Here is a 69,080-nt window from a genome sequence, read left to right on the forward strand (position 1 = left end):
AAAAACCCCCCCCCCCCCCTTTTTTTCCCCCCTTTTTTTCCCCCCCAAGGGGGGGGAAATGGGGGGTTTCCAAAAAAAAGGGGAAAAAAATTTTTTTAAATTTTTAAATTTCCCCCGGCCCCCGGGGAAAAAAATTTTTTTAAAAACCCCCCGGCCCCCTTTTTTCCAAAAAAATTTTTTTGGGGGCCCCCGGTTTTGGGCCCCTTTTTCCAAAAAAAAGGGGGGGGGTTTTTGGGGTTTTTTTTTTTTAAATTTTTAAAACCCCCCCAAAAAGGGTTTTGGTTTTTTTTTTTTTAAAAAACCCCCGGGGTTTTTTTTTCCCCAAAACCCATTCCCTGGGGAAATTTTTGGGGAAAAAAAGGGGGGGGGTTTTTTTCTTTTTTTAAAAACCCCCCCCCCCTTTTTTTTGGGGGGGGGGCCCCCCCGGGGGGGGGCCCCCCCCAAAAACCCCCCGGGGGGGGCCTTTTCCCTTTGGGGGACCCCGGGGGGTTTTCCCTTTCCCCCGGGGCCCGGGTTTCCCCTTTTCCCCCCCCCCCCCAAAAAAAAAGGAATCCCCTTTTTAAAAGGGGGGAGGGGGGGGGAAAAAATTCCCCCGGGTTTTTTAAAAAACCCCCCAAAAATTTTTCCTTTTTTTTAAAAAACCCCGCATGGATCCTAAACCCCCCCCGGACGACGTCAAAAAACCTACCCCCAACCCCCCGGGGGAAAAAAAAAAAACCCCGGGGGAAAAAAGGCCCCTTTTTTGGGAAAAAATTTTTTTTTCCCCCCTTTTTTTTGGAAATTTTGGGGGGCCCAAAAAAACCCCCCTCCCCCCCAAACCCCTTTTTTTAAATTTTTTAAAAATTTTTTTCCCCCTTGGGGCCCCGGGTTTTTCCCTTTTTGGCCCCCCCCCCCCCCAAAAACCCCCCGGGGTTTTTGGGGGTTTTCCCCCCCCCCCCCCCCCAAAAAAGGGGTTTTTTTTAAACCCCCCCCTTTTTTTTTTTTGGGGGGAAAAAACCCCCCCTTTTTAAAAAAATTTTTTTTTCCCTTTAAAAAAATTTTTTTCCCCCCCTTTTTTTTTTTAAAAAAAATTTTTTTTTTTTTTGGGGGTTTTTGGGGGGGGGGGGGGTTTTAAAAACCCGGGCCCCCCTTCCCCTTCCAAAAATTTTTTTAAGGCCCCGTTTGGGGGGGGGGGCCCTTTGGGAAAAAAACGGTCCCCGGGAAAAAAAAATTTGAAAAAAAAAAAATTTTAAAAATTTTTTAAATATTTTTTTTTTTTTTTTTTTTATTTTAAAACCCCCCCCGGGGAAAAAAAAAACCAAAAAAAAAAGGAAAATTTAAAAAAAAAAAATTTTTAATTTTTTTAAAATTAATGTAGTTGTGGACTTTTTTCTGAAGTTTGAACGCTCGCCACAACACACAGGTTTGAACGAAATGGTGCACAAGCTGACAAACGAACTCATATTATAGTTAAAATATTTATAAGAGCAAATTTTGTACCAGAGTTTTGAAATTGTCTTAGGAACCCTAATTGTACATTTATGGGATTTGCATGTAAATCAATACCTCGAAAACCGTTTTCAAGTAACCAAAAAGTTGTTAAAGGTACCTTCAAACTGTTTTTTAACATTCTAGAATACTTATGTGTTTTTCCCTCTGGGTTGATAAATGACGTAGTTATGAATTATAACATTCGAACGGCCGTCATAAAAGGAAATGAAGCACCAAGCTGGCTAACGAACGAACTAAGGTTTTAAAAAAATAAATTATTGTACTAAGTTTCAATTTCTTTTGGGTTTTCCCTCATTTATTAATTAACATTTCCACTAGCCGCTTTATTTAGAATGCATGCCTAAATGAAGCGGCTTTAGGACCACACACAATTTCAATAAAGATTGACACAAGAGGTTACCTACTTCGACGAGATTCGAACACGGATCTTTCACTTGACGAGAGATCATGCTACAACTATACCACATACCTATTACTTTTTAGGATTTAGTTATTTTGGTTTGGACGTTTTCACATATATGTTTAAATAACCAAACTAACATATGATCGGAAAAAAACCCAAGTACCTGTCAAACGACTACTTACATGAATATTAAAAGTTCTATGGACGGCAGTCGCCTAATTTAATTTTAATAACCATGAAATCACAAAAAGTACCTGCTCTACGTAGATTCGAACCCGGATCTCTCACTTTCCGGACAAGCATGCTACCTTATACCACAGAATTCTTACTTTTTACGAGTCAATTATTTTCTGTCACATATAGGTTTAAATGACCCATATTATAACATTTTGAACGGGGGATGGATTTTGGGCTTTGGCAGTCGAGTTTCGGTGAAGTTGTGTACAAAATTTTTGTAGAGAAAGTGTACAGTGAGAAACAATAAATTATGATAGACTGATTATTATTACACAATCTACCTAAATCTGCGTTTACTATATAGCTATATCTCGCACCCATTGATAGTGTCTTGTGATAATAATTTATACTATCTCTTTTACTGTACTTGAATGGTTATCCCAGTGCATAGTCAAATCACTTAACTCAATCACTATAATCTATAATATCAATAACACACAAGGGGTTCACATGTTTTTTTAAAATGCGGTGTGGTTTTCAATTTTGTCGTTTGTCCAGTGAATGGACTTTGTTAACACTATTTTGTTAATATAGTAATATATGTGATATTATGTAAATATTCTAGTAACAAAACATTCACAATATTAAAATTTCCTATTTTTTTGGAAAAGTAAACAAAACTATAGTTATACGTCTCCGAAAGGTTTTCGACATTACTATGAAATATATATCATCATTAAAGGTGGTGATATGTTTCAGGTCAACAAAATATACTTTCTCTATCCCGTTTCCTATCCTATCTCTCTGTTACTACTGCGTTTCCGTCAGTTGACAATCAGCTGGCTTTCCTCAAATGAAAATAGAAATTATGAAATAAATAAACATGGCGTCACCCAAGGCCTAAGTCACCTCGCCCTCCTGTGTTCTGCTGGCAAAAATGATAAAGAAGAAACATTTTGGGTTAAAATAGGGAACTATTGGACGTAAAAAGAAGATAAAGGAAGGTTAGTGCTATATATATTTTGAACTTAATATGCTAAATAGTTTCACAAAATGTGTCATACTTTTTTATACTTCCGATCAATATAACCTTATATGGTCATAAGTCAAAACTGTTGTGGGCGAGTAGAAAATCATTTGCACAAAAATATAAAATATGCCATAATATAATATTGTATAGACTGGATGTTAAATTTCAAGAGAGGATATACAAGCCTTACTGTGATGAAACATTTTTTTCTTAATTTATTTGATTACGAAAAAACACTAGGCTATAACTATTTTGTTTCAATTCGCAGCTGAGTCTCATTAATTTACATCCAGTCTAGATAGACACTCTTATCAGTATAATTAACAACTTACTTCATCCTAATAACCATATAAAGATATCAACATTCTTACCATACAAAATTTGTGAAAGTTTATACCAGTATGGTTGTCATTTCAGAAAAAACACCTTTATAACCCTCGCATAATTAATTTCTTAAGCTTAAATTCAGTAAATATAGCCTAGTGATCAAATAATTTCTGTCCTCAAGATAGCTAGTCATTTCCAGATGATCTTTATTTCAGGTGATTTATCACTATGTTTTGTGCATTTGGCAACATTAAGTTACTACAGTTTCTAACTCAAATGGGAACTGCATGTTTTTTTATTGATCATAGTGAGTGGCATCAATAGGTTGCTTGTTAATCCTAGATCCAGTGTCATAGCTAATTCTGTTTTTCATCACTTTGTAAACAAAAATCATTCGAAAACTTAAACCTATACCTTGCCCAAATTATGGTATGGGAAAGTGGTACTTTGTGGAAAAATCATCACTTTTGCCAATATTCATAAAAAAAATACTTGTTAAACACAATTATTGTTTTTATTTACAGAAAAGCACTGAAATATAGAAAAAAAGGGGTAAATCTTAAGATCAGCGACTACCGCTCCAATCGCCTTAATTTTTTGCATACTAACACAGGTTAACGTAATTTCACCGAAAAAATAGTCCCGATTATCGCTAACATATAAAAACCAGTTTTTTTTTCGGCAGTAAAATTTGTTGGCAATACAAAACACATAAATAACAAGATTTTCGACTATCAAGCTAAAAACAATGGCCGACCATAGTCCGTTTTGATGAGTTGACAGTAGTCACGTGACAAACAGGAAAGTTTCCGATTGGGCCGGGCGGGTCACGTGACCTATAGGACGGTTCGATTGACCGCTAGACGTAAACAAACAAACCCCACATGGACAAGGAATAATTAGTGAAGTTATTGACATGGCGTGCGATGGTTCTTGTCACACGCTAAAAAGACCCTAGCTTGCCTATTCAAAATTCACATCACGTGATGCTTGCCCGTTGCGCAGCACTTCGCGCTGTGCTTGCTCTTTTAGAAAAAAAAATTAACTCGAGCTTTGCAAAGTCCAAGCCCAGATCACGCCATGACTGCTTACACACACAAAAACTCAGACAGAACTAACGCAGGTTTTCATTACAGGCAAAAGGTAAGCAGCGCGCGTTTATCACTGATAAGATAAGACGGAGTTTAATACTAGAACTATTACCTGGACTACTGCCCTACGAACTAATAAGACCAAAAAAACGAATAAATGCAATGTCAGTCAGGTTTTTTTTTTAATTTAATTTTTTCCAAAATTGTTTTTTTGGGCGGCTACGGCGATAATCGGGATTATTTTTTTCGGTGAAATTACGTTAACCTGTGTTAGTATGCAAAAAATTACGGCGATCGGAGTGGTAGTCGCTGATCTTAAGATTTACCAAAAAGGGATAGACTTCAATAAGCGGCCAACACTCGTTATTCGGTTGTTTTTTATCGAATGGTTTCGTTGTTTTTATCCGAAGGAATAATTCAATATTAAAATTGATTTAACTTATATTTTGAGACTTTGGAAATGGCGCCAAATAGGAGGAAAATATGTGAGATATTTCTCACAAGTGCTGAAATTTGTTTAAGTGGCTTTAATATGTGGGTTTGATTCCTGGTAACCCATGGGGAAAATTCTTTCCTTCATTTAATAAAAGCCATTACATAATGATATCAAGCTGGGCAAGTTATAATTATTGTGATGTTTCTTTAATACTAATTCTATTATCTTTAGTACAGTATATTATTTAGTTTTTATTTACAATTTAATTATTTTTATGTTGATTGAGTAAAAAATATCAAATGTAATGTTCACATTACATAGTAGGTTATGAGTGTTTCCTGTATAGACACATAATTATAAATAATCTGTCTCATGTTTAGTTGTATTGAGCTATTTATAAGTAAAGATTGATACCGTAAGCAGGCTTCACTTAGTTAATGTAGGTAATCTTTATTTAGATTAGTTGCTCTAATTTAACTTAAATGATGTACCATTAGAAACAAACAAATAATTAGGCCTTCTCTATCTTGTAAAGCAAATCCTGTGCAAGTACAGTTTGAATCTCAATAGATACTGTCATCTCCTGTAGATGGCACTGATACACAAATTTAAAGGTTCTTAAAACCCTGACATCAACACTGATGGCCGGAAGCATTCCTAATCAGACTCTCTTGAAGTTTTGTGTTCTCCTATACATACTATCTGGATATATGTTTATCAATGATTATAGGCTAAAACACACCTTGTCGTACAATCCTGTAAGAAAAACCCGCTAATGTATTTCAGTATAAAAGTACCATCATTGGTATAAAAAACGATCAGCATAACATTCGTAAACAAATATTGCTCAGTTACATAACACAAACAAACAAAAACCAGTAGCTAACCCGGTACGAACATTTCAGGTGCTCTTATAAGACTGCAGGATCAAGTTATGTTGCTGCTGTCGCTACTGGTAACTTTGTTATCAGCTGGATGTGGTCTGTTTGTGTAATTTCATTCCCTTTAAGGATATGGCGTTAAAGATATAGTGTGACGAACTATGGTTTTTCATTGGTTTGTTCTTTGATGTAAATTTTGTACTCTCCCCAACATGCTCGATTTTCATGCTTTGTAGCATTAAATAGATTTCCAAGGTCATTCTCAATTGTATTCACTGAACGATAGTTTTATAAACACCCTATAAAAGCCTAGACTGTAAAATTTTTTAGTTTTAGTTACAAAACTTACAGGATAAAATTTGTTAATTTGTATAACAATTGTAATGAAACGATGGAAGACTGAAATATACCTTAGACGATAAATTAGGCTGTCATTATTTCAAATGAAACATAGAAGGATTGTGTGCGGGTGAACAAAACTTTACAGCTAATTTATATTTACTGTATCAATAATTTATCTTTCTTTCAGTCCAAGAGGTTCAAGAAGAAGGGAAAATATGCCATTGACTCTCCAGGGAGCCCAACGGCTACAGACATTCCTCCTGAGGAGTATGACTTGGGTGAGCTTTGTAGCCTATGAAGATGATTTTTAAGATATGCCACCATTTTCCAATATGGAAATTAAAAAAATTAATTTATTATTATTAATTATTTTTAAATGCTCAGAATTTTGTAATAATTCCAATAAGTAATATAATTTTAAGATGTTTGTAATATTTTCATTTTCCCTTAGACGTTAGAAATGTTTAATGTACAATGGTGACCACCATATTTTTCATCGATCATTCCAGCTAACAAAACAAATATTGGGAGTTCTTTTCACCCTTTACCCCAGCACATAATCCTGATTAATCTACGTTTTGAACTTTTTCATTTGCTAATAAACCAAAAACAGCTAATTCAGGGGGGAAAATGTAAAATATAAAAATGTGTTTACAGCAAAATTTCTGTTTGAAATTAAAAAATGCATAGTGTTTAATGGGAAAAAGTAAAGTTGATCACAATATTGGATCAATTTTAAAAAAATACAGATTTTTAAAAAGTAGGCCCTTAAAGTGAAGTTTAATGAAGTTCATTGGATCGAATTTAAAAAAGTTTTAATTCAATTAGTAATATTGTTTGATTTCATAATGTCTTGCACAAAATATAAAATTTGCATTGGAAAACTGTGTCATTATTACTTGTTTGAAAGAAAAATAGAGTTTTGGACATTTTCCATTACTATATGTTACAAAATCTATATAAGTTTGCTATACATTTTGTCACTTTTAATGATGGCAAGTGTCCAAAATCCTATTATCCTTTCAAATCTTCTATTATCATTAAACTTTATTACTAGCTAGACAATAGACAATAGACAATATTCTTTATTAACAACATCATCAAGACATGTTACAGAGTCAAACAGTTTTTAAAAATGAATTTTATTATTAAACGAGAGGTCTTTTTAAAATTCATCATTCCATGAGAAGAACTCAATCGAGGGTGTAGTATGCGTGGTCTTGCAGCCAACACCGTAAGGTTCTCTTTATAGCTCTTGGGTTGTCTTTCAGATGATCTGGTAGCTTGTTTGAACAGTTTTCATTTCCAGCATATGATGGTTTTTCTTCGTATAATGCTGTTCTATGGACTGGTAGAGTGTAATCCCCTGCTTGTCTAGTGTAGTGGCCGTGGAGATCTCTTTGTTTTGGAGGATTCTTAGTTATGCAGTAAAGTATGGTTTCTATGATGTAAATGGATGTTACTGTCAATATTTTCCAGTTTTTGAAGATGTTTCTGCAGCTCTCTCTAGGTCCTATTCCAGCCATTAACCTTATTGCTTTTTTCTGCATCACCAGAACTCTGTGGAGATTGCCAGCTGAAGAAGCACCCCAGACTGCTATTCCATAACGCAGGTGGCTTTCGAATAACGCATGATATGCTGTTCTCGTGGCTTCATGAGTACTAGTTGTCTTGGTTCTCTTTAATGCAAACAATGCTGAGTTAAGCTTTAGGCAGAGGCTGTCTATATGGTTTTTCCAGCGCATGTTCTCATCAAGTATTATGCCAAGATGTTTAACTTCATCAGCTGCTTGGATATTTGGTAGTTCAGTTACAAGGGCCTTTTTACTGCCTAGAGTCATTTGTTTTGTTTTTTCTCATTGAGAACGAGGTCGTTTCTCATTGTATATTCTTGAGCCATGTTGAAAGCTATGTATGTGTTAATTTCCAGTTGTTCAGTATTTCTATTTGCTGCAAGTAGAACTGTGTCGTCTGCGTACATGATCATTTGACAATATTCTCTCAAGTGTTCTGGAAAGTCCATTTATAAATAAAATAAACAAAACTGGTCCAAGGACCGAGCCTTGTGGAACTCCTCTTCTCACTGGTAGGGGGTCCAGTGTTAAAATAGATACTGGAATACAGTTTTAATAACTTTGTCTGACTATGACTAATTTTGGCAGTCTAAAAGTGGTCATGCTGTAGTGTGTTATGAGAAATAATCCTTAAGTTGTAAAAGAGGCTACTTCTGTTGTCAATGATATTGTATAGTCAGCTGTGTGTACAGTATGTACGACAAGGTCAGGGCTGTTGTGTCAGCAGGTGTCAGGTCACTCACGCTCAGCAGTGACACACTTTGTCCAGCAGTCTGTCGGTATCCACACTTGTTGTTTGTGTTGGAGGAAGTGATGAGTTGGAGTTGATGAGTATGTTGCTGGCACTACGTCACTGCCAATGTGTCATATTTTTTATATCTAAGTAATTATTTGCATTGAAAAATTTGTCTTAATTAATTCTGCTTAAAACAGCTTTGTCTGAAGTTTATAATAGTTTGAATAGTACTTTTTCTTGAGTGTAGTTGCTTTTTATTAGAATTATGCTTAAATCTGTTGGAAAGAAACTTCCCTGGCTTGTATTGGAAATTGTGTTTTTTCTGGTGAGTAAAATGTTGTTTTTCTTAATGGAACAAACTTACAGTTGTTAGTTGTAGTGTTGTGAGCACTGTATTTTTTGTTGGATTAATCACTACTAATACTGCACTTAAATAAGAGGTCACTTTCACTAAATGTTACTTGTCGGCCATCTTGGATAGGTTTTTTTCATAGCTGTATTGAACTAGGTGAAGTTCTTCATTTAAAGTTGTTCTATCTCCACAAGAGTAAGAGATCCCACAGGTATTACTCTTTAAAAATCACTCTGTATAATCTACTATTTGATTGTATACTTTAAATTAAGAGGATGGATTTGTTTAACACTCTTACTGTCGACAATGTCATTTGACGTAGCACATGGGATCCTTTAGACTGCCGACAACGTCGTTTGACGGTGCCGTCTTTTACAGTTATAAAAATGCCTTTAAACTTATTTTGACTTTGGCATATTATAAAAATTTCCTCATGGAGTCGGCTTTAGTCAAATGACCTTAAATTTTATTCCATTTAAAAAAGTATTTAAACAATGGAGTACAACAAAATTAGAGGTTAACCAATACAAATATTGAGTAGTTTCTGGCTTAATCTGAAGAAGTAGGTAGATTTTGTGGTAACTGAAAATATTGTTAATTTATTCTCATGAAATCCATGTGTACTCAATATCTTGAAAACGGTTTTATATTAAAAAAATTGTGTAATAAAAAAAATGTAGGAAATCTTATGTCTCAGAGAATACTTCTTGCTTTTTCTCTAATCTATAAATAGTGGAGTTGTGAATTTAAAAAAAGTTTGACCGGCCGCCATATTGAAACAAAATGGTTCCAAGCTGACCAACAAACTTAGTCAAGAATTTATAAGATAAACTATTGTAACAAGTTTGAAATTGTTTTAGGATTTCTATTCCCAGTTCTTGGTAATAGAAAAAATTGCATGAGATTTACATGTAATATAGATATCTCTAAAACTTTTGGAATTAAAAATGCTTATTATATAATGTTTTGAAAATGTTATGAGCATCCCTTTTTGCTTTTACAACTAGGTTCATAAGTTCAATTTTTTTGCCAAGTTTTAAATTGATTTGGCAATTTTGGAACAGTTGTAGTTTCCACAAGCCACGGTATGTAGCAAAGATACATATATACAATATTGTAAATTGAGGTTGGTTTCGGGCTCTGGGGGTCATGTTCAGTCATATTATGCAGAAGTCTTTCTTAAGTGCTACCATGAGGACAATTACAATAAGCTGTGTTGTATGTAATATATACCTAAAAAATAAAAGATTTTAGATGCATATTAATATATCTATAAAAACAGATATCTCCTATAATTCCACTACTAAATATAAGGTGATAAAAGCGTTTAAAGTTTATTTTTGTTCTTATGGGGTTACGCTCAAAATAATTGACAGCACAATCGGGCTTCTAAATAAAGAAATTAGGTCAATTTTGTATCCAGACTCAAATAATAAGAGATAAAGATAAAAATGAGAATATTTCAAAATTTGTATTAATGCATGAGTTATAGCTTCAGAGGGTGACATTGTTTTCATAATAATTTATGACATAGAGCAATGCAATTTTGTTTAATACAAAAATTAAAGTAACTGATACATAATTTTAAATAAAGTTTTAGACATGAAAATAAAATTTGTTGTTTTTGTTCTTCTTTCTATTTATTTTATGTTTTGTTATTATTATAGTCTACAAGCTTGCTAATTCAAAAACATAACATTTGTTTTTAAATTATACATTGGTGTTTCTGTTAAAAGGAATAAGTAAATGAATAGTTGAGCTCTATTGTTGTAATAACCTGAGACTATAATAGCTAATGGCTGTTCTGGTAGATTGGGAGTAGTTTTAGAATGAAGTATGTAATTTTATTATTTGTTTACCTAGAGGAGAATGAAGAAAGGGCGATGATTGAGCCTCGCTCTTATGACAACCCGAAACTGCAAGAGCTAATGGCTGTCCTGGTAGATTGGATCAATGATGTTTTGGCAGATCATCGAATCATCGTCAAGAACCTTGAGGAAGATCTATATGACGGTCAAGTTCTTCAGAAACTTTTGGGTAAGTTCACATACAAGCTTCTAAAATTGTCTATTGTGTTTGCCAAGGTGGGAATGTAAATATTACCTAATACTCATAAGATAAATGATTGTAGTCTTATATTCTTATTAAAAACAGCATCATGGATTTTTGATAGTGATATAGGCCTACATAAAATGTTTTATGAGCACAAATAACAAGTCCCTGGATTGTGCAATGGTAAACCTGACCTGTTTTAATCATATTATAATGAATAAAATAAAAAGAGCCAACTGAAGTTAATCACAGCAGAGTGGAGAAATTAAAAATCAAGATACTTTGATCTTACAAAACATATTAGCTCAAATCTTTTAAAAATATCTAAAAAAAATGTTTTACAACTTTTAATTAACATTTAAGGTAGTTATTTTAATTTTGTTTTTGATTATGGTTAATTTGTATATGAATAGAATGGTCTTTGTGAGTATTTCTCAGTATTTTAAAGATAAAACACTAAATCATGTTAGTATCACTTGTAGAAATACAAACAAAAATGAAATAAAATATTTCTTTGCTTGAGGCGAATAAAGCCTTAACAAATGATACAAAGACACACCAACATTAACACTTAACATCATTTTGTGGTACATGTGCCTGTCGTTAACACAGGCATGGCAGTCATGGGGTTAAAGGATCTAGAGACTGTAAATAGATAGTTTTCTTTTGGTCCAAAGAAGAAATCTACTGATTTTAGGATAAAAAAGTGAAAGGAGAATCTGTTTGTTTGTGCGCTACCTCCTTCATTATGTTCTCTAGGTGGGTAGACAAAATAATGAAACATTGCCATTTTATAAATAATATTTGACTTGAAGTTCATATTTTTTAAGTCCATATTCATGTATTGGCACAAGTTTGATTCGTCTATGTGTGAACGAAAGCTATTTTGGCAGTTAACAAACAAACGATTAATAAATATCAAAGTTTTTTTATTGTATTGTTAATGCTTTATATTCACTCTCCTATTAGTTTCACCCGTGGACTGTGGTGTTACAGAGAAGCTCTCTGGAGAGAAACTGGATGTTCCTGAGGTTACTCAGTCAGAGGAGGGCCAGAAACAAAAACTGGGAATTGTGCTTGCAGCTGTCAACAGAGTAAGTGATGTATTGTATTCTGAAGCTATTTTATACCTCTCATTAAAGCAACATACATTTGTCCGTACATCAACCCATTATTTATAACTGTGGTGGCAGTGAATAGGACAGAATGAAAAGCAAGAGGGTTTATAAAAGGTGTATTTATGAAAATGTTTGGAATTTGGGTAATTCAAATTTATGAACATATATCTAGATATAATAAATAGATAAGGTGTTTCATAGAGAAAAACATACAGTCAATTAACTAATGATATTTGGAAGAAATGATCTAAAGTCTAGCTAAATATCTAAGTTCATATTCATAAGTTTTAAGAAATGCAGTTGTAACAACTGTCAATAATTAAGTTAGCTAAAGATTTGAAATTAGCATTGAACCTCAGTGCAGTCTGTTACCCGACATTTGGTGTGAGAAGCAGATGGCTGTTTTCCATGTATTTTGCTTTGATAGTGTTGCAGGTACTTGCGTATTCTGCCTTAACGTTTTTCTCAATAATGTTCACAATAGTAGTAATTAAAATTGTCTGTCCTTGTTTGAAGTTTGTTATTGACTATAGATAATTTGATAGGATAGTAGAATTTTGGACATTTGCCATCGTTTTATGTAAAAAAAATGTAACACTACTTTAGAGGAATGAAATTTACTCTCTTCTTAAGGTGTCAAAAAACCTAATACACCACAAATTTTTAAAGTCAATAAGTGCGCCAATTGACTGTCACTCTAAATTTCATGTGCTACCTGACTGGTACGCCAACAGCATAAAATCCAGACTAGATAGAATGAACTGAAGCCATGTCACTGATAGAATGTACAGATGCCGTGAACAGATAAAATTCTCCGGATACAGAAAAAATCTCTGATAATTAATTATGTTAGGACTAAAAATAAATGATTCTGTGAAAGAATATTTTAAGGAATTGAAAATTTTAAACTGTCTACGGTCAATATATAATGGATACAATTATGTGTTCTAAAATTAAAAACTTAAATACTGGTATGACCAACGTAATTCATTTGTATAATACATGTAATAAAAATGATATTTTAATACCTCACTATAGGCTAAATTTTTTACACAAAAATCCAACATTGGATCCAAATTTCTTAAATCCATTCCACTTCCTATCAAACAAGAAACAGAACATAAAATATTTAAAAGAAAGCTTAAAGCATACTTGATAGAGAAGGTTTTATATTCATTAGATGAATATTTTGATTTGCAAATCAGGTAGTTTTATTATAGGCTTATTTTATATTAGTTTTTAGCTAGTTTTAAAAACTGACACTATTGTTACATCATTGTAACTAAAACGAATAAAGATATTTTTACTTTGATTCTAATTGTTTTTTCAGAATATCAAAATTAAAGTCATATTCTTTTTTTCTCTTGAAGGTGTTTCTCTTTCATCACATTCAAGTCCTAAACAAAGTTCTTTCTCAGGGGCTTAAACAATATTATTTTATTACATTTTTTATTACTTCGTTCCATATGACATTTTTTGTTTTTCTTTGATTATTTAAGAATGTAAAGGCTGGATGAGTGCAAATAAATCTGAATTATCACATTAAGTAGGTCATAGGAATCATTGGTATTTTGTACAATGAATAGCTATTCCCAGTTCCATTGATTTAGGAGAAATTTGAGATTAGTATTTAAGTTATGGTTACTGAAAAATAGCTATTTATTTTTATATTATGCTGTTTAGTGAGGTTAACAGTGACTGATGTGCTGTATGGTCAGATAATCTGGGCAGAATTACTTGTACTTCCATACATCCTTTTTTTAAATTTTAGTAGATCTCTGAGATGTGGGAGTAATTCTGATTGTTATAACTTGTTTGGAGATTGATTAGTTGTTTCATTTTCATCACACTTATTATGAAAATTGATGTATCTCATAATGAGCAACTTTTTTCCAGTTTCCAAAGTTTTGTGCAACATTTCTGTAAGTACATTTATGACATCTTTGATATTTGAGTCTAGTGAGCTGTAGACCCCTAGCACCAGAAAGATTTCTTCCACTCCTTAGTTCATAAAGTGTTATTTCACATGTTAGTTCAGATATCTTATTGCTGGTACTAATGAGCTTGACTTGGTATGTTAGTTGCTCTTTTACATTAGCAACTACTTTGCCTTTTAAGTGATTTTTTCCTGCACAAATCTCCCACAAGTAAGTAGTTCATCAGTTTAGTAAAGTTGTAGGTTTGATTCTGTTGTCCTGTGTTCTGTTAAAAGTATAAAGGCTGGTTTATTTTCAGATGGAAAATGAGTTATTTGTTCAATTTTGCTTAAGAGGGTGTCAATATTTTGGTGTGTTTATTTTTGTAAGCTTCTTGGTATTAGTTTTGGGATCTGGGTTGAATTGAGGTATATTTTTTATTTTGTAGATATTTCCTATGATATCTTTTCCAGTGACTTAGGTATAAAAAAGTTCTATTCCCTATTTTCCTGCTAATTGTATCTTCCAGTGACTTAGGCATAAACAGTTCTATTCCCTATTTTCCTTCTATTTGTATCTTTCAGTGTCTGAGGGGTTATAAAAGGTTTTTGGTCTGTATTTGACTGATACCCACTATCTATTCAGGTTTAAGATTTTTAGTCTGAAAACAAAGTGATTACTATCATTTAACATTTTAACATAGTAAAAAAAAAGTAATGAGATTACTTTATTTGATTTATTAGTAAGACTTTTATTGTTGTGTCAGGTCCATCAATCCTCCTTTGTATAGATTTATTTGTATGGAGTTTGATGATGCTATGTTTCTCTTTGGAATTTGGTTGCTTGTTAGCATAGCCTATAACTCAGCTTAATATCTCAAGAATGAGTTCAACTAGAAAATTTAAATTTTGTATGTTTTTGCTTAGCTGTTACTGGATTCTACAACTACAACTGCAAAAAGCCAATTACAATCTCGGTCTTAGTACAAGTATCTCCCCTTCCTATGATTTCATTACATCATTATTGATGCTCATCACAAGCAAATAGCATTCATAACATAAACATCCATATCATCTCTATTCAAGTGTTTTAATAAAGAGAGTTATCCTGTAGACCATCTGACTTTCCCTCTTCCCTCCTAAATAAACTAGTACTATCAACATACGTAGTTTTCTACAGTATTCTTTTTTGAGAAATTGCAACGAATAAACCTATCCTAAAAAAATTGTATTCCATAAAAGGATTTAAATAACTTATATTTTTAATTAATGTAAATTGTTAGAGTGCATTTATAACTGAAGTGAGCAGTAGTGATACACTTACAGTTGAAATGTGAATGGGAGAAACTTACTAACAAATGCCTACCAAGTCATTGTTTTCCTGTACAACTGGACATAATTTCCTTAGAAGGAAGTTTTACTGCAGTCTTATATGTTCGGACACAATCTGCTTATCAGTTATACCAAGATAACTAGGATATTTGGTACACATGTGTAGGAAATCGGGATGGTAAATAGATTAGGTTGAAACTTTCTGGTAGTTTCGTGCAATTAATTCATTGTTACAACTGTTCTTAATATCTATGTAGTAGCAGCCAAAAATAAATAATTACAACATTTGATTTATATTGTGGTGTTTGCAGGTGCTGGGACATCCAAGATGGTCACAGCAGAAGTGGAGTGTAGAAAGTGTCCATTCCAAGAACATCATCTCAATCCTCCATCTATTGGTAGCCTTGGCCAGACACTACCGAGCTCCGGTCAGGCTGCCAGAGAATGTGGCTGTGGGAGTGGTCGTTTGTCCAGGTAATTTTTGGTGTGGCCCTTCGTCATTTCATAAACAAACGTGGATACAAAAATTATGCTAGAGTGGGAAATTGGGAAGTAAGTTATTATTGTGAGTGAATTATTGAACAGTATAGGGAAATTCTGTTGAGTTATCCCCATTAATTTGTACTTGTTACACTTGTGAAATTTAGTACTATCGAACTCATGATACTCTTATGGAAAACAGCTGTCACAGTCAAGGTGACATGTACTTAATTAACATTAGTCCAACATGTGATTTTATACTGCCAACCTACCCAAAGCCAATGTCCAATCTGTTTTTTTTAAGTGATGGTCAAAATTACCTTCTTAGTTTTTTGTTATTTCTCCTCATGTCATCAAAACATTGTCTTTTCATGGTAATCCTCATTCGTGTAATAGACAAATAAAAATTTGAGTTTAGGGCAAGAAATTCATATCCGTATCCAATGATAAAGCCCATTTGCTTAAAAAAAAAAACAATCAGTTTTAATTAAAATTTGATTTCAATAATAGTTTTTTTGGGGGAGCCGACATTGAGTTTCCTATTGGCTTACTTTTTTATTTAGTTTATATATTTTCATAGTCGCAGCTCTCAGGTCATTTTATGCTGTATAATTTTTGCAAAATCTTGATTTAAAAAGCTGAATTATTTAACCCTTTCAGTGCCAACGTCCGACTACACGGACGTACATAAAATGTGCAAGAAGAGCCAGCGTCCGACTACACGGACGTGTTTTTAAAATATTCGTAAAAAATACAAAAAAATATCTAAACAATCTAAATGTTGTTATAATTGTATTTATAAAGATATAAACTAATAGAAAACATTCAGTTGAATGTATTTCCATTACATTAGTGTTATAAATAAAACAAAATCAAGTGGCTGTGAACGTTGTTTAGGCTTACTAACCAACTACGCAGTTTCGCCGATTGCGCAGTTTCGCCGATTGCGCCGAGCTAACTTGTTGTTGTTTCGTTTATTGTTGTACAATTTTTACAAAATGAAGCGTATTGCATCACCTCTTAGTGAAAACACTGTACGGAGAGTGTTAGAAGACGATAGTAATGTTTGTTTGTGAGTGATAGTGAAACGGAGAGTGTTTAGCAAGATGGGTACTTTGGGATTATACCGACCACACCCAAACATGAATCGTTATTTGACATTTTGCTTCTACTGATTACTAGATTAGCTTAGAACAACATTTCGTCAATATAAAACAGGAATTGTCTTATCGCAAACCCCTCCCCATCCTCAGACAGGGTCAAAGTCGAGCGGTCCTAGTAGATAACGTGCCGTAATCGGGATTCTCGAGAAAGATAAGCGACCTGCCGTAATCGGGGATTCTCGAGAAAGATAAGATAACAGCGACAATAATACCGATCACAATACCTGGAATTGTTTGTTGATAAATGGAATGTTAGTTCTGTTACTTAATTACATCGTTTTATAAGTTCATTGAAAAACGTTTAAGCGTTGGGGGCATATAACGGAATCTGACCCCATTAACAATTGATAATCGTTTTAAGTTTGTAATTTTGTAATTAAAGAGTTGTTTTTTTCGTTCTATAATGTTTATTTCTTAAAATTTTTATTTTTGTGTTCTTCATACTGGTGTGGACGGTATAATCCCAAAGTACCGCTAGATGTGCGAAAAATCCAAATACGCGTTATTTTTTAAAAACAATGAAAAAACCTTTATTTTTGAAGATAGATGTAAAACTTTTTTGTGTATGTGTTCAAAAGTATGTGGAGGTTCAAATACATACTCAATTTAGTGAACAAGGATTTTTTTACTGGCCTTATATTTACACCAAACTAAAAAATTCATCATAAAATTTTATGTAAGTAAAAGTTTTTCTGGTTTTATATTTTTAATGCACGTTGTAGTAAATTTATTTTCCAGTATTAATTTAAAGCACATTGTTTAGAGCAAAACAAAACAAAAAGTAACAATTTTCATAAATAAATAACAAAACTGTGACAGTTTTTTGCAAACTGCTGAAAAATTGGCAATTATAGCCTGGCTCTTCTTCCACGCGCACTAGGGAGAATGTCTGGCACTGAAAGGGTTAAAAAGTATTTTGTTTCGACATCTAATAACTTAGTCACATACACAGTACTTTAAAATAGGGACTAAATAAGCACTAATATAAGGTGTACAGGGTGTTTTAAAAAGAATGTACGTATTACGAATTATTGTTTTACTAAAACTATTGATTGCTGCGCCTCGGCTTGACTATTGAAGAAACGAATATATTAGTGTAGTTTGTATTAAAAGCCGCTAGATGTCAGTTGTCTTCTGATTTTTGGTAACCGTCAGATGGTATTGACAATTTTTAGATACGGGATGTGTATGTAAAGGATAGAATTCTGCCCGCCCTCATGTTCTGGAAGAAAATATTCTCGAATTCCAAACTACTTTATAACACAGTCCTTCAAAATCAGCTAGTCGTGCCAGTTGGGAGTTACAATTACCTGCAACAACAATTTGATGACTTTTGAGTTATGAAGCCCTACAATTACAGCTGTTAAAAGCTCTGCACCCTGATGACAAACACAAACATGTGGCATTTGGAACAACATTCTTGATGACAATGATAACACTTTCGCACAATGCATCATGTTCAATGATAAAGCAACGTCTATGTTAGTAGGTCATGTAAACAAAAACTATTTTCGAATTTGGGGCTTACAGAGCCTACATGCAGCCATTGAACATTGTCGAGATTCACCTAAAGTCAATGTGTTTTGTGCAATATCCCGATAATCTGTTTACGGCCTATTCTTCTTTGACGGAAACACAGTTAACGGTCAGCAGTATCTCGGTATGTTACGAAACTGGTTGTTTCCAAGGCTTCACTAAGACAACTTCATTTTTCAAAAAGACTGCTGGGTACCCCCTCACTGGAGTCGCCAAGTGCATAATATCTGAATGAAACTTTACTGAACCGTTGGTTTTGGTCGTCAAGGTGTAGGTGATTTAGCATGTCTCACCTGGGCTCCATAGTCAGAGGATTTGGCACCCTATGACTTCTTCTTGTGGGGTTTTGTTAAAGACAGCGTTTATGTACCATCACTTCCACAGAACCCACAAAAGTTGAACAACTGAATCTATATTGCCGTAACATCAGTGACGAAGGACATGCTTGCCCGAATATGGAAGGAATTTGAGTATCAATGAGATATTGTTTGTGTCATTGATGGGGAATATATTGAACATCTGGAATCTGAACTTGAGAGGTTCATAAATATGTGTGTAAAGTTTCATATTCATATGTGTAAAGTTTAATAAATATATGCATTTGAAATTCTTTTTGAAACACCCTGTAGAAGTTGTATAGTGTAATTGTATTATGAAATTCTTATAGCTATATTTTCTTATAATAAGATTGTGACCATGCCAAACTCTATAAAAACACACGTCTACCATAGCATGGTGAAAGGATAACATGATATCTGACATCTATTGTAATCTTTATATATATATATATATATATATATTTCTTGTGTTCATGTGTATGTGGCTGAACTCCTCCTAAACGACTGGACCGATTTTGATGAAATTTTGTGTGTGTTTTCAATGGAATTCGAGAATGGTTTAGATTCACAATTTGGTCCACTCAAGGTGTACAGCAGCCTTGAAAATCGGGAAGAGCGGGAATTATGCTTGAATTTTACCTGCCTTGAATAGGGCAGGAATTAATGCTTGTATTTTGTAGAAAATCGGGAGTTTTGATTTTTTCAGACAACATATTTTTATAAATATCTTGAGCTAAAACAGTTTACTCCATTTGACCCTTTGTTTCGTTTTTTTTGCGATTCACAAACAATAGACACAGATGTGGACGTGACTCAGTGACGAGAGAAAGTTGATGTCGTCATAGGCTATAGGGGAGGGTTGTTTGTCATGGGCTGTAGGGCTGTAGGATTGAAATTATTGCGTTCGGAACGGTTGGAATGTTTAAATCGTTCGAACTCGAGGTTCGTTATATCGAGTTGAATTGCCATAGTCTACTGCTGCCGTTACTAATGCACGGCACCCACTGCACTTCGGCCTTTTTGTAAAGGCGAAATACACGCAATCAAATGGACACCCGCCAACTGTGGCCGGCCCGGCCTTTTTGTGAAGTCGACATACACGCAATCAAATGGATGCCCACTGCGGCCGGCCCGGCACAGCCCACCCTGGCCTTTTTGTGAAGTTGAAATACACGCAATCAAATCGATACCCACCAACTGCGACCTGCCCAGCCCAGCCCGGACCGGTCTTTTATACTCTGTCAAAATGCACACGATCAAATGGACACGCGACACTGCGAGCGGCCCGGGAAGACTCGGCCCACACGGCACCCGAAGAGCCGACCGAGGCCGGATAGGCCGGGCCGGTTGCAGTGGGCGTTGCTAGGCCAGAGTGAGCCCGACCCGGCCTTTTTGTGAAGTCGAAATACACGCAATCAAATGGACACCCCCAACTGTGATCGGCCCGATCCAGCCCAGCCCGGTTATTGTATTGAAGATATTGAAGCAACAGTTCGATTATGTTCACATCAGTGTGAAATTGACAGAATACAAAGGAAATTTGGAAGTAACTCCCTCTCGTTGCAGCCGCCAAAAATGGTGCGAGTTTAGTATGTTTGACGAGAGATGGTAGTTATATATGCTTGATGTTAAAGTAATTTTGAGAGTGGCTAAATAACGTACGCGACTATATATTGTATTTTTAATATTCGCCTCTTGAAGAGGTTGCCCAATTCTTTGAAACATAGTGATGAATATTAAATGTTTCAATTTAAACTAATTGTTTACATTAACATGCCCATAGAAAAACGTGATCATGTGATCAATTATGGTGTACAATTGGATGCCTATAAGATTTATTTGAGATATATAATTAATACAACACTTTATGAGTAATGTTTATTTACCCTTGCTATGCTATTAATGGTTGTTATCATTTAACTTATTGTCAATAGCCTTTTTATTTGTTTAAATTAACTTGTGCAATGAGTAAAGGTGCAATACATCGTTAGTAATTCAAATGTTAGAGTTTTATGACTTTCACACATGTTTTCTAAAGAGAGTAAAACTTTTTCTGTGACAAATTTATTTTTTAATACAAAATAAATTGTAAAAAGGGTTCAACATTTTGAATAGCCCATGTTTTCGACTTTTTGAGTTTAATCCTTTTTTACAAAATGAATATTACAAAATTTTTATTTCTTTTAACAGTTATTTTGTTTTTTATGAAACTTAATTCACCTAAAACTAAGTTAACCCTCAACTGGTTTAGAATAGTATTGGGTTTGATGTTGAAAGTGTAAGTAAAACTTCTTTAACTTGAAAGTAAAACTGTTTCTTTACTATCCTGTGTTTTTGAGGGTTTTTTTTCAGACTTAAAATAAAAAATTTAAATCATTTACCTATTTGGATATTAAAATGTAACAAACAATATAAATATTAAATTAGGCTTTTGGTACTTTATCATAATTTCTTATAGGCCTACAACATTTTTTTACTATTTTTGTTATAGTAACATTACACTGAAATTCATTTAAATGCCACGTTAAGCATAGTACTGTTTAAATAATTAAATTAACATATTTAATAGGTACTATTAACAGTTCAAAGTTTTTTAACACAAGGAAGTTCAATTATAAGTTGTAGGTTATGAAAAAAAACCTCATTTACTGTAGATTTTTCAACAACGAATTATAAAATGTTGTTAATAATATATAAGGACATTAATAATTTAAATATAGAGCCTACTATCTTTTAGCATCGTATGTATTCTTTTAAGCAGTTATTTTAACCCTTCGTACGCTGAAAACAAGTTGTATAAAATTGCTCTAATGCTCAAATAAAAAAAAATAATAATTTTTAATTTTTTCAGTTATATTTTTTTTAGTTTTATTGGTTTTGCAACTGATGAAAACACATGATGGTTTTTGTATTGCTTTTATTTTATTTTCATATGAGTACATATACATGTAAATATACAAGGCAATATAAAGTCCAATAAACTTTTCTGAAAGTAGCAAAAGTTAGCACAACAGAAATTTATATTATTTATACAAAATTAGTAGATAATGAAGAGAACAAATCCATGACAAATATGGAATATATAAAGAACACAAAATGGTACAAAAATAAAAAAAAGGCACACTAATATTGGACTTATGTGTAGTAAATCTCAAAACATTCATCTGGGTGGAGGGCAGGCTTGGAGTCACATGTTTTACATAGATATATAGTCTCTTTCCTCAAACCCCTCTTCAAACAAACCACACATCTGGCTGATCCCTTTTCCCTTTTCTTGATGAAATGCATTTTTCCATTCAGTCTCTGTTCAGGAGGTCCTTGAGAAGGTCGTCCACGTCTCCTTGGGGTTGGCTGAGCTCTCATCTTGTCTGCCACTAGTGCTCTCATTAAACTCTTTCTAAAACCTAAGTGGCTTAGAGGTTTTCTCTGGCTGTCTTTTTGCACTTGTTTGTACAACAAATACGAGTCAATAATGCAAACCTCTAGAAGCCAGAAAAACATTTTTCTGTACCACTTCTTGGTACGTCGCATGAATTCATAGGAGGATATAAAATGATCACTCCGATCCACAGCCCCCATATGTTTTGTATAATCAATAACAACATTGGGCTTAGTAACTAGTGGTTTGTTGGGCCATCTGCTTGCTACATCAGTAACATCTGATTTGCTGCCCTTTCCATGTGTGCTAAGCATATGTACAACTCTTTTGTCTCTCCATGACACTACTAGGATATTACCATTTCTTTGAGAAATTATCTCGCCCTTTTTTAGCTTTTTGGTTGTAGCTTTTAGGCCTGGGGGCATTTGTTTTCTAGTTGGCATTACTGTGCCAGTGAGATATGTGTTCATATTCAATAATTCACTGGCCAATTCGGGACTGGTATAGTACCTATCGGTATATACATGTAGACCACTTGCAGGTGCTCCAGGATTTTTCAAAATTACGGACTGGCAAAGAGACTTCACTATTTGGGTTGTTTTGAGGAGTTCAGATCCAGGTATGATGTCATTTTTGCCAAAATACGGGATAAAATCATAAATGTAGCCATTACAACAGTCCGATAAAACAAAAAGTTTTTTTCAAGTTTGCATTGTAGTTGGTTTCAGTACAAATCAGGTTAATCAGATTGTCATTGAAAAATAAATCAAAGTAATCAATAGGTAATGAGTCTGCATTTATAGATGATGGCAAGTTGGGTCCCTGGTTGACATTGTATACAGGTATAGTTGTTGATGGGCCAGGGTCATTATTTGAAACATTGTCCCATTGACTAGGCCTACCTGGAATATTTCGTTGCACTCCTTCTTCATCACTAATATCCTCTTCCTCATCACTAAAATTGTGCAAAACAGTGTCTTCCAGATCAGATGCAATAATGTTGTCACCGATTTCACTAGAAACAATGGCGTTCATTGCACCAAGTACAAAATCATCAAAGTCTGAATCATCAGGATTTCGCCATAATTATGCAATAAAAATCGATGAGAAATATATATGAACAATATAAAACTATAAATAGTTTATCACATTATCGTTATGGATAACCTCGCACAACAGACAGCTAACGCAGTATAGCAGGTTATAAACAATAAACAACAATACACAGCGGACGCCGGCAGCTGACTGAGGCGCGAATAGTTCCGCGTAGAGCGTACAGCTTGCTCACTGGCGATGGCGCGGACTGACAAAGCAAACAAAAGCTTCCATTGTGATTGGTCCCAGGTGTTTTGATGAGTCACGCTTCACATCGTGTCATATTAGAACAGCGAATACTCACTCTCATGCATTCTGGCGGCAATTTGTGGAACTAACGTAAGTATATTGCGTTGTCAGGGGATTCCGCGATCTATTCCGCTTAGAACGTTTCGAGTTAGATTTACTCGGCGGAATATTCCGCTTACAGCGTACGAAAGGTTAAAATATCACAACGCTGTTATTAGACCTAAAATATTTGAGAAATCTTTATTGTTACATGGAAAGTAAACACTATTTCGTGACTTGATTTTTTTGGCTTGTAAAATTGTTAGTTACCGATAAAGAACCAAAAAAAAGTAAACCGCAACTACAGCCTTGAATTTTATAATTTTGAGCCTTGAAAACCTTGAAATGTACTTGAATTTTAGATTTGGTCATCACTGGACACCCTGCCACTGGAAAATGTTTTATTAATTAATTTTTAATTTCTAAGTAGTTGTTGATTTTAGAGTGTTTTACCTTCGATCTGGCAGACTGCGCTGCGACAAGTAATACAAAATTAACTGATACTTAACAGCTGTTACTACTTTCAGCTGAAGTTCATCAAAGAGGCAGAAACATTTGTTTACATTAAAAATTTAGAAAATTATTATTGTAAAGTGCTTTGATTAGTAGTGTAATGCAGATTGCATAGACAAAGTTATTACCTAATTTTAAATTTAGATTGCACCAATGATCAATAAACTATCTAATGCAATGAAAATACTATTGAACGCTGTTATAAAAACCACCTCATTGTACAAAGCCGTGAAAGTTTGTACATAAGGTAATCGAATTTGGTTAGATCGTCTCGAAGGTAAATGAAAAGAACTGAAAGAAGACGCTTTATGATCGAAATTGGTTTTCATTGATACATTTTCTTGATCGGAGAATAAGGCAAACTCCACAATAATACTGGAAATATCTTAGACAGAAAATTAATTTTAACAAACCCGAATTCGATTCTTTATAACCAAATTAGTTTATCAACATTCATCTATGTAAAGTAATTGTACTGAATAACTTATCAACACCTAGCAAAAACCACGAAAGACAGATGCAGGAATTAAGGTACACACCTTCATATGCGCCCGAAAGGGTCACGAAGGAATGTCTATGATGTTTTATTTGACAATTTCTTTAAGCATTTTGTCAATCTTTGGCATTACTGTTCCCCTCTAGTTAGCAAATCTAATAAATGTAGAGTAAAAAAAAAGAAAGTACAATGGTATAATCAGGACTTAGCTAAGGAAAAAGATTACATGTTGAGCTTGTACAATGTATATAAGAATTTAAGAGATAGTAGGTCAGAACATGCCCTATTGGCTTATAATACCTATTTAGGTTGTAAACGCAATTATAGGTCTGAGTTAAAGAGAGCAAAAAGGCAGGCCTGTGAGAGTTACATTGAGGCAGCCCCAAATAAATGTAAGGCCGCCTGGGAAATCATTAAACAGGAAAATTCTAGCGGCAACTCTCAAGCAGTAACACTTGATCCAAAACGAATCAATGATTTCTTTTTAAATTCAGTCCATCAACTTTCAAATGGTATTCCACCCACTAACACCTCATATTATGATCTGTTGGGCGATAGATCAGTTCCTTCTGAAACATTTTTTTGGCAAACAGTTTGAGCCAAATGAAGTAGAAAAGATTACAGCAAAACTCTCAAACTCTAAAAGTATGGATTTTTATTGGATGTCAAATTACTTGGTCAAAAAAAACTATTCCTTTCATTAAAGAACCACTAACATTCGTTTTTAATAAGTGTTTGGAGTTTTGATATTTTTCGGATTTACTAAAAATATCGAAAGTTATCCCCATTTATAAAAAGGGCGACAAACAATTACCTCACAATTATCGTCCTGTATCTATTGTTCCTATATTTTCTAAAATATTGGAGTCTTTAATGCACAAGCAACTTTCATTTTATTTCAAAACATTTAATCTTTTTTACTGAGTCACAATTTGGCTTTCGAAAGGGAAGGTCAACGACAACTGCTGTTATGAACATTGTAAATTATTCCCTTAATGCAATAGATAACAAAGAGTCTGTGGCTCTTTCATTGTTGGATTTAAGTAAAGCATTTGATTGTGTCCCTTTTAGTATTATTCTGAATAAACTCCATTTTTATGGGTTGTCAAAACATTCATGTATGCTTATAAATTTTTACATGACTAATAGAAAGCAATATGTTTCAATTCAAGGTAAAAATTCACCTGTGGAGACAGTTACTATTGGAGTGCCACAAGGCTCAGTACTTAGCCCATTTTTCTTCAATATTTTGATTAATGATTTGCCAAAAAATGTATCTGTGGGTGTTGTTATTTATGCAGATGACACTTCTCTCTTCTGTAATAAGAATCTCATCAATCTTCAAATGACCATGAAATCAGGGGAAGATGAAGCCTTGAATTGGTTCTCCTCAAATAGATTGCTTTGTAATCAAGATAAATCCAAAATATTATATTAAGCTTATCAGCTCAAACTCAGGAGGTTCAATCAGTAAAGTTACTTGGCATGTACATTGATTCAAAATTAAATTGGTCTCATCACATTAAAAACCTGTGCTGTAGGATCTCTAGGGTTAGTTACCTGATTTGGAAATTGAGAGACATTGTTACTATAGAATATTTAAGAACAGCATATTTTGGTTTGTTTCAGTCCCATATTTCTTATGGTCTGATTCTTTTGGGGTCATGCAACATCTGTGAGAGATCTTTTGTTGATTCAAAAGAGAGTTATAAGAACTATTTGTAGAGCAGGTCCTTTTGATCATTGCCGACCACTTTTTGTTCATTTGGGGATATTAACCGTTATCAATCTTTATATTTTTCAGGTATTAGTATACACAAAATCTAACCTACACTTATTCCTCACCAGGCAAGACATGCATGTACATAATACAAGAAATAAGTTTAAGCTCAATATTCCTCAGCATAGATTAACTAAAATTGGTTCATCTCATAAGATAAATTGTGTAAACTTTTTTAACAAATTAGATGAGTCTGCGCAAGCAGTATCTCTTACTGTGTTTAAAAGTAAGCTAATGAATTGGCTGTTGAGTAATCCATTCTATACATTAGCTGAATTTCTCAACTGTGAAGTAGATTTAATGTTCTGTTGATTCTACATTGACTTGTCTTATGCAGAGCTCTTATATGATTATTGCATAATTGTACTTTCATATTTCATATTTTATAATTTTAAATTATGACGATGTATTTTATTACTGTGCTTTTATATTTTAGTATTTTAATTTATGACAATGCCTATTTCATGTATGCAAATGTGATCAATGGCAATAAATAATTTGATTTGATTTGATATCAATTATATCAGGAGTGTTTAGAATATGATAGAAAAAGAATACGTGATTATAGTGTACTGTTTTTCAACAGGAAATTGCGTGCGGAGCTGCGGGCAACTTCTAGTTTGTTATATGTAACAGAAACTAAAACATTATGTTTCTATAACTATTTGTGTCTTCTTCAGGTGTAAAAAAAAAACCAAATGATATGCCAAAGTTAGATATAAGTACATGAAAACAATTCAATAAAAACATGGTGATGAATATATCTGAGTAAAACGATAATAGAAGAGTTCCACTAAAAGAAAAAACGTATGTGGTACTCAGCACCAAGGGCAGAAGCAGGACAGAGTGATTCATGAAACACTGAAGAGAAATGAGGACTAAGTAGGAGGAAGTTCCTTCATGACTAGTGGGTGGGCTGGTATTTAGACAAATAAAAGTTAGGTTGGTGAAGGAGGAAAGGATAACACTCAGATAGACTTCTGACTTATTTTATTTCTCCATTTTGTTTTCATTTTGTGTGAACAAATTTTATTTGCTAAGATTGCTTTTATTGTTATAATTATGTTAGGTTTTGTAGTTAATATTTCTTTATATTCACTGCCAAAGTGGTCAGACTTCAACAGATTATTGACTTAGTAGCTATTCTGGAAATATTACATATAAAACCACCATTCATTTTCGCTTGAAAAATTGTTATCAAAATATTTTATGTACGCTTCATTCCACTTTGTGTGATGATGAGTGAACCAGTAATTTGAAGCAGTTTTATAGATTTCCACTAACTCCTTTCTAATATTATCGTATTCTTAAACTCTCACATTTCAAGGGTTTTTTCACTTGCTTATGTAGGCTATTCGTTATAGTTTTTTACTTCTTTTTAGCTCTTCATTGAGTTTAAGCTTATTCCTCTTCCAAATGAGTATGAAACAGATTTTCTTTTAATTTAGATATTGACTATTGTAATTTTACCTTTGATGAACTGTTGTCTTAATTTATAAATATATGAAAGGAATTGTATTTGAGAGTCCTACTTCAGTGGTTTGGCAAGTGGACGGAGAAATACTATTTAGTTGGACAAAAATTCAATTAGTTAGTATTTGCTTGAAGGAAGACTATAAAACTGTGATCTGCATATTGTCACCAAATCCTCAGTTTGAATAGAGTTGAAGCCAAGGCTTTTTCTCAAAAATCTTCCATAACATACTTTGAAATATGTGTTAAAGGAGACCTCATTGCTATTCCCTTATCATAATGGTAAATTGTACTATCTATTATTATTATGTTGCATTGAGTGCATAATTCTAACAGTTCCATTATTATGGGTAACTTTAAACTTTGAAATTCAGCTCTCTTATTTATTGTATCATTTTAATCAATATTAGATTAAGTGTTTTAGGGACATTAGTCAGCTGAATTTTCAATTTCAATTATTTGTAGCCTATCAGTTTCAGCCAATTTCAAAGAGTTGGATCAATAAAACTTTAGATAATTGCCCATGTGCCAAATTCCAGAAACGTATTGTTGACTGTAGAGGAGGTGGATTTAGGGAGACCATGTGTGTACAAAAGTTTGGTGTGGTGAGGAGCTATTGCAGAAGAATTTATCTATTATTTGTTACTTATTTTAGAAATGTTCATGTTTTTAAGAGTGCTACTCTGTGATGTAAGGATGGATCCTTGTTTAGTCTAGATTTTTATCAAATATTAATGAAGGACTAGTTTTATCAAGTAAATGTAACTTACTGTTTTGCTGAGGTTCATAGCAGATGAAAAAGTTGTTTTAGTTCTAAAATAATAATGAAAACCAGGTTCTTGGCTAACAACCACAATTATCTTGTTGAGATTTAAAATTATTTATACATTTTTGTTTACAGTAACACCTAGAGTGCCAACATATAATGCTACTGACACTATTTAGGTATTCACAACAGTTTACATAAGAATTCTGCACCAAAAATTATAACAACACATAGTATAACTAGCAGCCTACAACTTATACATCCCCATGAGTGCCAACATCCAACGCTACTTGACACTATCACGAGATTCCAGAGTAATGAGGTTAAGTATATTTTAGTAAATAATGTTAATGATTACATTGTGTTGCCAGAAGAAGGAAGGATCTCTGAGCCACCGTACCATCAGTGAAGAGCTGACTAGTACTTACGATGACCTGGGAATGAGGTGCGAGAGAGATGCTTTTGACACTCTGTTTGACCATGCTCCAGACAAGCTGCAAGTTGTTAAAAAGGTAAGTTTAGGATTGAAGGAAGCAGATTTATATTTTTCTATAGTTGCTGTGTATCTGATCAGAATTAGAGCTGAAATAACATTTGCTGTTGTTAAAAACCAGAAGACAAAAATATGTCTCCATTAATATGAAGCGGTGTACCAGTTTTGAAATTTAAGCGTTATAAAATTATGCCGCCTGAGACTTCAACCAGGTAGTCACACCCTCCCGCACTTCCACGCCATCATAAAAGCAAAGCCTTGCAAGCCACTTCTTCATTGCTGGAAACAGGTGTTAGTCGCTGGGTGCAAGGTCAGGAATGTAAGGTGGATGTGGAAACACCTCCCACTTAAAAGCATCTAGGACTATCGAGACTTATTTGTCGTGTGTGGCCGGGCATTGTCATGCAAAAACAAAATTTTTGAACTTATTTTTCCTCTGTGCTTGTATTGCTCTTCTTAACTTTTGCAAGGTTTCACAATACCTTGTAGATTGATGGTTGTCCCATTTTTTAAGAAATCAACAAGAACTCCTTTCCTGTCCCTAAAAACAGTTGCTGACAATGTTTGAATGCATTTCCTTGGTTTTTTGGGAGTGAGCGAGCTCATTCCATACACTGTAATTTGGTTTCACAATGCACATGTTTATCCAAGTCTTGTCTCTTGTAATGATTTAATCGAACAGCGAGTCACCATCATTTTGGAAAAAATGTCAATGAAGTATCCATATGCAGATGTTTATGGGTTTCTGTTAAGATTTTCGGCACTCGTCTTGCACAAAATTCATGGTAACCTAACTTCTGCAAACAATTTTGTGCAACAAACTTCTAGAAATTTGAGGAAAACTAAGTGATAGTTCTGTTATTATGAATTGGTGGTGTTCATTAATCTTCTCATTGACTTCAGAGACAATTTCATCAGTCACAATGCTTGATTGTCCACTTTATTCGTCATCATGCACATTAGTTCGCCCATTTTTAAACCTAATGCATCACTGACGCACTCTACCTTCAGTAATTGCATCGTTCCTATAAACTTCACAGAGTTTTTTTTTAAGATCAAATTCAACGTTTTAAATTTCTTCTTTTAACCCATCTTTGTCTTAGCACAAGCTCTTTGCTCAGACAAAGTTTATCTTAAGAAAACACACACAAGCTAATATCTAAATTTTCAATCAAATAACCTAAAATCTGTCAAAGAAGAAGAAGCATACTCATTGTTTAACCCTTTAAGGAGTTTGGACGTCATATGATGTCTTCTTTTGATAGGCTAAAATAAGTAATGGATTAAATCCAAAAAAATACCAAAAGGTGTAAAAATTTAAAATCTCTTAAAACATTTTTATTTACATTTGAAAGCTTAATAAAAAAGGACTACGTGTTCTACAAGTCAATATTTCAGTACTTTATCTAAATCAAATGTCTTATTTCCTCACTACGGCAGACTCGTTCAATATTGTTTGCCATTTGGACAACAGTAACAAACTAGATGGTTGCTCAACAAATATAAGTCACTCTCACAAGATAAAAATGGCCACAGTATGCAGGCCTTGTATGTATACAAGGGATAGCTAGTATAATGTGGCGGCATATTTTGACAGCAAAGCGATGCGCGCTCAACACGACCTTGAGTCAGTGACTTCTATCAGGTGGCTACTGCGATCTGGTGATAAAATCAGATTACAAGTGAATGCGAGCACAAAAATGGTAGTTAAGTATGTTGCCGATATATGGAACCATTTTACAGACTAATCTACTTAAAGGCAATCAATAATAGCAATGCATTTACGATAATACAAAAATACAGAGGCTAAACGTCATATGATGCCCTTACTCATTATGTAGAGTTTACACGTACTCCTTAAAGGGTTAAACAATGAGTATGCTTCTTCTTCTTTGACAGATTTTAGGTTATTTGATTTGAAAATTTAGATATTAGCTTGTGTGTGCTTTCTTAAGATAAACTGTTGTCTTAAGGACATTCCTATCTCTTACTACACACACACCCAGAAAGGGTAGTTTGTTTTGGACTTCTACTTCTATGGTAAAGCAAATGGAGGTATAAATGCTGTTAATTTGGGACATAAACTTGATAAGTTCAATGTCTCCATGAGGAAAGACGATGAAAGTGTCATCCACATATCTCCACCAGATCCTCGGTTTGAACTGAGTTGAAGCCAGGGCTTTTTGCTCAGATTCTTCCATAAAGATATTGGCAAAAATGGACGATAGAGGAGATCCCATCGCCATTTCCTCATCTTGATGACTCCCTCAACCCAATTCCTCCTGTGAAACGTATTATACCTTTCACAGAGTTAGCAATAAATCTCAATTGGTTTATTTTGCATAGCTATCAAAAACCTTATTACCGACCCCACTTTATAACTCATGGGATCTACAGATTGAAACTTAATCTACTTTCTGGATAGCCCTCGTTTATAGTACCTTGATCATGGAACAGTTTAATATAAATTATTTCACATCTACCTTTAGAATATTCTGTTTATGACTAAAGACAGTTAATACATAATATCAGGGTGTTCTCTATAGGTACCAGTAGGATTATGTAGTTTAATTAAACAGTTGTCATACACTATTGACAATACTAAAATACAGACATTTTGATGTTAAAAGTGATTTTTTTGTATCATATATTTATGGGTGAACGCACAAACAACATATATTACAAATTTTAATTTCATTGTAGTAGTAGTATATTTAATGTGTTTTCATTAATGTTTTTAACTAATATTTATCTTAATTTCCAGTCATTGGTGACGTTTGTGAACAAACACTTAAACAAGGTAAACCTGGAAGTATCAGATCTGGATACACAGTTTCATGATGGTGTCTACCTCACACTGCTGATGGGGTTGTTGGAGGGTTTCTTTGTACCTCTCTACAGTTTTCATCTCACACCCCAGGACTTCGACCAGAAGGTGCACAACGTCAGCTTTGCCTTCGAGCTCATGCAGGACGTGGGGCTTGCAAAACCTAAAGCCAGACCTGAAGGTAGGCAAACTGTATCATAGTGGTAGATGGAAAGACAAAGATAGTAGGTTTAATGTAAGAGTAAGCATGCAATAGTACTTGTGTAGTAACATGACTATACAAGTACTATTTTACTAATGTATACTAATAGATTACTGATCAAAATATGTCACTTAGCAACAATGTTCTATTGTTTGTTTGCCTACTTATAAAGAAATAGAATAACTTTTCAGAAATAGAATAACTTTTCAGATAAATAATATTAAGAATTACCATATAATTGATTACATTAGAACTGATGAAGCACTTGTAATAATTGTTTTGGATATATTTTCCTGTTGAGAATCTACTCACAGGGTTTTATAATATAAGCTTTTAAAATGAGATTAAATTAGTCTTTAAATATTATCTTATTGAATGGTCATAGCACAGGTGTGACACTTTAAAGGTGCTAGGTTGAGAATTGTCTTGCTTCATAACAATAGCCTGTTACATTTTGCTACCTCTACACAATATCAAGTCAGACAAAGGCAGGATCATCAGGGAATTCAACCTACTGATGTGATCTAACTCTCTTTGACAATCACTTGTTCCTCAATATAAAAAAAATCTTTGTGCAGTTAGCAGGATAAAAATGTCACAAATCAAATGGACGACTTTATTAGAAACAAATTTTTGAAAAGACACATTACAAAAGCTTGTTTGGCAGATGATAAGATGTCTCAACAATTGTGGAAACTTAACTATGTAAATTAGGATGTAATTGTAGGTGTAAACTAGGTTCATGCAATTGCCTATATAATTAATATGAATGTCTATGTTGTTAAGATTAGTGGGATTAGGAGACCCATACAATGTGTTAATCATATCTCCCGTGTGGGATATTGTTCAGTAACTAAAAATATCATCAATTTCCAGAGTTGTTGAATACCTGGGTAGATGGAAATTATATTATATGAAAGGTGGGTTGCAGTAGCTAGGCAGGCCAAAGGATAAGCAACAAATGTTATACATACCACTGACTAGCATCCAATTCCAAAGCTATTGAATGCCTGGGTAGATGGAAAAATTTGTCATGTGAAAGGTGGGATTGGAGTAGCTAGACAGGCCAAAGGATTAACAACAAATAACGCACATACCATTGACTAGCATCGAGTTCCAGGGCTATTGAATGCCTGGGCAGATGGGAACATTTGTCATGTGATAGGTGGGTAGCTAGGCAGGCCAAAGAATTAATAACTAATGTTACACATACCATTGACTAGGTCTGTTAAATGACCTGTCTCGCTGTAAATAAGGAGTATCATCTCTGACCTTTGTACCTTCCTATATATAGGCTAAAAAGTTAGTTTCCCTGCCAGTTAACAAGTAGTAGATCCTTATACTATTCACACTCTTGGAACTTTTTTAACCCTTTCAGTGCCAACGTTCGGGTCACTGGACGTTTAAAAAACATGCATAAATTGCCAACGTCTGGTTTACCGGACGTTTTTAAGAAAATATATTAAAAATACAATACATTTATATTTTTACGCGTATTTTATATCAATTCGCATTAAAAATAAACATACTTTCTTTTAAGCATGTTATAAATAGCACAGACACGGCTGATCAATCTGTAATAATGACGAAAGTTTACGATCAAGTTGGCCGGTGGTCAATGATGTCGTAGCCGTGACACTTTGTTTTCGTAGTTTCCGGTGTGCTGTTTCGGTGAGTGTTCTGTTGAGGTTATGTTTACGTGTTTGTTTATAATAATGTTATAAACAAATTGTGAATTGTGTAAGCAATGTAATATGGATCGTTTAAGGTCCCCACTGAGTGAAAATACTCTTAGAAGAGTAGTAGAAGAAGAATCGCTAAATGACAACTTTGTCAGTGATATTTCTGAACCTGAAACATCTCAGGATGAAAGTAGCAGTAGTGTGGGAAATGATACAGATAGTGACCCTGACTACTTCAGGGTCTGACTTTTCAAATTCATCAGATGAAGATGAGCTTAGGCCTACCCATAGACCTCAAACTTTGCCAATTCCACACCAACCTAGGGCAAGGGGTAGACCAAGACTTACTAGGCCTAATGAACAGGACAAGAGTAATGAGGACAATACTGATTCGGAAGATGGGACAGGTTGGGTGGTAGTTGATAAAGAAAATGACAATGACTATGACCATTTGTTCACATTTCATGAAGAGCCAGGGATCAAACATTGCCCACCTCGTAACTCATCACCTGTAAGTTATATTGTGTTGTTTTTACACCTATGCTTTTGGACACAATAGTAAAATTTACAAACAAGTGTGCTCAAGAATTTATCAATAATAATATGAGATTGAAGGAAAATAGCAGAGCCAAGTCTTGGAGGCCTGTTACCAGACTAGAAATTCAAGCATTAATTATTGCAGTTCTTATGAATAAGGGGCTAAATCAGAAGCCTACTATTGCAGACTTGGCAAATATAACACCAACTAGAACTTTTTGAGGTGGCGGAGATCCTGACAATAGCCCAGAACAAATTGTAAAAATACCAGACAACAGGGAAAAAACTGTTGCAGATTTGCAGCAAAAAGAGTACAAAAGAAGGTGGGAAAAGGAAAAAATCCACTTTCATGTGTGTTCAGTGTAAAAAAGGACTGCATTTTAAGTGTATAACCCAACACAACTGCTAAACAGGTTGTTTTATTGTGTAAATATTTGTAAATATACAAAATCATGTTAGGCCTATTCTGTTTATTTCTATTCTACAATTTTTATATAGCTATTATTATAGCTATCACATATATGAAAAATAAAAGTCAGTAAAGGACTTGGACATTTTTTATCAATATATGCATTTTAGTTTTAGTTCCTCGTAAAAAAAGTGAGTGGCGTTAAAAAAGAATGCTATAATGTTTATATTTTTTGTGCTAGTTTGATAAAAATTGGTGTATATCATTAACATAAAGTGTTCTTTTACTGTGCTTGACTTTATTGGGTGTAGGAATTTTTTTTGGGTATTCATTTTAAGTGTCGAACCTGAAAATTAAAAAAGAAAAAAACGAGGTAATATTTTATTTTTCTTGTAGTATAAGATGTTTATAGAGTTCATTTAGTGTTAATAGACACATTTGTGTACACAACAAAACAAAAATTATGAAAGTTGGCCAATAAACAACAAAGTTATGTCATTTTATAATAACTGTTTCCAAATCGTTAAAAATGACATGGCACTTTTGGATAAAATTTGTAAAAAATAACCTTGGCATTTTTGACTAATATTCCAAAAAATGACTGGCACTGAAAGGGTTAACTAGGCTTAATGAAGAACTTCTAAACCAGATAGCAAAGAACTTGATAATAAATAAATAATAAATATGATGGCCCTGCAATCACTAGCCAACAAAGACCAACAGTCCATTCATTAGCAAAGTTCAAACTCATGTGATTAGGTGTATCTGCTCAGTCAGAATGAAATGTCTTTTCAAAAGCCTCATTAGTTTCTCTAAGTCAACCTGGAAGAGCTGAAGAGGAACCAATGAGTCTAGAAAATTGCCTGTAACATGAACAGCATCTTTTCCTGTAGTCAGTGTTTGTCACCTAAACAAGTAAAAAGTCATATACCTAGGATCCTACTGAAAAATATCAATATTTTAATTATTGAACGTAGTGAACTTTTTAACTACAGGAAAGGATAATATAACTTTCTCTAACGTAAAGTTAGAAATGTTCTGTGGATTTAGATTAGGCGCTGCATTCTACCTATAGACTGCCGCCTTACATCTGCAGCAATCCGTCTTTTAAAAATATATTGCCAGCATACGTCAGTGGCGGTGTTCTCCTGTCCTGAAATGATTTTAAATGATAATTGTCTATTTTAAAGCACTGAGCATTTCTTAACAGGTGAGAGCGAATGAAGTTCCTCTTATGATTTAGATTGTTTTATACCGAAGCAAGTTCAATTGGAGTGAACTATCATGATTTAATTTTTGATATTTATGATGGTGAAATAGTGGAAACACCAGGTTGTGAAGTTTATGTAGATGAAGATAACATCCAGGTTGTCAGTGTGGGCATCGAATTGATTTATGTCCAAGAAGATGAATAATATGTTTACGTAGAAGTAGGCCTAGTTGAAGGTATTAATATGGAAGATAATGAAGGCAGGCCTAATGTAATACATCTTGATCCTAATGTACAGTTTGTTGTAAATGCTGTTCATGAATGTTATGATAATGTGCAAGGTTTGTAGAAAGACACAATCAGCCACACATGTTTGACTTTACTGGTAGAGAACAAATAAACCTACAGACCAATGATCCAATGGAAGTTTTCAATTGTATGTTTGATGATATCGCTGCTAGATTAAATAAATTGTCACATGAACGAACGAAAGAACTGAAGTCTATCAAGGAAACCCTCTTCCTAAAAAATACACTTCTTAACCCTGCAACTGGCTTTAAGCGATTATCGACGCATTAACTACAGTTTCAAAATGGCACTAAGCTATTTTTCGACGCATTAACTATGTCGTAATATGATCTCTCACAGCAAGTCTATTTTTACTTTGTTTGAAGTAAAACATACGTAAAATCTAAAGATAAAGATTCAAGGCTTCATATTATATCATAAAACGCTCTATAGTTAAGTTAAATCTTTCATTATAAAATTCTAAACTTGGATGTTCACATTTCCGATTGCCATTTGTTTGCGTAAGTTTCGAACACGCTAAAATTACCGTATGTTTGTAAAAATTCCCTGTCGTTAGTTTACGTTCTACACGATCGTAAGTGGTCGTCATTGAAAACAGTGTATTCTTGGCTTTCAGAAACATCTTTTCAGTAGCCAGTAGGAAAATAAATGTTTTATAAAATAAGCGTTTGAAAAGCTCGTGTTTTGTAAAATCCCAAAATGCCTAATGCGTCGAAAATAGCTTCATTAAATTTTGTAATTTTTGTTACTTTAATCGTTGTCTGGAAATAGTGAAAATCATATCAAAACAAAGAAGAAGAATTGCTCTAAGCAACAGTATAATAGACAACGAAGACTATGAACTAGTATTTTATTTTTGTTCTGTTTGCGCAATCACCGACTCGGCCAGTAGAGAAGAACAACGCATCGCATGGTTGCCGTGTTGATTTCTTTGTTGTTATTACGCCATTGCCGGTATTAGTGTATTGCTTGCTATTTATTTGGATATTTTAGACTTTTCGTTATTTAGTGTGTATAAATAAAAGTTTGTTTATTGTTTTTTTTAATTAGTGAAGTGAAAAATGTAGAGGGTAGGTTAAGTTTTTTAGCGAATAGGTTGGATTTTTGTGAAACTGAAAATAAGCCTATGTTCACGTAGGTTCAGTGTTTTATTATTTTGTAGACAATTTAATTTTAATTAAAATTAAATTTTGATTTAAATTTATGCAAAGGTATTTATTATAAAAGTAAAAAGTTTTTTTTTTACCTTTTCTGAAGGTATTAGTGTTTTTATTTCTATGACCATCGCTTGTTTTATTTTTTTAACAAAAAAAATAATAGAGATAAAAATACATTGTTGTACATTTTTGTAAACTTCAATAAACGTACTATCTTTATAAATAATATTTGGATGAAAAGAAAATTGTTAGCTAAAAAAGTTGGGCATTTATTTCACAATTTTGACTTTTGTAAAAATTAAAAAAAAGTTTGTTGCCATATAAAAATATCTTATACAATGTAAAACTTCTATAAATATCATATTTTTCTCTTCTAAATATATTTATCTTTTAGAAAAAAATATTTGTTCATCCAATAGATTCCAAAATTTCACAATGGTATACATAATAGTGCTATACAAACTTTTTTTCAGATTTTGTAGTTTTTATAGATATATTATTCAAAAGAACCAATAAACTTCTTTTACCTAAATATTTTTTTGTAATTTGTAATTGAGGTATATAAGCAAACTTTTGTATATTTTTAGAATTATTCTAAAAACTTTCATATTACCTGAGAGGGTGCTATACATTTTGAGAAAAATTTATTCTTTACTAATATTTTTACGTTAATCTGTAAAAAAATATAAATACATTAAATGATTCAATCTTTAATATTTTTTTGGGAAACTGCATTTATTTCTAAAGATATTGATGTTTTTAAAATGTTTTTATCTTAAAAAATAGATGAGCAGTGATTAAAATACAAAACCCTTATAAAATCACCAAAAAGTGCCTGCCATTTTGGGAAAAAATGATGGCCAGTTCCAGGGTTAACAAATGAGTCAATATTACCAAAGACAAAATGAAAAAGTTCTTAGGCCTAACCATGCGCATGGGTAATGTAGGCTTCCCACTCTTTAACACTATGGTCGAATGATTCACAATATAGGCATTCTATATTTGGCAATACAATCTCACGCTATTAGTATTAAACCATTCTGCAATGTTTGTGTTTTTATGATTCTGAAACAGATCTGACTAATAGCAGAATGCACAAAATTAACCAATTGCTAAATCACCTTTTATGAAATTGTGGTGATGTTAACAAACACGGAAACTCACTGTCTCTGTATGAAGTGATGGTTTTGTTTCAAGTAAGACTGTCATATTAAATACAAAGTACACATATACAGGGTCTGTATAATAAGTAACCGGACTGACTTCAGGAAATTTTTTATTGGCAAAATATGTACAATTAGAAATCTTTAGAAATCTTCAAAGTAGTCCCCATTGGAGTCTATAACACGCTGATACCGTATTTTCCAATCCCTGAACGCTCTCCCTGGAAGTTGGCAACCTCGATGTTGTCTAGAGCCCTCGTCGTAGCACGTTGAACGTTTTCCAGAGTCCCGAACCGCATCCCCTTAAGGTGTCTCTTGATCTTGGGGAACAGAAAGAAGTCCGGTGGTGCCATATCCGGGCTGTAAGGAGGCTGTGGCAGCATGCCTCGACTGTTTTGCCAACTGTTCGGTGACGAGCAGGCAGGTGTGCGACGGTGCATTGTCGTGATGGAGAATCCACGAATCGGCAATCTCCGGACGGACTCGGTGAAACCCGGGCGGTTAGTCGACGGAGCACCTCTCTGTAGTACTGGCCGTTTACAGTTTGACCGGGTGGCACAAACTCTTTGTGAACAATGCCTTTCACGTCAAAGAAAGCAATGAGCATCGACATCACCTTCGATTTGCTCATGCGTGCTTTTTTCGTCGTGGTGACGCCAGTGTGTGCCACTCTCGAAATCTGCCGCTTCGTCTCAGGATCGTATTCAAAAACCCACGTCTCGTCTTCTGTAATAACGTGGTTGAAAAACTCTGGTTCGGTTTGCAGTCGATCAAGGATTTCCGAAGCGACAGCAACACGACGCTTCTTTTGCTCATCAGTCAGGTGTTTGGGTACCAGCATCGCGCAGATCTTCCTCATGCCCAGATCATTCTTAATAATGTTTTGAACGGTCATTTTATCAATTCCGACCTCATCTGCGATAGTCCGAATGCTCAGACGACGATCACTGTTCAACACATCACGCACTTTTTGCACATTTGTGTCCATGTGACTCGTTGATGGAGGACCGACGCGCTGTTTGTCATGGACATCATCGCGGCCCTCCCGGATATTTTTTGTGCCACTGAAACACCTGAGTTCTGGACAGAGCATCCTCACCGTAAGCCTCTTGAATCATTTGAAGAGTTTCCGTGGCTGTTTTCTTGAGTTTGACACAAAAATTTAATGCTAAAACGTTGCTCGATCGTACTCTCCATTTTCACTCCGACGGGGTAACTGAACATGCACTCCGCTCTCGCTCGATACTAACTCTCCAAGCGCTTGGAGGCAACTGCTGCAGCCCGGTTCCCTTTCACTAGACCCCCCACCACCACTACAGCACCAGATACCGGTTAGCAGACCTTTGACAGAGCGGGCAGGCTCAGTTCGGTTACTTATTATACAGACCCTGTATGTCTTGAAATTATAGGAACTGTGCACATCAGACAGGTTCATTCTAAACTTTACATTTATGAAGGTTTAGAGTGAACTAAACAAGTATGAACTGCCATACTATTTCATTCCAAGGAAACCCTTTCACTGGTATATAAAGATCTTTCATCTTATGTATATCACATTCTAAAATAGTTCCTGTATCTTTTCAAAGCTAACGGAAAGATGACATACCTTAGCTTCAGAGACCTGATAATCATTAAATTTAATCAAGTCAAAGAAGTGCTATAACTTTTCCGAGCTAGCACATCAAGGGATCACTTACCCATCAAAGTAGAAAAGGTTGAGATGCAAAATTTATCGAGTTTAAGAACAGAAGAGAAAGTAAACTTTCTATGCATGTTCAGCTTGCTTGGACAAAGCCAATAAACATATTAATATTTGTATGCGAATTTTTTTTAATAAAACCCATGAGAAGTAGACCTAAGCAATTCAATTATAAGTAATAATATCACTTAGTTTTATAAATCTACACTTTAACACTCCAGTAGTCGCGCGGAGCACAGTTGTGCTCCAGGTATTTTGTTTTTGGTGTCGGTGACAGTTGGTAGCGCCGATGACCCTTGAGCGGTCATCTACCTGTCACCCCACTCACCCTCTGTCGACCAGTGTGTTTGTAGTCGTCTGTCAGCGTGCATCGCAGTTTTGTGAATTATTTACTTAAGCGCTACGCTCTTGGAGCACAACTGTGCTCCGCGCGAGTACTCTTGTTACTGTTTTTTCTTAGCTTATCGTTGTATTGTATGTTTTTTATTTTATTAGTTTTTCTGCTTCTTTTATTAATTTTTATGATGAAATAAATGATTGTTCAATAAAAAGTACAATAGACCATCGTGATCGTGTTGACCCACTTGACCGTGAACAGTTGCGTCGTTGGTTGGCTGAAACTGAAGAGAACAATGAAAGTGTTTTTGGAGTTGAAGATGTAGACGAACAAGAAGTCGATCACGTTGAGGCTCAAGATGATGTCGGATCCGAAGAAATCAGATGGAGGTGAAGAGACAGAAGTTGACTCTTCAAACGAAAGCAGTGACCATGAAATTGACTTTGAAGACGTGCTCCTTTTGTCAACCCTGAGTTTTACATAGGAAAAAGACAAGGATACAAGTGGTACCTTGATCCTCAAGTTCCTCGTGCGACCCGAACACCTAGACACAATATCATTCCTGTATTTCACTGTCCAGGACCACAAGGTAATGCCAAAATGCCAATACACCCCTGCTATGGCCTTTGAATGTTTCATTGATGACAATATGGTCACACGAATTGTTGAATACACAAACATTTACATAAGTAAGGTAAGGGCTAATTTTCAAAGAGATAGAGATGCGAGACCTACTGATGCACGTGAAATAAAAGCCCTAATAGGAATATTGTACCTAGCAGGTGCACTGAAAGCAGGAAGAATAAATGTCACTGACATGTAGGACAACACTACAGGTACTGGAGTTGAAGCAATCTACCTGACCATGAGTTTGAATAGGTTTAGATTTCTTCTACGATGCCTACGTTTTGACAATATTCATAGTAGAGATGTGAGACAATCTGTAGATAAGCTAGCAGCCTTCAGGGAAATTTTTGATAAGTTCGTATCAAATTGTAAGAGCTCATACAAACCCACAGATTATTTGACAATTGATGAACAGCTGGTAGGTTACAGAGGAAACTGCCAATTTAGGGTTTACATGCCAAGCAAGCCTGCTAAGTATGGCATAAAGATTTTTTGCTCTTGTTTCTACGACTAACTTTTTTTGCAACCAATTTTGAAATTTATGTAGGCACTCAGCCAGCTGGACCATTCCATAGGAGCAACAACACTCAAGAGTTAGTTATGCGACTAGTTGAGCCTATAGCGGGATCGAACAGAAAACATCACGTGTGATAACTGGTTCGCATCCGTGCCTCTAGCCAAAACGACTCCGCGAAGAAAAAAAGCTAACTCTTATTGCCACTCTCCGTAAAAAACAAACTGAGGTACCACCAAACTTTCTACCTGATTCAAACAGAGAAGTAAAGAGTAGCATCTTTGGATTTCAAAAAGACTTGCACTCTAGTATCTTATGCACCCAAAAAGAATAAAGCGGTTTTGATGATTTCCACCATGCATGACGACGCAAGCATCGACCCTTGAAACAGGAGATGAAAGGAAGCCCATGATAATAACATCATACAACGACACTAAGTATGGCGTCGACATTCTTGATAAAATGTGTCCGTCAGTATGATGCAGCAAGAAACTCAAAAAGGTGGCCTCTGACTCTTTTTTTTTCACCTGCTAAATGTGGGAGGTGTGAACGCTATGACAATATACAAGGCAAATCAAAATCTTGACTTCATAAATAGGCTGGATTTTTTGAAAAAGCTGTCTTTTGAGTTGATGAAAAACCCCAAATGGAACACCGCATGACCCTAGAAAATGATACCAAAGCAGATCAAAACTAGAGGCAATCTGTTGCTGCACCCTGATGAAGCGAGTACCGGTCCGACCGCAAACCTCAGCCCCCCAGAGCTGCTACAACTGGAAGGTGCTACCTGTGTGGCAGAGCAAGGAACAATACAACCAGGAAAATCATGTTCAAAGTGCTATAAATGGGTCTGTGTTGATCATTTACAAAGTGTCTGTGTTGATTGTCTCTAGAATAAAGACGTAGTCTAGAGGCAAGCTTCCAAAGTTGATTGTAATAATAACTTTTTTTTTGTAAAACACACTTTTTTTATCCTAAACCTGTAAATACACTTAATTTATATCTGAGCAATTGTACAGACGTTTCTTTTACCCAACATGTCATATTAATGCTGATTTATATTGGTTTATAATGCAGAATATCATTAGAGGTCAATGGAGCACAATCGTGCTCCGCGCGATCACTCACGTTACTGTGAACCGCGCGAGCACCGGAGTGTTAATAACAGTGGCAACTAGTTTATATAATTGTCCAATTTGTTGTTGTTTATTATTGTTGTTATTATTTATTTTTAATACCACAGACCGGGCAGGGCATATGTGCAAGATGTGCAATGCAAGAGGGTGTATAAGTCTAATGTCATTATAAATTTTTAAGATGAAAATGAGGGAGAGTAAGGATAACTAGGAAAGTAATGATAGAATGGACATTGTTACGCAGAGTACTGGCCCTTGCTTGACTACCAGATTCTTGTGTGTGTATCTTGGTGTGAGAGAGAAATCAATATGTTGGCTAATTAGCTACAATTGGCCCAGTATTTCACACCTCAAATTTTGAATTTTGAAACCTTACCTGTAAACGCTACAAAGTTGGCTAGAAAAATGCAGTTACTGGGTAACTGAAAACAGTGTTGAACTATTAAGTTTTTATCACCCAAAGGGTATGTTTAATCTGATTACAAATACTTAATCATTCTTTGTTATTAGTGATAGATTATTTGAAAGGATAGTAGGATTGCAGACATTTGCCATCATTACACGTTACAAAAATGAAACATTATATTTTGAGGATTGGAATCCATCCTCCTTATCATTAGGTGTCTAAAAACTTTCACTGAATACTATTGCATGCACCAAATATTAAAAAATATAGTAAATATGTGGCTATGAACTCTCATCACAATCATAGATAACAACTGAAAAGTTATATATAACAAAGACTTAGACATACACCTGGGACCCAAGGTGACTGGAGGAAGCACTAAACTTGTCACTGAACAAAACAAGTGCACTGAATATCTCATCTGCAAAATAACATCTGATATTCACCAATGCTGGTGGAGGACTGTGGCAGTGCAGCAGGCCATCAGAAAAATATCAATAGAAGATTGAGTTATGGTTGATCTGCTATTTTAAGTATGAGGGCTTTATTAGTGTGTATTTAAAAACATGTTTGCTGTGAATTATGTTGGCTTTATCCCACCTTATGTGATGATTTTCAGAACAGCAATGTTGAGCGATTTTTTTATAGCAGATGAACCTCTGACAAGATGTTTTGACACCTGATGAAGAAAGGTTCCAATTCTCAAAATTTAATGTTATATTTTTGTTACATATAAATATGGTAAATGCCCAAAATCTTATTTAACCTTGTCTATTAATAAATGGCTTCATTAGTATTGATTAATAAGATATGATTTTTGTTCCAGACATTGTAAACTTAGACTTGAAGTCCACACTGAGAGTGTTGTACAACTTGTTCACCAAGTACAAGAATATCAGCTGAATTCTATGCTCCGAACATTAACGAACATATTTTAACATGAGTCTCTTTTTAACCTGTGTAACTGCCAATAGTTTAATTTTTATTTATTTGTGCTTGTAATTTGTGTTTGAAGTGTAACTTTAATAACTATCTATAAATTATTGAATCAACTGTGCCTAAACATGTGTCTATAAAGACTTATTATTGAGGTTATTTGATATGGAACCTGTACAATTATGTTAACACTTACTAAAACAAATACCACTAATTTATGTTAATTGTAAAAATTTAATATTAGTAAAACTACATGTTCTTTCCATTAGTAGTACTCACTAAACTAAGAAGGTGCTAGATGCATAACCATGTACAAGCTAAAACTACTGCTGGAGCAGTACAGTACTTTTAGACATTTATTCATATTGTAGGTAGAAAGAGAAAAAAATCTTCTGTTATGCCAAAAATTTTACTGTACAATCGTGGTCATATGGTGAGAACTGTAAAAATTAAGTCCATGTGTTTGTGTGATTTAAAAAATTAGCTTATTAAAAAAGTGTACTTTAGAGCATGGGATCAAAATTACTTTGTTGACTATGTTTTACAAGTTTAATCACACTATCTTTGTTTTCCACATTTAAAGATAATATCTTTGTTGAATGCTAAAAGTGAAATGATTAGAATGATCAGAGGAACAAATGCTATGTTTAAATTTAAATACAAAATATACCTCTTAAAACATTGATTTGAGCTATCATGTTTAAAGCATAGAATAAATTAAGAAACAGAGTATAAATAGTCTGTTAATAATAGTAATAGTGAGTTACTTGTCCAGTAGGCAGAAGACATATATATTCAAGTTATCTAAGGACTAAGTTTTTACATACATTCATTTCATGTTAGATTTTAAGTTTATAAGTGTACATTCAGATTCATATTTTCATTATTATTATTTTTAACATAGACGGGATAAAGGCCTGATATAAACACTCTCGGTGAATATGAATATTTTGGTTCTCCTAAAGCGCAATAGACGACAATCATAGAATGGAATGTGAAACACATGTGGGTACGTGCCATTGTCTATTGTGTTATTTTACGTAGTTTGTATTTACTTAATGAGACATGCTAACTTTGCTGCACCTGCGGAAAATGTCAAAATGTAAACTGTACTACATGTAATGGATTATTCTCTGATAAAATTCTTAATCTTTTTGAATTATTGGTGAGGATTAGTACTGTTCCAACTTGTTGGCAAGGTATATTTCTTTAAAAGAAAACTTTTGAATTTATTACTTTTTCAGCCTGAATATAAAGTTTCATGTATTTTGAAAATTTAGAAAGATTATATAACTGTTGAAACTTATTTTGGTGCATGAAAAGACAAATTACAAATCATGTATTAAATTTTCACATTTTGCATTAAAATTTCTTAGATTTAATAAATTGATAATATGACGAATTATACTTCAACCGGCTTTACTCTTAATCTTTAATATATAATTTCTTCAATACAACTTTCCTACTAACAAATAAAAAATATTAGAAAATAAATTAGCCTTATAAAGACTCTTTGGTAATTCTCACAAATGTAGACAAAAACATTGTTATATATCACCAATTAACTGTCAGTTAGCATGTGAGAGAAGAGCCAACTCTAAAATATCCATTGGTAATGGAAAACAAATCTGTGGCAAGTCTGTGGTTTTCTGTTTACTTTGTCTGTTATTTGATCTATTTAAGTGAGTTTTGCTAGGTTTTAGATCACTTTCCTGGTTTAGAGCTGATCCCCTGTACTTACAAGTTCCAAGATAAAACATTGAGAAAATGTCAATTTCACATCTGCCTTATAAGTGTTGCCAGCTTACTACTAGAATAGATTTGTTGTTATTGTTGTTAATATTTTAATTTGTAATATTGTTGCTTAGGACTCAATAAGTGATTTTAAAATGATTAAATAGCATACAACAGTTTAGTATTCATGTCAGAACAACTATACTGGAGATATCCAACCGTAGCAGCTTCCAATGGTCTTCCACATTGCAACAAGCAGATTGTATAATTGTTGCCAAACATTAAACAATAAACTATCTCAAACTATCATTATTGAATTATTTGGCCCAGCTCCTTCTTGTGTTTTATGTGCATGTTATGACGGTAGGCTGTATAATGTATATAATTAAAATATCTAGTGAAAAAGTGTTGAATATAAATCCCACTTTTAAAAAGTTTAGAGAGTTCATTTAATATGAGACAGTTCAGTCACTGTGTGTTTCTATATATTTTTATACATCAGGATTAAATTGTTATGTTTTTTGCAGATTAATATTATATTATTTTGAATCATTTAATGATGAAAATTTAAGAAAAATCACAAACTATGTTAAAAGTTCATTTTGGAAGGTGAGCCAATGCACAACCTTTATACTATTTAGGTTGAGTGTTTTAACTACTTAAATGTTTCTGTATTTTTTTATTGAACGGCCAAAGTCTTGTAAGTGATTAAAATATTCTTTGTTCTGGATCTAAGGTGGCATATAAGTGACACTAGCAATGAATTTGGATTTTCACTCAATTGAACATTGAAAGTAGTATTATAACCCGTCTAGACTACCTTTTAAGCCCAAAACCCAGTTTTTACAGTCAAATCCCAGTTTATTATTGAAAACACTGTGCTTTCAATAGTGTATGAAAAGACTGTTTATAAATTAGACTTACATGTTGAATTTTGGTTTTAGTAGTATACTATCTGAATCTTTCATAACTATTGTATCTCTAATGGAAAGATTTAGTTTTTATAATTTTGTTAAGATATTGTTTTTGTTTTCATAAGAATGGTCCAAAATTGTTTGACTATAAAAACAAAATTGTATGTGGTGTCGTCACAACAATGTAACAGTAACAATATTTTATTGCCTTGTGAAGTGCCATGTTTTCAGGTGGGCTATGAAATTTCTCTGCCTTATTTAAGGTCATATCTTAAAAATTATAATTAATGGTATAATGTTTAATTTCATACAAATAATCCTTTGGTGTTGGCAGTATAATATAGATTAAATGCAGTATTTTTGGGCACCTTGTGAATAGGTTGATATTGTGCTAGTCTTGCGCAAGTAGTTGAGAATATTTTGACTGCAGTATTTTTTGGAAACTTTCGAATGTTAATAATTGAAGTTAGGTTATTCAAATATCAAATTTAATTTCTTTATATTAAAAAAGGTGAAAAAACTTATCAGGATCAATGGGAGGGAAATGGATGGATGTTACAATTTTACTGAATGAGATTCATAGGTGTAGGTCATAAACATAACCTGGATCCAAAAACAAAATATCACTATTTGTCAAATGTAAATCAATTAATTCACACCCTGGCTTTGACAAACAATGTTCAAACCACTTTTTCCTCAGCATTTTATCTTACTTCCGCAAAAGCAATAGAAAAGGGAGAACCTAAATATAACTTTTATGAAATTTAGGGATGAAAAAGTCTTCATTGGGTTTCTTTCATTATGTCCAATAAGAGACACACCAAGTTTGCCATAAAATATTTGAAGTTTGTGACTACCAAACTGGACAAACCCTACACACAGCCCTCTATCATAGTGGGAGGACAGGATGGAATAATCCATATAGTTAAAAGTTTGTCATGGTAAATAAAACTAGACTTTTTATTAATAACTCATAAAAAAGGCTTTAAAAAAAATTTGGCCAATTCCAAAATAATTTTGGTTCTTTCAAATCACTTAAATCTGGTTAAAAAAAAAAATGAAAGCTACTGACTTTATCAAAACAGGTGTAAAAGACATGTTAAAAGTGTTATGGATATAGCTAAGTTTATTGTTTCATCTTACCTTCTTTAAGTTTACAGTAAATACTCCAACTGTTTTCCTTCTGCAGTTTGGTAATGGACTAACTGATTGTAGTAGCCATTCATAGTAACAGGGGTTTCTTTCTGCAGCTTCTTGTAGTATTTGCTGTGATGGGTTGTTAATGTTATTGAATCTTGTTTCATAAATATTATTTTTTAAGTATCCTCAAAAAATCATCTAAAGGAGACTGGCCGTTTCATTGGTCCTCTCCAACCTACCCACCTTTCTGGAAAAGTGATTCAACAGATTTCATATATGTACAGCGTATAATAAAGGGGATATTACCATCTTGTCGAAACCAAACAAAATTTAAGCAAAAGATTGAAAAATGTGTGAGTCACCATATGGTAGTAAATTCTTTCATCCAAATTACCTTCAATAATGAAAGGACCAATGCATGATCTTTAATCCAACAGTTCCTTGCCTTACATTCACCTCTTGGTGATACTCTATATGGGCCTCTATTATCCAATGAGTGTTTGTATCAGTCCAGTTCATACTGTTATGTCTGTCCATATTTCCATTTAATGTAAGTATTGCTTTATTTGTAAATACAGGGTGACTGCCGGGAACCGGACGTATTTTAAATGAATAGTACAACCTTATTTTATATAGTAAAATTATTTAATTGTGGAATATATATTGGTGAAAAAACATACCATTTCAAAAAACATATGTTTTATGGAACCTTTTATCCTAGTTTGGGTTTATTTCTTAAAGATGATATCATGCATGTGATGGCCGTTAACCTGGATACAGGTTTCCAACCTCTGGAGAAAATCATTACGCACTCTCATCAACATGTCTTGTCCAATCAAATTCACCTCTTCGGTGATTGCATCTTTTAGCTGCAATAATGTTTTGTGGTTTGTGAACATAGACACGAGCTTTCAAATACCCCCATAAGAAATAGTCACAGGGCGACAAATCTGGTGACCTCGGCGGCCACGGCACGTCACCAAAACGTGAAATCAACTTGCCAGGGAACATCTTCTTCACAACTCGCATCGATGCAGCGGCAGTATGCGCTGTAGCCCCATCTTGTTGGAAGTAAACATTTTTCACGTTTATTCCTCGCCTCCGAAGTTGTAGCTTGAGATATGTTTCCAACATGTGAACATAGCGTGCAGAATTCACTGTCACTGTGACTCCATTTTCCTCAAAAAAATACGGACCAATTATCCCAAAGTGGCCTACAGCACACCAAACCGTTACTTTTGGAGAGTGGAGTGGTTTTTTCATGAAAGTTACATGGATTTTCAGGAGCCCAATATCGTAAGTTTTGTTTGTTCACTGAACCGTTTAAGTGGAAGTGAGCTTCGTCGCTCATTAACACCATTACATCAGGATTATCAGTAAACAACACCTGCATACGTACTGCGAAATCTTCTCTTTGTCCATAGTCCCTCTCTTTCAGTTGCTGTACCACCTGTATTTTATAGGGATGAAATTTCAAATCTGATTTTAAAATTATTCTGACAGAATCGCGCTTCATGCGTAGCTCTTGTGCGTGTCTTCGTGCAGAGCGACCCCGGGCTCCTCATCAAAGCAGTTCTCACTCTAGCGATGTTGTCTGGTGTTCTCTCACTGTTCTTGCTGGACCGGTGGCTTTTTCTTTGATACTGTTCCTGTTGTTCTGAACTTGTGCACCCATCTTAGCAATGTATTCCGGCTTGGAACCGTGTCATTTCGCGCAATATTAAAGTGGCGTCGGAAGATACGCTGTGTTTTGATAACGGATTCGCCATTTTTAATAAATGTGTCATATGCAAAAACATGATGCTGAACTGACCACTGATCCATCGTGACTAAAATGGTAAAGCTAACTCAAAACAATGACATAACCTCAATCTCCCTAGAATGTGTAACAACAATGTAACAGCTGTTGCAAATTCGTCCGGTTCCCGGCAGTCACCCTGTACAATGCTATTTAATAAATTCAGATCTGTATATCTAACTGTTGCTTCATTTTACCATAAAATTTGGTATGACCATCAAAATCACAATTAAAAGTTCGGTACGACTTAACTTTTAATGGTGATGTTACATTCACATAGCCAACACTTATTGAAATCAACTATTTTGCTAAGAAACAAATATTCCAAAATTGGTTATTGTTTTTTTTCTTTCCAATTTTATGTTGATATAAAACAGACAGCGATGGATACTCATAAAAAATAATAAATCACCAAACATAATGTTAAAATATTAACATACACAGGCAGTGAAACTGCTAAACTACAATTAAATGTATGTATGTTGACCCCAAATGTTCAAGGTCAACTGAACTGTTACAGTGGTGTGCAGGAGGGGTAGAGGAAAGATGTCCTAGGAAACCACGGAAATAAAAATACTACTTTGACACACTACAAGTAATTCATTAATGGCGAATGTAACTTATTTGGTTGATATAGATTACAAAAAAAAGAAGCGGTTAGTTATATTTTGGTTTTTATATGTATTGCATTATATTATTTTCAATCTTTAACATATTATGGAGTGGAGGATTTTAGTACATGGTGTCAGCAACTTGAACTCATTAATATGTTAAAAAGAAACAGAAAACTAATAAAAAGTATCATGTGGACAATGATAATTGTACAGATGGAGATAATATATCACCTAAAAGTGATCATCTATCCAACAACAAAGGGAGCAATATAAATGTTTTTATCACAAATTAAACATGGAACCACCTAGGAGTTTTTTTATTTATTGCAACAGAATGGAAAACTAGATTTTTGAGATGTAGATTGGCTTGTGGGCTTTCTGAGGATCTGATTGTAAATAGATCAATACACTAATTTATTCCCTATGTAAAACACAGACAATATTTATAATTATTTCCAAGTAGAGTTATAAAAGCAAGAAGTTACAAAACTGTTTTAGATTTGTGTGAAAAATATTTTATCCCTTGCAGAAATTTAATATTTGAAGGGGCTTAGTTATTAAGATGCACACAAGATGCAAATCAACCTCTCGATGATTTAATTGTCAACCTACACTCACTGTACCGCATTTGTGAATGGGGTGCCCTTAACTTTAAGATGGTACTGATGGCACATTTTTTGGATATTGCTAATTAAAAGGTTAGTGATTGTCTGTTGCTAGATTAGACATAACTGTGATTCAGAAGGAGTAAAGACATGTTTAAAGATGTCTGTTTAAGCAGTTTATGTTCAATCGCCTATTTCTACCAGCAATCATGCTTGTATTCTTGTGAAAAGGACTGAAGTATGGCTCAGGCACGGATGTATCCAACCCAATATAGTTGGTGTATTAAGAGACCATCTCATCACAGACCTCTGTCTCCAGCCAGAAATGTGGAGTGGTAGATTTGCAAAGGTTGATCATTATTATTCTGTTAGCAGATTGACATCCACTTATGAAGTTCCAGGATGTTGAAGAAAGTGACAGTAACATTTATATGTTGGGTCTCTTTTGGAGGTAAATAGGAATGAGTTACATTACAAACCATGGGAAATTTAAATAAAATTTGTACAAAAACCATTATCATTTAAAGTAGATTCTGGAGCTAATGTCACAGTAGTAGCACCTAATACTGTTGCTGACATACTTATTTATAGACCTACTTTTCTTAACCTGTAAGCAACGTCGGGTTAAGTTAAATAGTTCAGGATACATTCAAGCTAATCTTAGCTATAAAAGTACATCTTTACTGGGTAACTGACAACACAAGACTTGGAATTGGTATCTGAAGTAAATGAAAAATTCTAGTCAGTTCTTTACTAAATACCATGAGATGTTTGCTAGTCTAGGTGGAATACTCTATCTATACACCATAGAGCTGTTATGGTATTTGTGGTGGTGTTAAGCCCTATGCAATAACAACACCTAGAAGAGTACCTTTATTTTTAATAGACAAAGTCAAATCAGAGCTAGAAAGCATGATGAGAAATGGTGTCATTACTCCTTAAACGAGCTACTGAGTTCACCAATGATGGTCATTCCCAAAGTGAAGAGAGTGTTCAAATTTATGTAGATTAATCTAAGTTAAATGAGTCTGTTTGTAAACCTTATTGCCCTATACCAAAAATTAAGAAATCTCTCAGTTGAATGGATTGTGCAAAAATGTTCTCCAAACTGCATGCTAATTGCGGCTTTTTGCAATTGCCGTTAAATGAAAATTACAGACCTCACAACCTCCTGACACCTTTTGGGAGATTTAAATTTCTCAAACTTTTGGAATAACATCAGCATCAGAACACTTCCAAAAATTTATGAATACATTTTTGGTTAACCAGACAAATGTAAGCTATACACATCGACGATATTTTAATATGGAGCAAAATTAAAGAAGAGGGGATAAAATTCTTTGGAAACTACTTGATAATCTTAGGAGTACAGGCAGTACTCTTAAGAAGGAAAAAGCAGAATTTGGAAAATCAACAATATTAAGTATCTTGGTTAAATTTTTGTTAGAGAAAGGAATATCTGCCGATCCTATAAAAACATCTTTTGTACAGATGGAAGCTCCCCAAAATGTGAAAGATCTACAGAGATTTAATGGAATAATAAATTTTCTAGCCAAATTTTTTACTTAACAGGGCAAAAATAACTGCTTCAATGAATTTTTGTTAAAAGCCTGTGTTCCTTAGACATGAAGCAATGGGATGGCAAGAAACATTTAATAAAGTAAAGTCTATGTTGTCTAAACCTCCATGTTTGGCTATATATGATGTGAGTACAGAAACAATGATCTCATCAGAAGCTTCTCAAAATCATTTGGGTGTAACAACATCATAGATTAAAGAAGATGGGTCCGTGCATCCCATCCCTATAGGCAAAGTTCCCTGTTGCACTTGCACCTAGATCTCTTATTCCAGCTCAAAAGAATTATGCTAACATAGAAAGAGAAGCAACTGCAGTAGCTTGGGCATGTGATAAATTTAAGGACTTTATAATAGGTAAAAGAATTATCATATAAACCCTCTCAATTTCTTTTATTCTCTTCGGAAAAGAACCTGAGAAATTGCACTTTGTCCTAAAAAGACTTTTGTGCTGCTCTGGGAGTGACAGGATATTCTGGATGGTTACGTTTAGGGGTAGGAGCCATCTCTATTGATGTCTATGAGGAGGGATTTTGAGTATTAATCAGAGTCATGTCTATTTGGAAGAAGGTGATGTCAGCTGTGTACCAGCACCTCCAGTCAAAGTGAGCAGGGGGTGGTACACCCCTATGTCCAGGCTAGCATTAACACTTAGGGAGACCTACTATCTCCAACATTCATCCCCGCATTAGACTAGATCCATCGATCTACCCTTGCATCCCAATATCTTAAAATTTGCGGTTAGTGTTAAGCCACTCCTGGACATCCTTAGTTTTGCCCAGACTTAAGTGACCACTGTATCCAGTGTAGGTTCGGCTGGAAGATATAAATCAGCCAGAAGTGAACCCTCTTGGCCCTACAAAACTCTTCCTCAATTTATGAAAACTAAGCATTTAGATAATTTATCATCTAGAATACAATGTATCTGACTTGATTAATGAGATATAAATTTTCACATTTACTTGTGTACCGGGTAAAGAACTAAACTGTAGCTGAACTTTATGTTGGTCTCCATTTTCTGGTAGAAACCTCCAAGATACAGAGTTACAAGAAGAAAGACAGGTATATGTTCTGATTATTTTATATTTAGTTAATCTCAATGATAACATTGTTGCCAAAATATTAGATGAGCAAACAGTCAGATATTTTTGTAATTATTAAAAATAAATCTATTTTACAGGATTGGCTTGCATGAACTAATCTTTCTAACAATATGAAACTGTATTTCTCAGGAAAAATGAACTGAGTGTAAATAATGGAATCATATTAATGTGGTAACAGATTGATATTCCCTTAGCCCTACAATCATGAGCACTCAAAAGGATACATATGAGAGTCATTTTGGTATTTTAAAATGTCATTTGAAAGCATGATAGTCTGTATCGTGGCCAGAAATGTCAGTTGCAATTGAAGAAATTGAAGAAACAACATGCCCTCAATGTGTTCAACATTCTACTAATCATCACAAGTCCCTGATTCCCTTACCATTTCCAGAAGATTCTCCAACAGACCATGGAAGATTCTTGCTGCGGATTTATTTAAAATCGGTAGAAAGTGGTTTCTGACAGTTACAGATTATTATTCAAGATATTTATAAATTATAGAATTAAAATCACTAATATTGATGAACATTATCCTATAATGTGAAATGTTATTTTGCCATCATGGGATACCGGAGGAGGTCCTGACTGATTGTGGTTACAATTCTAGGTACTTGAGGATTCTGATTTCAAAATATTTTCTGAACACTATGGATTAACATACTATATGTAGTCCCAAATTTCTACAAAGTAAAATTTGCTTTGAAGGTTGCAAATTTGTTATTAAAGAAAAATGGAAATGATCCATATTTAGCACTTTTAGATTACTGCACTGCACACCACCAAAATGGTTTCAGTCCTACACAATTGTTGATGAATACAAGATTTAGGAGAGGGTTGCCTCAAATAACCGAATTATTACAAGAGAAACCTGAATTTAAAAAGCTAGTGTTTAATATGTTGACTATGGCAGACATTTTGCATGATATGATAAAAGACATTGAGTGACCCCCACTCCCACTAAACCCTTTAAAAGTTGGGGATCCATTATGGATAATAGGTCTGAAAAGAGATGGAAAGGTGATTAAAGTACCTGGGAATCTTAGATCTTACCTAATTGAAACCGGATTTAGAGCTGTTTGGAGGAACAGATATCACTTAAAAACAGCTCCAAATCTCAAGGAATATACAAATAAAAGTGTGTTTCAAAACTCTCAATTAAAAATAAAATACAGGAAAAAACCAAAATCAAGAAGAAAATTAATAAAACGAAAGTGGCTTGAAGGTTACACAACTTAAAATAGGAGATGTTGTTAATAGAATATGTAATTGAAATCATGTGGTTGGTTAATTATAGTTTTGGTTGATGTATCGGGGTGATCTAAATTTTAAGCACACTGAAAGTATATTACAAACTATAATAGATACAGCAAAGTTTAAATCAAAAAAGTTGTGAGGTTTAGTTATCTTTTCAGTATATCTACCATTACGGTAAAATTCTTAAAAGTTAAGAAATTAGGTTCCAAATCTAGAGGCTGTTCAGATGACTCAGTTTTGTGTGCATAGTACCTGTACAATTGTACATTTCACTCACACCTTCATAAGCGAGTTTTGCACAAGTTAATGTTTTCCCCACGACTATAAATAAACCTTTCCATCGTTGTTTGATAACATCTCCATTGTAATATTCAATATAAGAAAATATACAATTTTATCTTGACTATAACTGTAATAATTAATAATAATAATGGTGTTAAAAAAACACAGCAAATTAAACTTTGTGCCATAAGCAAGTGCTTTGGATGGTAGGTCTCTAAAAAGTGCAGAATTGGCTTCAACTCCTGTAATGTATTGAGCATAGAGATTGCCAGTATATGTAATGTGCCAGCGCCAGTATTCCTTTGCCATTGTGTGTAACACTTAAAGAGGTCCCTGAGAGGTTTTAGAATAAAAGAAAACTTTAGAATATGTAACAAAACATATTTATTGTAGTACAAAATTTGAATAATGTATTATTTATTGTACAATGTTGGTACAAAAACTATAACCAGAAGTCAGCTATGTTTATAAAGTTTGTAAAATATGTTTTTAAAACCAGTTTGTAAAAGAATGAAAAATACTAGCAACTTGATTGGCCACACTGGTGAAAAATCCTTCTTCAGGTTTCTTTTCCACTTCTTCTTCAGATTGTTGATTTATTTCATTTGATTTTACACTGTCATTGAGTGGAGGTTGGCTCTCAGTTTGTACCTTTGATTCTTCTACATTTTCTGTGTTTTCTTTCATTTCTTTAATATTTTCTGTAACTTTGTCCAAAGGATTTTCTGTTGGGTTGTTTTTTAGAGGTGATTCTGTTGTCGTTTTCTATATAATTTTCATCATTTAAATAATCAAAGTACTTGTTGGTCGTTCCTGAAGTGAGATTTGAAGTGTTATTGTAATTATTGTTTGTTTCATTGATATATGTATATAAATTTGTGATTTTCACTACTGGTGGGTCAATCTCCAAAAAGTATCTCAATATACGTAATCCTTCGATCAGTTTCTGAACAAAGATTTGGAAGCCAATTCTGCGAAAATCAATATACAAGTCATGAATACCTGAGGTTTTCTTGGTGGTTGAGTTACTGTTCCATTGTTCCTCTGTTAAATTAGCATTTGTATCTAGTTGTTCCCCTGCAGAGTTTGGGTTGAAAATTTGCGAGTCCTCAGCATACTTTTGATATTCTGTGAAGTTTAAGTGATACCAACAGTAGACTTCTTCAGCCTGGAACAGAAAGATAATTTAAAAAAATGATACTTGGATTTTCATTGATCAAATGACTGAAACTTTCAAAATTTTCTTCAAAATCAATGAATTTTTCTTTTTTTATTTGGGCTGTAGTGTACTCACGCTAGGAATTTTAATCACTTTTATTGTAGAGCATTTATTTGTTATTGAATAATGCTAACTTATCAACTATAATCTTGAACAATTCTTGGAAATATAGTTCAAAACTAAGTGTTTTTTCGTAAGTAATGTGTGAGATTCACCAAAGAGTGAATTTGGATAACTGATTGCAAAAGGTGACATGTGTTATTTAACTTTTAAAGTTGAATAAAAACAAGTTTTCATTTGTCTTAGAACAGTTTTTTTTTTTTAATATTTCAGTTAAATCCTTTATGATTTATAAAGACGAATCAAGTATGTTATGTGAAAAATGGTTGGTTTATAAATAGTGCAAAAGCATTTGTATTACTTTAATATATTTAGAAGTTTCCTTATCTTTTTTTGTACAATGTTATTTGAAATATGTCAATTTTGAGTACCACAGAATAGCCATGGTACACTTTTAGAAATAAAAGTTAAGACATCTCTTGAGTTTCCAAGATTTTTGTGTTATCCACAGATAGGTGGTGAGCTGAACTTTCTTTGATTCTACGATTACCACAAGTGCGTAATACTTCAGAGTTTTGTAAAAATCTGGATACTTTTCATGAGCTAATTATTTTATAAATGAAAATACAATTTCCTTTTGTAATATTAACATTTCAGCTTCATTGGAAAGAAAGATTCTACTATTCCTAACTTTTTCTATCAAACTAAGGAGGTTATTTATTCACTATTTCTTTCTATAAAAGCCATACATAGGGTACATAATATAATCCTCTGGGCAACCTAGGTAAGTTATATCTTTAGTAAGACAATCTTCAGATAACAAATAACTGAAATCTTTCAGTTTATATTACTATCATAAATAATGATATTTAATGCTCTATTTTATCTTTTAATCCCTGTATATTTAAAATATAAATAATGTATTTGGAATTGTGTTGTTTTGAGGTTGAAGCAGTTACTCCTCCAACAGTTACACCTCTTTTTTTGGCAATGTAACAAAAAAACCCTGTTTGAATTAATGTTAAGTAATTTATAATACAGGATGAATAATATTAACTAATCTGTTTATGCTTATTATCTTTTAATTTTAATATTGTCTAAAAAATAAGCTTGATCTTCAACAAAAGCAAACAGTTATTAAAAATTTTTTTAAAACAAGCTGTCAACAATTTTCACTTAGTCGAAACCAATACTTACTTTGACTTTCCTTCACACCCCCACTGTTTACTTTGCTTTAGACAAAGATTGTTAAGAATTTCTGTGTTACTGTTTTTGTTCTATAAACAAATATTCTGGAGTATTTAGACTTTCTTCAAATTTAGTAGAATAATATTACAATAAAATACCTTGGATAAATTTGTATTACATATTTGCGTAAACTATCCAATATATATATTTACCTGCAATAGCCCAGTGTAAATATATAGAAACAGTATTATACCCCAGATATGTGCAGCTCACTTTTAAATCATGTTTTAATCAGCTGCACAGTTTAATGTGATAAATTGGCCTTTCCTTTATTTCATAAAACATTTTTGAAATAAAAGTTTTTATATGTGAAATTCAGGATTTTGAATAAGAATAAACAGTAAAATTACTAGAAAAGTTGTGTGCAGTTTTAATCCTAATGTTATAAATGAGATAAATCCTAATGGTATAACTGAAGAAGTGTTTTATTCTGTTGATGCGTTCCTTAACTGTGGTATTGTATTAGCAAATTAAGTTTTTAAAGTAGTTAGTGTATTATTGTTTTATATATATATATATATTATATATATATATATATATAATATATATATATATATATATATTTGTAATATTGTTAGTGTTACTTTATAATTTAATTTGGATTGTTATGTTTATTTTGTTAATTATTTATTGTTTATTTAAATTTGTTATTCATTTAAATTATGCTTATTGGGTTTTTAGAAATCTCTCTTTTAATATCATATCTTTAGACAAATATTTTTTATTTTTAAATTTCTGAGTATTGTTCAATTTGAAACACAGGTTTTCTTAAACAATTTTTAAGGCTTTCTGTTGATGAAATTAAATTATATCTGTCAATGTCTATTACCATTTTGTAATGTACTTAGTAACTAATAAAAAATCAAGAACTAATCTTGAATCTTGATTACATCAAATTAACTTGAATTGTACTTAAAAAGCGTATAGTACATGTACATGGTTGGAAAGATATTTTACACTTTTTAACTTATCTAAGAGACACTACAGTGTAGTACAAACGTTTACAGTACCAGAAAAGTTGTGAAGACCAAATGTTGCAATGATGGCACCATGGCGGAGCGAACATCACTGGAACAAAAGGTGTGAGGTGTCGACAAGCAGATGTACAAGTGTACTGTCTCTTGGCAAACAATGTTTTGAGTACAGATCATGACACATCACTAACATTAGTCTGAAAACAGTCTATGTGGTTTCAAAACACATCCAAATTTGTATGTACTTATAATTTAGTACATTATTTGAATTCTTGGATTTGACAGAGCTCAAGACGGCTGACACTGTCACCATACCTCTTAAAAGTAGATGCAGTTATGATTCCTTTGTGCTATTCAACTTTTATAGTTGTGTATCCAGACTTTTGCCTCACTCAGTATAATAAATTATTATTATATGCAGTTATTTTTATTATATAAGCATTAAATATAATATTTTCTTTTATTTTAATGTTCTTCCAAGTTATCACATTAAAGTGTATCTTTTAATCTGTAATCATATATATATATATATATATATATAATATATAATATATAATATATATTAATTAATTATAAATTCATGGAATTAATATGATGAGTTTAGTTTGCAATAGATTACATCATATTAATACTATTTTATTAGGCAACATCTGACCCAAAGACTGTCCAGTCCACCTGGTTATGCTCTTTATTGAACTCCCTCTCTCCAAGCGAATGTTCAATAAGTTAGCCTTCACCATCTGCTCTACTGCACACAAGCTCCCCTAAGAACTAGGAGCACTATCATTCCTGCAGCCATTGGGATTATTTCACAGAAACTGCACAAAGAAGGAATTAATATCCCTGTCGACCTGTCTGTCTGGAGTGGAAGTTTTAAGTAAACAAAGAAATTTTTGAATTGCTTCATTTTAAAGCTTAAATTATGATAAATTGACTACAATAAACTGAAATTCCATGGGGATTGGGATGCTCATCGGCATCAGCCTTACTTTAAGACGTGATGAGGGTGATGTACCCTCCTTGTCTTGTGTTCCAGCTTATAAAGGGGAGGGAGGGCAAGATGAGGAAGCCTCAGAGCAAGGTGAAACTTGCTCCAAAACTATCAATAAGAAACAACAGCAAACATCCAGCTATGCAAGTGTAAAGAGGCAGTTGTCGCATCTGACACCTGAGGAGCTAGCAAAGAGTGGGGAAAAAGAAGAAAGTGATGGAAGTGTTACCAAGAAGACACATGAAAACATATGCCGAGACGATCTCTGTGAAGAAGCTGGCCATTATCTGGCTTGAAGCTAAACTAACAACCAAGGAAGCCAACAACTTTGAAGGTGGAGCAATAGTGGTTGGTTGCATCAACGCAGAAACCAAAGGGTGGCGGCAAAAGCAGGTTCAGGAGCTGAGCCCATTTTAAGGGGATCAGTTGAAAATTGGCCCAGTCAAAAGCCTGGTAAAGATCACCAAGGTGTTGATTTTCGTTCCAAAGATCATTGAGAGTGGACAGCAAGCAATAGGTGTTTGAAGCCCTGAACAAACAAAACGACTTTGAATGGACCAATAGACTATTGTTGGGGGGAAAACTAGCACCAATGACGAATTCTTGCTTTTACATATTGATGAAGAAGAATTTCTGAAAAAGCTGAAAGCTCTGGCGATGTGCACATTCTTGGGCAGCAACAGGATCACTTTCAAGCTGCAAGGGAGGAAAAACCAATAGAGGATCAATAGCACCAATAGTGGTGCTCCAGATAAACCTTCACTAAAGCAGAGCAGCTATGGCAACACTCTGCCGGAAGACATAGCCGTAGTCCTAGTTCAAGAACCATGGACCGTCGGCAGCCGAGTGATGAGGATGAGAACTGATAAGGTAAGTTGATTTATGATACTGGTAGTAGCAACCCAGGGTGTGTATACATATTAATAAAAACATTCATTAATCACTAAAAATGGCACAAATGTGTGCCAGAGACACAGGTGCACTTGCAGACAGGTAATGGCAACATTATAATTCTGTTTACAACAGTTTACCTCTCATACAACACTCTCCAGAACCACCACCAACTACAGAGATGAGGCGGATTGTGAAGGGCAGAATCCTTAATAAAAGGCTCCTGATTGTCGGTTGTGATGAAAATGCCCACCACAGTGCTTCGGGAAACAGCAACATCAACATCAACAATCAGAGTGAGTGTCTCTTAGACTTTATTAAAGAATTAAATTTAGTTATTCTGAATGAAGGCCTTAAACAAACTTTTGTACAAAGAAGAGGTACGGGTGGGGGGAGAGAAGAGGTCTTAGATATAACTCTGGCTAGCAACTATATTTCTACTGATTTTATAAATGGAGTGTGCTAGATTAAGCATCTGCTTCAGATCATAGCTATATCTCTTTTAGCATGAAGTCGAACAAAATAAATGAGACCTACAGAAATCCAAACAGAAAGAAAACATATTGGTTAGCTCTAAATGCAAAAGTAAGAAGCAATCTGGAAAGGGAAAACGGATAACAAGGGTAAGGAGTCGAAGAAATGGCTAGCATCGAGTCCCAGAGCTGTTGAATCCTGCGTAGATGGAAAATTTGTCATGTGGACAGTGAGTAGCTAGGCAGGCCAAAGGATTAACAACAAAATGTCACACATACCACTGACTAGCATCGAGTCCTAGAGCTGTTGAATCCTACGTACATGAAAAATTTGTCATGTGGAAAGTAGCTAGGCAGGCCAAAGGATTAACAACAGGTTTGTCAAATGATCTGCCTCGCTGACAATAAGTAGTTTCTATTGCTCAAAGTGATCAAAACATAGCTGAAATACTTGTTAGTATACTAGGAATTTTATAGTGCTGACAAGTTTTTGACATTTAACTTGGAGACTGCTGATTTGGAAGCAACAGAATGACTGGACTGCCAATCAGTTGGATTGTGAATGAGGATGGATGACTTGTTTCTTTGTAAGTTTTGTAAGTGATATTGAGGATATAAATGCAAAATTTTTACTTAATTTGACAGTGGCCATGCATTACATTGTGTGTACAGACAATAAAGAATTTTATTGATTTAAAATTAACAGTTATAAAACAACAATTTATAAAAAGCCCACTCTTGGTGCAGTTTGTAAGAAATAAATTCAAATTGATCAAATGCCATAAATTTGATAATATACTCAACCTTTGCTTACAATTTGTATTCTCAATGACTGTGTATATCAAATTGAAACAAATGGATAGCTTTTAAGCCCTAGTGTCTATGTAAAAACTACAAACTCCAGTATGATTTTATTTGAAATTTTAAAGCTAAGTATAATGTTCAAAGTCAATAGTTTCTTTGATTTAATGCAGAAATAAGGAAGGGATTGTACAAGCCTTCTATAGATTTATACTTGCTTGCAAAGTATTGAATCAAAGTTAACTTGTTAATAGTGATTTGACTAAGAAGATATATTCAATACTCAAACTTAATTAAAAATTAAAACAATGTATTGATATATCTTTTTGGAAACAGTAATATACAACCAGACAACTTTATACAATCAGACTTAAAATATAATTTTATTTCACTTGTAAAATAAATATATATTAGTGTTATAATAGGATAATCTGTAATTAATACCAAATTCTCTCTATTTGGTGTATATAGATGACAAGAAAAATAAAAGGTTAGTTGTGTTTTGAGATTTATATGTATTTACATTATATTATTTTCCATCTTTAATTTAATGTTTTTAAAGTTTATTTTAGTACATGGTAACATTAATTTGAATTAATTACTATTACAACAAGAAACAGGAAAACTAACAAAAAGTATCATTGGACAATAATAATAACACAGATGAAGACAATATTATTGACCTACAAGTGTTAATACACCTCAAAGTTCATGTTTTAGTCCCTGAATTACCATAAACAGTACTTAAAAGGTTTTTTAACATACCTTTCGTCAGCAATCCAAAAAATATTTTGCTTACTCATTTAGATATAAAAACATCAGTATTTTGCTTACTGCCTGTCGTTATCTCAAGGCAGTAATACAATATGTTACCTAGTTATATTTGCTTGGAGACAGTCATGGCATAGAATATGACCTTAAAAAGAACTAAAGAAACAGGGGCTCGAATTAACATTTAATAATAATATTAATAAAATCTCTTTATTGCTTTAAAAACATTTCACATATTGTATAGTATCTGTCACTTTCATCTTAATTCTAAGCATCTTAATATAACATTTAACAGTTATTTACTTAAAACATTATATATTTAATTGAAATACAAGTATACCCAATCAGTATCAGTACAGGTTACATAAAATTAAACAGTATTTATACAACAACTGTATATAATTATTAAATATATAAAATTATAAATACTTTAAAATAGTTAAAAACTTTAAAATACAGGGTGGCGCAGAGAAACGGGAAATTTTTAAACAATCATAATAAACCAATGAATTGTGCAAACAACTTTTTTAAATGCTTAAAATGTGTTAGGCAAGAGTGGAAATTAAATGAGAAATGTTTAGAAATGACAATAAAGTTAAAGTCCCTTTTTAAAATAACATCAGTTAAGTGCTGTCCATTGCGCCTAACAAATTCATTCAATCGATTTCGAAAACTTATCATTGTCCGACGCAATGCTTTCTCTGCGATGTTGGCAACGTGTTCTTCAATCTGAGTCTTGAGCTCAAAAAGATTTCTTGGCCTAGTCTGGTACACAACGCTCTTTAGATGTCCCCATAGAAAGAAGTCGCATACTGAGAGGTCTGGAGACCGTGGAGGCCAATTGACGTTAGCGTTTCTTGAAATTATGCACTCCCCAAACAAACGCCTCAGTGCTGCCATTGACAGATTGGGCAGTGTATGAGGTGGCTCCATCCTGTTGAAATGTAAATATCTGAAAAAGCATTAAGCCGTGGAGCAAAAAAATGTCTCCAGCACATGAATGCAACGTTCAGATGTGACAGTTTACAGTGGGACATTACCATCCTTAAAGAAGTAAGGTCCAATTATCCCTCGACAAGACACTGCACACCATAAAGTAACGTTAAGGCTGTGTAACGGACGTTGATGAAGTTCACCGGGATTTCTGTGAGCCCAGTAACGCATGTTCTGCTTATTGACATGTCCATTTAAATGAAAGTGGGCCTCATGAGACATCCAAAGATTTTCAAGGAAATTTGCGTCCTCATTGATTTTAGTCAGTTGCTGTTCACAAAATTGTAAGCGTAATTCAACCGTCATTTGGTTTTAGAGCTTGAACAATCTGAAGCTTGTAAGGATGAAACTGCAGGCCGTGCAATATTCTTTGCACACTCCGATGCTCAAGTCAATGATGAGGCGATTTTTTCGTATAGAACGACGCATATTCCTTTCCACTGTGACTCGCACTGCATTAACATTTTCTGGGATTCGAATAGTCACTATACGCCCAGGAGGTTTTTTTCTTTTAAGGCCGAACCACTCTCTTCAAAAATTCCGATATGGGCATGTGAAGAAGGAACTCGACCGCGGGGAGAAATATCATAATGGCGTCGGAACACTTGTTTGTGTAGCTGTTACACTGTCCACCGTTTTTTGTTATAACGCTCTCACGGCAACGGCACGCTCCGCACCACTCCACTGCTCCATCTAAATTAAATGACCGTTACTACTTGGCGTCATGACTTTCTGTCGCCCATTCTCCTACGAGACTTACAGGTGTAACAACAACAACTTCAAAATTTTCCCGTTTTTTATTTTATGCGCCACTCCTGTACAATAAAAATCCTAAAAACATAATTTAAGACTTAAACAGGTCGGCCCCTGTATTAGTCCTAACAGGCTATCAACTCTGGCTCACGGTCCGTGAACTCAGTAAGGCCGTAGAAGAAACCCCCTACTAAAAATTGCTTTATTTCTTTTTAAACAGTGCTTCCCTCTGTTCCTCACATATACCGATGGGAAGCAAATGATCAATTTAGCTCCGACTTCACGGAGCAGAGCTTCATAAGCTCGAAGCCTGTGCTGTGCCGCCCTTAACACATCCCTCCCCCTAGTGATAGCCATGCACGTCTCTGCCACGTGTGGTTTTACATTTGTACCGACAGTACAAGACAGTTTCGTACATGTAGAGGGATGGGAGTGTTAGCAGTTCAAGCCTTCTAAAACTCTCCCTACATGACTCTCTGAAACCAAGTTTTGCAATTATTCTGATTGCTCTTTTTTGCAACACAAAACATCTGGACAAGTTGTGATGTGAACAACCACACCCATAGCGTAATGACTTAAGACATGAATGGGTATATAAGGCCGTAATATGCCATTTTTAATGTACCCTCATCACACAAAATGTCGCCTAAGTTTCTCAGTACAAAAATGCCTGAGGATATTTTTCCACAGACAACATCGACATGAGTGCCCCAAGGTAAACATTCTATCAATATGCCTTTCCAGGAATTTTATACTCATTGACCTCATCGATTTCTGTTTCATGTAATATTAATGATTGTATTACACTCTTGGTGTAACCTTTTTCCAGAAAAAATTAATAAAATTAGATTTTGAGTCGTTTAGTACGCAAATTTAGTTCTGTTAAAAATTGCAAGCAAGGATTTGAACTTTAAAAGCATTGCTTTTTCAATGCTTCCTTACTTCCTTGGATACAGAGAGTAGTGCCATCGCATATTGAATAATTTAGCCTGAAGCTACTGATAATCTGAGAAGCCATTTACATAAATTTAAAAAGTACTGGACCTAAAATTGATCCCTGTGGGACTATGCATTTAAAAAGTTTTTGACTGATTTTCATTTAGCTGAACATATTGGGATCTTTCATGTAGGTACGATTTTAGCCAACTGGGTGGTGTACCTCGTAATCCTACAGCTATTTTAATTTCCAGATCACTATTTTGATGATCCACGCAGTTGTAATGTATGCGGGTCGACACTGTAATCTCTATGGGTCGGGAAGAATAATTAAACTACACATTTAGAGTAACATTGCTCTAGGACCGCTCGTAAAGGAACGGACGGGACGCGGAGGTTACATGACGGTGTCTGGTGGTGGACTGCGGGTGGACTGCTGGCTGGCCAGCTTGGACCGTTGGTTGTAGGGTAGTGGCGTGATGTGACGTCACAGGAGAGCAGCCTATGAGCATTTCTTTATTCTTTTAGACCACATCGTATGTTACATCGCCTGACAATACATACTGCCAACATCACTGGTGCAGACATTAAATATCACTATGGATACCTACCAACTTAGTACTTCTCACACTAAATACACTACAATCCTCCCCCTTAAATACATAAGTCCCCTACAATTTTTAGAAATTTATCAATTACAATTTGTTTTACAATTCTCCAATTTTAAATCAATTACAATGAATAAGAAAAATTGACATTATACTCTTTTTATTTTTGTAAGTATAGATTATAGAGAACAAAATACAAACTCAATATAATCATTTAACACAAATCACCAACACTTCATCAAAAACCAATAAATCAGAATATAGCAATTAATAACACATTGAATGAACACAATTAACAAATCGATAATAATAATGCTTAAACAATATTAATTATATACAAGTCACAATTGGGTTGTATTTACAAGTCCATTTTGACTAAAGGTTTACGATCCCTTAGTGGGTATCGTCTAACAGGTGTCATTTGTTTGGGTGAAACGCTGGAACTGTTATTGTTTACATTTGTACGTGGGCTGGGGCTTTGCCCCTGAGCGTTTCTGTTATGTTTTATGGTTTTTTGCGGAGAGGGGGGCAAGGTCGTTGCTAAAAGTACTGGCGACCTTGCGCTCGCCTCTGTCCCGCGACTGTATATCGATCGTTTCCTGCGTGTGCTCTGTTGCCACGCTTGCGTCCTGGGAGTCTAGGCATTGTTGTCAACTCAGACATTTCCGGACTACACTGTAAACCTACCAACTGGTCGATATGTCGTTTTCCACCTCATGCCCGTATTCAGTTCAACTAAATACGTGACTGGTCCTAATCGTGAAACTACCACACCTGGTATCCACTTATTTCTACCTCTGTAATCTCTGGCTATGATTGGTTGTCCAATAGCTAACTGTCTAGTTTTTACTACCCCTATAGTACAATCGTTGATTTTTCTTGATTATCTGACATTATTGCTTTAACATTTGGGCGAATTAAATCTAACCTAGACTTTAGCGATCTGCCCAACATTAATTGAGCTGGCGATAGATTGGTAGTAGAATGCAACTGTATTTCTATAAGTGAACAGGAAGTTACTCAAAGCTAATTCTAAATCCTTGGAATTATGAAGAGCTGTTTCAATTTATTTTTAATAGTTCTGACTGACCGTTCTGCCAAACCATTGGTTTCTGGGTGGTATGGTGGTGAAAACGTGTGTTTGATACCATTTGACATCAAAAATTCTTTAAACTCTTGACTGGTAAAAGGTGGTCCGTTGTCGGACACTATGTGGTCTACAATACCATACCTACTAAATAATTCCCTTAATTTCACAATCGTGTGAACAGCTGCCGTTGAAGCAACGGCAACACCTCTGGCCACTTAGAGTAACGCATCTTTTACCACCAAAAAATAACTTGGACTGAAAAGGTCCAAAAAAATCAATATGAATTCGAGACCAAACTCGTTCCGGAACATTCCAATGATGCAGGAAAGCCTTGGGCGGTTTTGCTCGTTCCTCCAAACAGGCTGCACAGCTGTTAGCTAGTTGTTCTATGTCCCGGTCGATATTAGGCCACCATACATATGCACGGGCTAATGCCTTCATGCGAACAATACCTATGTGTGAAGTATGCAATTCGTTCAGAATGTTTATTCTGAACCTTTTAGGTATTACCACCCTGTACCCCCACATTAGGATTCCTTGCTCCAAGGTTAATTCCGACTGTCTAATTTCAAATGGCTTTAGATCTGGTTCAGTTACAATAGGCCAACCTAATTCTACATAGGATATTACCTTTTTTAATTTCACTATCTACCAATTGATTCTCTTTTTATGTCTACATTAGCTTAATGGTATGTCATTTCAGCTAAACACTGCAAATAGGTACCTATGACATTAATATTAAGGTCATCATCCGAGATTTCATGCTTTAATCTCACTATTTACAGGTAATCTAGATAAACCATCGGCATTGCCATGGTTTTGGGACTTAACAAACATACACAATCTCATATTGGAAACCACTTAAAAACAAAGCGTATCGTTGTAACCTACTGGCTGCGAAAGCAGGTAACCCTTTCTTTGTCCAAAAATAGCCACTAAAGGCTTATGATCAGTCTTTAACAAAAACTGTGTACCATATAAATATTGACTAAATTTCTTAACACCAAATACAATGCTTAATGCTTCCTTATCGATTTGTGAATAGTTTTTTTCTCAGCGCTATTTAACACTCTACTTGCGAATGATATAGGTCTTTCTGTAACCGTCGTATTGAATCTGACTCAAAACTGATGCAATGCCATATGGACTAGCATCACTGGCTACCACTAGTGGTAATGCAGGATCATAATGCGCTAAAACTTCAGCAGAGATTAACTTTTGCTTAATCTCTTGTAGTGCCTTCTTACATGCTAAATTAAATACAAAATCGGTATCCTTTCTTAACAACTGATACATTGGGGTTAAAATAGTGGATATCCTAGGAATGAAACGTGAATAGTAATTAACAAGACCAAGGAAGGCTTTAAGCTGTGTCACATTTTGAGGTTCAGGTGCCTTGACAATTGCTTCAAACCTTACTAGGTGCGGTATGCAACCCTTGTTTACTGATAACAAAACCTAAATATTCTAAACTGTCACAGAAAAATTTACATTTGTTCTTGCTCACTGTGAACCCATTGTCTTCAAGTCTTTGACACACTAGTCTAAGTCTATGCATGTGTTCCTCATTGTTTTTTACCTGTTACTAGAATGTCATCTAAAAATACAGTTACCCCCCGGATACCCTTGTAATGTTCGTTCTATTATTCTCTGGAATATTCCCGGTGCTGAACTGATACCAAAACATAGGCGATTGTAAGCATACAATCCTTTGTGTGTGCTAATTGTACAATACGTTTGACTATCTACATCTAGTTTTAAGCTGCTGATAAGCTGAAGATAAATCTATTTTAGGAGAATTTTTTCTCCGTTTTGTAGGCTGGCAAATATTTCTTCAATTTTCGGTAAGCGGTGTCGGTCTAAACCTCCAAGAAAGGATTTACAGTTATTTTATAATCCCCACAAATTCTTATTTTTTCCCATTAGCCTTAATAATTGGTTACAATGGGAGTCCCCCATTTCACTGGTATCTACTGGTGAAATAACGTTCTCTTGTTCTAGTCTAGTCAGCTCGGCTTCTACTTTTTCTTTAAGTGTAAAAAGGT

General features: G+C 34.1%; 2 protein-coding genes across 2 annotated transcripts; one reads left to right on the forward strand and one right to left on the reverse strand.

Moving 5' to 3' along the window:
• Nucleotides 1-6,365: 6,365 nt before the first annotated feature.
• Nucleotides 6,366-46,251, forward strand: LOC124371639 (beta-parvin-like; the record flags this gene model as incomplete). The annotated part of the gene is made up of 8 exons (XM_046829986.1): nt 6,366-6,456; nt 10,704-10,877; nt 11,889-11,986; nt 15,569-15,725; nt 24,064-24,068; nt 28,936-29,076; nt 31,822-32,065; nt 44,099-46,251. Coding segments are annotated over 8 exons (987 nt in total), but the record flags the coding sequence as incomplete, so codon positions are not given.
• A 9,474-nt stretch (nt 46,252-55,725) lies between these two features.
• LOC124371640 lies at nt 55,726-58,874 on the reverse strand. Its single transcript, XM_046829987.1, has 2 exons — nt 58,765-58,874; nt 55,726-56,395 (listed from the first exon to the last, which is right to left on the reverse strand). The coding sequence occupies exons 1-2, from the start codon at nt 58,804-58,806 to the stop codon at nt 55,919-55,921; spliced, it is 519 nt and encodes a 172-aa protein (XP_046685943.1). The 5' UTR covers nt 58,807-58,874; the 3' UTR covers nt 55,726-55,918.
• Between the last annotated feature and the right edge of the window lie 10,206 nt (nt 58,875-69,080).

This window comes from Homalodisca vitripennis, unplaced genomic scaffold (assembly GCF_021130785.1).
Source record: "Homalodisca vitripennis isolate AUS2020 unplaced genomic scaffold, UT_GWSS_2.1 ScUCBcl_1760;HRSCAF=5794, whole genome shotgun sequence".
Classification (NCBI taxonomy): Eukaryota; Metazoa; Arthropoda; class Insecta; order Hemiptera; family Cicadellidae; genus Homalodisca; species Homalodisca vitripennis.

What these genes read in the sequence shown, in the direction of transcription:
- LOC124371640 (XM_046829987.1), bottom strand. Translation starts at nt 58,806, where the DNA reads ATGGTGCCATCATTGCAACATTTGGTCTTCACAACTTTTCTG. An exon ending in TGGTCTTCACAACTTTTCTG is followed by an intron (nt 56,396 to 58,764) that starts GTACTGTAAACG and finishes TTTCTGTTCCAG; the next exon opens with GCTGAAGAAGTCTACTGTTG.